At 47.6% G+C, this 70,316-nt stretch overlaps 5 protein-coding genes across 8 annotated transcripts in view; 4 read left to right on the top strand and 1 right to left on the bottom strand.

Annotated features, from left to right (window-relative positions):
• The window catches only part of ST6GAL1 (ST6 beta-galactoside alpha-2,6-sialyltransferase 1), a 44,873-nt gene extending 38,355 nt beyond the window's left edge, over positions 1 to 6,518 (top strand). For all 4 annotated transcript variants that reach the window (XM_057377465.1, XM_057377463.1, XM_057377464.1 and 1 more), the window contains 3 exons: positions 1,679 to 1,780; positions 3,008 to 3,182; positions 5,057 to 6,518. In XM_057377465.1, coding sequence (XP_057233448.1) covers positions 1,679 to 1,780; positions 3,008 to 3,182; positions 5,057 to 5,298 — 519 coding nt within the window. In that variant the 3' untranslated portion in view covers positions 5,299 to 6,518. The remainder of the gene's footprint in view (positions 1 to 1,678; positions 1,781 to 3,007; positions 3,183 to 5,056) is intronic.
• Positions 6,519 to 21,391: 14,873 nt separating this feature from the next.
• On the bottom strand, positions 21,392 to 39,240 carry LOC130580168 (pinopsin-like). Its single transcript, XM_057377501.1, has 4 exons — positions 38,922 to 39,240; positions 36,376 to 36,704; positions 24,794 to 25,027; positions 21,392 to 21,613 (listed from the first exon to the last, which is right to left on the bottom strand). Exons 1-4 carry the CDS (start codon positions 39,238 to 39,240, stop codon positions 21,392 to 21,394), a joined length of 1,104 nt encoding a protein of 367 aa, XP_057233484.1.
• A 15,584-nt stretch (positions 39,241 to 54,824) lies between these two features.
• LOC130580160 (G-protein coupled receptor 35-like) lies at positions 54,825 to 55,918 on the top strand. Its single transcript, XM_057377488.1, has one exon. The coding sequence runs from the start codon at positions 54,857 to 54,859 to the stop codon at positions 55,787 to 55,789; it is 933 nt and encodes a 310-aa protein (XP_057233471.1). The 5' UTR covers positions 54,825 to 54,856; the 3' UTR covers positions 55,790 to 55,918.
• Positions 55,919 to 59,475: 3,557 nt separating this feature from the next.
• On the top strand, positions 59,476 to 61,437 carry LOC130580157 (G-protein coupled receptor 35-like). Its single transcript, XM_057377484.1, has one exon. The coding sequence runs from the start codon at positions 59,482 to 59,484 to the stop codon at positions 60,418 to 60,420; it is 939 nt and encodes a 312-aa protein (XP_057233467.1). The 5' UTR covers positions 59,476 to 59,481; the 3' UTR covers positions 60,421 to 61,437.
• Positions 61,438 to 65,560: 4,123 nt separating this feature from the next.
• On the top strand, positions 65,561 to 68,019 carry LOC130580164 (G-protein coupled receptor 35-like). Its single transcript, XM_057377492.1, has 2 exons — positions 65,561 to 65,635; positions 67,002 to 68,019. Exon 2 carries the CDS (start codon positions 67,028 to 67,030, stop codon positions 67,961 to 67,963), a length of 936 nt encoding a protein of 311 aa, XP_057233475.1. The 5' UTR covers positions 65,561 to 65,635; positions 67,002 to 67,027; the 3' UTR covers positions 67,964 to 68,019.
• Positions 68,020 to 70,316: the final 2,297 nt, after the last annotated feature.

The following is a 70,316-nucleotide window of genomic DNA, read 5'->3' as shown; positions in this document are numbered from 1 at the left end:
GTAGGGGCTGTATTAACAAGATACTTGTTACACAGTCAACTGGCTAAAGAAGAAAGCAGGAAACCAATAGATCAGTTAACTAATTAGGATCAAAAATCTGGGCAAGACAAAGAAGTCATGWAGCAATTTAAATGACTTTTACTACTTACAAAGAATCAGTCACTATTAAACAGACACCAAAGGTAAGTGGGGAGCCAGATTCCTCCAGCAAACAGATAAATGATAGCTAGCACTTAGTGCCAAGAGCCAGCCCTGGTGTGTGGGAGGACACAGCTTGTGGCTGGGAAGGTGCTCCCCACCTGGTTTCTTATCCCTTTGCTTTTGTGCCTGTCACAGCTCTTGGGGTTTGTGTGCTTCTGCCAAATCACATAGCTTTAGAAACAAAGAAATGAAAAGAAAGTGCCTGTGTTCCTTGCCATATCCCTGTTCCTTTGCCATGCTCCATCCCATTGTACCCAGCTGATGGGGTGGCTGGTGCCAGCTGCTGTGCCCCTCTTTGGTGTCCGCAGGCTGCAGCAGATGTTCACACCTGCAGCATTGCACTCTCCAGCTAACAAGTGGCCTAGATATTGTAGCTGCTGTAAGGAAATGAAACCAGGCAGCACACGTGGTCAAGGCCAGGGCCTAATCCCATAAGGTTAAGAACAGATGTGAGGAAACTCACTTTGCTTTTGGAATAATTCCCTTCTGGGCTGGCCGCAGTGTCCTTGTACTCTGGTTATGGGGACAGCCATGCAGGCAGCCAGCTGCTGAGGCAGCCAGGATGCTCAAGGACTAATTGGCTAGCTCATAATTAGATCTGTGGAGAAAATCAGGACAAATGGAAACTGATTTTTATGATCATGATTTATGATTACAGTGTTTACAAGCTGTGCCTGTACAGGTTGTGGCTTTGGGTGGGGAGGACAGGAGATTAATTGTTTGATTCTGATTGTTTTCATTCTGCTGTAGACCTGGGTTATTTAGGTGTCTCAAGCAGTGGTCCTTGTGTCCAGAGTATAGAGAGAACAGCTCTGAAGCTTTCTTTCTTGTTGCTGCTCAGGAAATTCAAAYCTCCCTTGCCTGAGTTGCCCCTCCCTGCTCGGTAGAGGTGATGGAGGGCTTGGCATGAGGCAGGATTGGCTGGGGCTGCTGAGGTCTCTCATCTCTTGCACTGATGGTCTCACAGCAGGCTGAGCCCTGGCTGCCAGGGTTCCTGTTGCTCAGGAGAAACCACCTACCTCCACCAGGCTTTTTTTTTTTTTTTTGGTAAATGAAGGTTCTTAATAAAGCCGATGGTGTGTTTGTATTGGGCTCTTCCTGAACTGTCCTCGTGTGCCATGGCAGCAACTGTGGCAGCTTCTGTAGTTGTAGCAATGGGAACCCTTGCACAGGCTGGGTCACTCTGTGGGTCCTGTCCTTTGGGTGTTACTGGGAATGGGTAGAAAGCCTTGGACAGTAAAGCATAATGGCAKTTTTTCTTGTGACTCTTCACAAAGTCCTCTGCTGCTAAATAGGGCTGGCATGGATGTTGGAAGGGCACTGCTGGGGCTGTGTCCTCACTGCACACGGGGRCCATGCTCACACAGTAACCACCAGTGGGGTGGCTCTGGCTGCTTTCAGGTGTGTTTTSTTGCTTGGCTGCCTGCTCATTCTGACAGCATACTGCATATCATTGTATTTGTTGTTGTTATTCAAGCTTGTAACTGTTGAAGAGCAGCAGTTCCTGAGAGAATCACTATATAACACTGGAATCTTAATTGTTTGGGATCCAGCACCCTATCATGCAGAAATTCATGAGGTAAGGCTGAGTTTTTAATTTTATTTACATTTTTATTTTTATTTATTTAAGCCTTAATTTATTAAGGCTGAGTTTTATTTATTTTAAATAAATCAGATTYACATGCTTTGAAGTGCTTCTGTTAAACCACTTCCTCGGAATGTGGGCAGTCACTCACTTGTTTGCCTTTTTGTTATTATGGATATATCTGTGTGTACTTCTAGGAGTATCCCATGCATGAGTGCTCCTAAGAAAACACTTGCCTGTTCCTGATTGCTGTGAAGGGCCTCAGGCCAAGTATAATGGGTCACCACCTTTACCTTCCCATGGGCTGATGCCCCAGGGAGGAGGTCACTGCTGGCTGCAGCAGTTGATTTATTAGAGGATGATTCCTCTCTCTGACAGTTAATCTAAGATTTGCTCACGGTTGATGCTTGGATATTTCAATCACCAGTCAGCCATGGGATATACTTGATGCATTATGAATGGATTGGGAAACCCTCTGAAGGTCTGTGTCAGCTTTCACACGTGGGTGTGCGATTCCTCTAGCATTCACTTTGATTTTTAGTACAAAAGAACATTCTTTGATGTATGATGAGCTTCAGAGGCTCATGGTGAAAGCCAGGTAGGAGTGAATAGTTCATTCTTTACTTTTATTTTAAGCTCTGTCTGTAACTAGGAGGTCTTTGCCATCCTTTCTCTGGCCTGCATTTCCTATTTTCTCACTGATGTTTATTTCTGTGTCTGGTCCCACAGCTCCAGGAGGCATAAGTGGCTGTGTACAGCATGTTTAACAGTCAGTAAAACTGGGATGAAATATTTATAACATACAGAAAAAAAAAATCTCAAAATTACTTTCAAGAAACATGAACCATTCCTAAGTGTTTTATTCTTAAGTGTTTTTACTGAAAGGGAAAATTCTAGGATGCTGATCAGCTCAGCCTGATTTAGGAGGCTGAGCTGGTAACACTTGCCTGCAGAATAGGATGATTTGTATTGCAATGTGGAGAAGGATCTGGATCTGTAACATTTAAGGCAGAGTTCTCAACATCACCTGCTGCTGGGGAGTGCAGAATGAAATTACAGAAGATGCAGGTCTCATTTCATGGTCCTTCACTGAGATTTGGGGTTTCCCTGCTCTGTTGACTGAACCAGCTCACCACAGTGACCCAAGGGAACAGTGAGTGAGGATGTGTAGGTGAGTGTGACCATGAGTGAGGGTTTCTGTTTCTTGTTTCTGTTTTGCAGTGGTACAGAAAACCAGATTACAACTTTTTTGAAAGCTATAAGGCGTATCGTAGAACACATCCAGAGCAGCCCTTCTATATCCTGAATCCAAAAATGCAGTGGCAGCTCTGGGATATTCTGCAGGAGAATTCCCTGGAGCACATTCAGCCTAATCCACCATCATCAGGAATGCTTGGTAAGATAATTGCCCTCTAAACTTCTGGTTCAGTTTGCAGGCAGGAACTCWCCAGGATGCCTTTTTTCAAAGACAACTATAAATTTATGGTGCTTATCAGAGTTGTTTTTACAGAGTTTGTCTCATGCCAAAATTTAAGCTTCCTGTCTTCAGAGTAGCAGCTCAGTTGTATTAAAGTGGTTTGCAGCACCCCTCTGAAACAGCAGTTTCAAACATGGCCCAGTTCCAGGTGGAAATGAGAGAACAGACTGCAACACTGGGACGGTCTCTAGGATTTCTGGCTGCTAGTGCCAGAACAGTTCCCACAGGGTGCAAGAGGAAGGATGTGTCTCCTGCAGGCTCAGATCTGGTCAGGCAAATAAATCTGATTACTGCAGATGAATTCTGTTTATCTTTTCCATATATTATTTATATATAAATTTATGTGTTTGTATATACATGACATACTGGGGTCTGTGGAGGGTCAGACTGAACAGTTGCCCTGCAAAGGTCAGTGCCATGACCCTTACTCAGCATGCCAACATCTTGYTAGTCAGCAGGCTAAATTCAGCCTCTCAGCACAGGAACTCGTTTTACATTCTGCTGTTGCAAAAGTTTTCCTACTTAGTGGAGAGCAGATCTCATTACCAGCTGAATGAAAAGGAGCAAACCTCTGGGGAAGCTGCCATGGATTTGAAATCACAGCATAGATGTATGGTCTTGTTTGCCATGGAATGTCCAACTGCTGTGCTTCCGCCCTTTGTCTGCTTCCATCTCTGTTCCATCACTGCTGGGGCGGAGGCACTTTCTGTCTCTGTGTAAACAGAGTCACTTGGTGTTTTTGCCAGGCCCAGCACCTATTAAATCATTGCTTGGTTATGTGTAGAGCAGCTGTGCAACAACGCAATCAATGACTTCAGCAGCAGAATTGTTAACTGGAGTTAGGGRCTGGAAGACACACGTCAGACAGCAGTTCCTGTGGGGCTTAACTTTGGGCCAATTTGCTTTTGCTTTGTAAAACAAATCACCTTGCCAAGTTCAAGGRCAGAGATGAGTTCCAGTTTCCAGCTCTGTGTTCCCTGGAAGGCCTGAGCTGTGATTAAAYATTTTCATTTGAAAAGGAGGATGAAAACATGTTTAAAATATACTTTAGGTTCTTCAGATGCCTTGCAGTTCCTCAGATTGTGCGTGGTCCATGATTTCTCAGATGCTGCATGAATTTTCTGTGCTGTTACACATTGTTTCAGTTTCTCTCGTATATTCTTGCAATTTCTTGCACTTAGAAGAAAAGTAGCCGGTAACTATGGTTTCCATCTGATCTGGCCGAAAGCTGTGCCCAGCACTGACTGGTGTGATGTCCTCGAGTGCTTCCTGTGCCTGTCAGAAGACACAGGAGGGCAGCACTGCTCTGCTCCGGGGATTCTGAAGAGCAGAGGCTGCTTGGTCTCCCTGAGCATCTCCCAGCTCAGTCCCTTTCATAGTCCCTGCACTCACAAGAGGAGTAATTGGGACAAATGCAAAAGTCTCATCTCTGCTTATCCAAGCAGGTTTGAGATGGGCTGTTTGGATCAGYTAATTGCAGTGCACACTTGGCAGACACCCAAGGTTCCATGAAGGTCACAGATAATGGTAGCACTCTTAAAAATTGTCCTTTTGGCATGGCTGTCACTGTAAATAATCTGCTGAAATCATGTTGATCCTACTCTTTGCAAGGGAGGGCTTCAGAAAAGAGCTCTGTCTGGCCAGACTTGTTTTCTCCCCCTCTGCCCTCAACATTCATAAAGCAAGCCCTTCCCCTTGGAGCTGCTTGCTCCTTGCTGCCTGCCCGTCCCTCTGGAATGTTTAATCCTGTCTCTGGTGTGATGTGGGGGTGTCTGCTCTCTGTCCCTCCCCAGGCATTGTGATCATGATGACGCTGTGTGACCAAGTGGACGTGTACGAGTTTCTGCCCTCCAAGCGGCAGACGGACATTTGCCACTATTACCAGAAGTTTCACGACCATGCCTGCACCATGGGAGCTTACCACCCACTGCTGTTTGAGAAGAACTTGGTGAAGCACATGAACCAGGGCACGGATGAGGACATCTACACCCATGGGAAAGTTACCCTGCCTGGCTTCCAAAAAGTGCATTGCTAACGGATTGGTTTTTCCTGTGTTTAGTTTTCCTTGACTTTCAAAGCACTTTTCAAATCAGGGTTGTCAGATTTGTTARGTCTAAGCACTGGTGTGTTTTGACAGCTCTTCCATGTAGCAAGGCTTGCTCTTAGGACGTTGTTGACCAAGTCTCTGAGCTGTAAGGCTCACTGTGGTACAGCCACGCCGTTCCTGCATGAGTCACTGCAATAAATGGACTCCCAGTGGAGCCAGGCTCATGCAGCACGTGGATACCTCTGTCTTCATCTCAGCCGGTGACGGTGTAGGAGAGGCACAGGAGAGGCTTTCCAAGCAGAGATTGCACAAGTCAGGATCATATGATGAGCGTGATTCGGTTTGCTTCAAAGGGGTTGTCACAGCCAAAAACCTGGTCCTTTGGGAAACATGAAAAATAATTTAAAATTTGTTCCCATAGTCAGGAGCTCTTCAAAGTGGGGCTGAATCACGGAAACRCTGTCAAGCTGTGTACTGATAAGCTAAACTTTTAGTCCAAATTTTTTGATTTTATAAACAGTCTGTGAACTTCCTTCCAAATTGTAAGACTTCTGAAACCACTCAGGTGATACTTTTGGCAAAGGAAGAGAGAGGCAATTCATAAATCAGTGAATCTTGGAAGACTTAATAATATTTTTCTCTTTTTTTAATAATTTAAAATAAATTTTAGGGATCATTTACTTCTCCAGTGCTGGGCTTGGTACCAGAAGAACCCTTATATCAGAGATATTTTGGGAAGATGCTCCAAGGCACAGATGGGAGAACTCACTGGAAAGTTGGTGCCTTTTTCCAGCTCTCTGCTGCTCTACCTTTGCAACTGTTGGTAAATTACTTGCTGTATCCTGTAACACAAACACCACAGAGCTGCTGCTAGATGAGTTCCAGCCCTCTKCAAGCTTACAGAGAGGCGATCTCTCAACTGCTGTGTGCTTTTCTGAATAGATGGAGAGCAAGTTTGCCACTTCCATGCTTCATGAGTGGTTGGGAGGGAGAGTGTGCTCTGCTTCTCATGCTGAAACACAGGCAGAACCGAGAAGGGCAGCTTCTYCCTGCTCCAGGGCCTCCTGTGGCASCATGGTGGAAGTGGTAGCTCTGCAATCTCTGTGTGTTGGTGAGAACACCTTCCCTGTCTTCCGTGCTGGTGTGTTTTATCAGGTCTGTAAAGAAAGCTTTTTCTTCTCCTGTTTTGAATAAATCCTGTGAAGTCATTGGCCTGTTTGTGCCTTGGTGAATGGTAAATGTCTTGTCTCCATGGCCCTGGGGATTTGTGCCAGCCTTGCACCGCTGCAGGCACAGCTGCTCCCTGCTTGTTCTGGGGAGCCCTGGGTTCCTGCCCTGCTGCTCCTGCAGCTCAGAGCCTGCCTTTCTGCTCACCCAGCTCTTGGGATCAATGGGATCTCTCAGTGTTCACAAGTTACATATGGTAAAAAGATCCAGGTCCTTGCACTGCTGCTCTTGAGCGCCACATTGCACTAGGGCAGCAGTGCAGTGAAGGCAGCTGTGTTTTGGAAAACATTCCTTTTCACTGCCTGGAGATGAGAGAGCTTATGGAGGAAAAGCCATCAGGGGTTGTTCGGGAGAGCACCAATGATCCTCTCCCCATCTCCACTCYTGACAGTCCTACCTCTGTTCCTGGAATCAAGGAGGTATCTGCCACAGGGATTTGCCTTCTTCCCATGTGTTTAGTTGAGATTTGAATAGCTTCTGACCTTTTTCCTAGGCTGTTTYATCTGTTACTTCTCACAACATGATTATCCACCAGCTCCCTCACTGTGGACAGCAGCCCAGCCACCCTGTTTGGCTGTGTACCATGGATGGATGGCTTCTGAGAAGCAAGCAAGCACAATCTGCCTGATGCTCACCTGGGGTCCCAGACCTGCTSCCCTGCAGGGCTCCTGCAAGAAGACAAAATGTCAAACACATTCCCAGATCTCTCAKAACCCTTGGTTACTTAGGGGCAATAGTCGTGCACTGGGCGTGGAATTTCATATGTTATGCTAACAGTTTTAGCTACATCCGATATGTGATTCATTTACAGTCTAAACAGAGTTTTACAGGAATTATGGCAGAGCTTAAAATATGCCAGTGTTAACCCTCTTTTTTTTTCATCTTTTCTCTGGCTAAATCCAAATATAATATAAATTGCAAGTGATGACAACTCTGGTATTTAGGAGAGCCAGGTGTAAGTTAGTAGGCAGTAATAGTTAGAGTGTAACAAAAGCCTTGTCCCTCCTGCAATTTCTGCTATTTCCAAAGTGAACAGCTTTCTGTCCATGTAGAAAGTGGGAAAGGGGCAAYGCTGCCTTTTCCAATTAGCCACTGAAAGGCTAGGAAGGATGCTCTAAGATTATATGGAAAGGCTGGAAAAGATTTCCAGCTGGAACCTGTTTTTTTCCTCCCTTTAGCTTTGCATTTTTAGAGAGCCATGAACATGGGGGGAGGAGGTTATCTGGTCAGACCAGAGGAGGTAAGTGCCACTGTCAGAAGTTCATGGTTGAACAAGGAAGTATTTGGGTGATGTAAAAGCAATGGCTGTCTGTTACTGGCAGAGGAACACTGCACTTCATTGTCTTTTAAAGATTTTTCATTATCTGGGGTGACAAAGCTGCCTGCGAGTTTTTGTGGTTTGTTTTCACTAAAGAAAAGAAGTCCCAGAAATTCAAACTCTGTGCACCTGAGTCAACATACCCATGCCAGCTGCCCTGAGAGGAATGGAGTGGGTGAGTGGGAACTAAATCTGACAACACACTAATGATGGTTGAGTAGATACATGCTGGCACTCCCCAGAGGGAAACATGAGCTGCCCCAGCCTTTGTTTTCTGTGCATGCACCCAGCTGAAGCTGTGGGTGCAGGCAGGATGGCTCATCCTYCTCTGCTGGCTAAGTCTGACGCTCTTGCCCAGAGCTGTGGGTGTTTGATTTCACTTGTGAATTTTATCAGCCTGGCAGGGAAACTGCAGCACTGGCGTCAGGTGATGATACAAGGCACAGAATGGAAGAATGAGGCTTCGTTTTGGAGCAGATAATTGGTGTGGATGGCTGTACATACCTCAGTTCCTGTCCCTGTGCACTTCCAGGAGAGGTGAAAGTCAGAGTTTGTGGGAGTGTGGACCCCTGGTGATGCCTTATCAGTCAGGCTAATCTGAAACAGAGGCCAGACAAAGTTAAGAGAATAAGAATAGACAACTTTAATCCAGGTCTAACAGGCCTACTGGTACATTAGGGCAGACAAAAGGCTCCTCCTGAGGCTACACCCAAAATGGACTCTGGGTCACGAGATCTTCACCTTTTATAAGTTCTGCCTTATTAACATATTGGGTCTTAAAGTCTCTAATGATCTTTACAGGTGATTATGTGAACCACCCCAAACTTGCTCCCCCCCAACTCGCTGTTGTTTACATATTTTGGGGCTCTGAGGCAGCAACGTGTCCTTGGATTCAGGCTCAGAGAGGGATTTTGTCTAAAGATGAGAGAACAGTAGTTTTTAGTACTGTACTAGAGAAGTACAAGAATACAGACGCATGAAAATATAGAAACAAAAAATCCTAAGGCATCACTGGTGTCCTGAGCAGGGAGCTGTGTTCAGCAAGGCATCASTGGCAGCTCCTGAGCTCCCTGGGAGATGCTGGGAGCAAGCAGGGACCCAGCAGGTTTTGTGCCTTGCTCCAGAAGGAGCTACAGATCAGGACTCCTTTTTGAAGACAGAACTTGCAAGGAAAAGGATGTGCTTTTTTTTCTAGCTTTTGGAAGTGCARATGAAGGTAAAATTGTGTCTCTGTCAGCTCTAAGTAAACTGCTTCTCTTTTTGACCTGGACTCAGCCACTTCACAGCCTTGCCTTGTGCCAGGTATGGAAAGTGGCTTCAGTACACAGGACTGTGACTGGCCATCCAGGTGACACTCTGGAGGGACATCTGGTGTCTCTTGGGGTTGGCAATGCTCACATCATGTCATGCACTACTTACCTGCTATTCTGGAAGTGGGTGTGTGAGGCTCCTTCAGGGGCTCATTCTAGAGGGTTGGCACCCTCACACCATCTCCACGGAGAGAGGAAGGAGCCCTGGAAGGGGCCAGCCTTGGCACCTCTCATCTTTCACCCACGTCCTGTGAAATCCTTCCTTCTGTAGGCAGGTGGCTCCTACTACTCCTCATCCTTCAGGATGTCACCTCTGCAGAGGTGACACACGAGGATGTTTGTGTCTCTGCGTTTTGCTAGACTTTGTATTCATTACTTACACTTAGCTTTCAACGTCATGTGTAATGAAGGGAGAATTTAGTTTTAATTGTATCTTTTGACAGCCAGGTAGACTTGAAGCGTGGCGCTCTACTACTGACTTGTGTTCCGTGTACAATGGAGAAAGCTAATTTGGGAAGAAAATTTGAGCAATGACCATTTGGGAAAAAAACAATTCTTCAGTTCAAGGTAAGGTTTAGGAAAATACATGGATGTTTGCAAAGGCAGAATGGAAGATAAACAGGGAAAATGAGGTGTGGGAGGTGGTTTGAAAAACTGTTTAGTGCAATYTGTTCTGAATAAGTCTCTGAAAGCCAGAGAAGGGCAAGAGCAGAGGGAGCGGACTGAAAATGGTTTGATTTGGKTTGTAGTCAGTGACTTCTGGCAGAAGTTGAATCTGTTGGAGCAGAAACAGACATTTCCGAAACCACAGTGAGCTTGGCTTGCTGTTTCCATTCAGCTCTGAGTGTGCTGCTGGTTTTGGATGTCAGTGTGCATGGAAAGCTGTGCTTAAGGGAACAAAACCAACTTGGAATGTCTTYATTTCCATTCCTGCAAATACCTTGCAGTGTTTTTCCTGCCTGGCCCTGGCATCCTTTACACCAGCGAGGTGCTTCCATGGGCCAACACAGGTTCTAACCAGTGACAGACAAAAGGAGGGTCCTTGTAATTAGGGGATTTAATCAGCCAGACCTTTGCTACTCCTTCTCCAGGATGGCTTTGGTGTATGTTGTCAACATTTCCAATCCCAAGAAATTCACCCAGAGCCTTCCTCGGGTGCTTAGCTTGTGCCACTCTGGTGATGCTGAAATGCCCTGGTCCATTTCAGATCTATAATGGGGAATATTGTCAAAATGGGGAATATCTGAGTCCTGCTCTGATAGTTAAAGACAAATGAAATGCAGGGCCCTGGATGGTGAAAGTGATACCAGCATTTGTAGCATTCATTTCCTGAAAGAAAATRAAAACCACTAGAATGTGTGAAAGTTGGCTGTATTTCATTAAAAGCCAGTTTTGGGTACATCCAGCAGTATAAAAATAGAAAAARTGAATTGTATTATCAGTGTGTGGTTTATGTATTACAAAATCACTGTTATTTATGGTGTCTGAAGTGTTACTTGCTAAAAKCAGTGTTTATGTATGTGGAGAGGGAACTTCCTTAGTTTTCTCCTGCTCAGCTGAGTGTTCCACGCTGATTGAGAAATGCTGAATAGCTGCAATACCACTTAAAATACTTCCAGAAACAGAAGCTGATCTTGAACTAGGATAAGTCWCTGAAGTATCCTGCTTTCAAGGAAGCTATAAATCATTTTCATGAACTGAGAATCTGTTTCCCTCTCAGTTGCCTGTTTTTTCCTCGGCTATTTTTACAGACATTATCCTAGTTGATTTTCTCTTGGTTTACCAAAGACAAATTAAAGGCACACATTTCTTAAGTGAATAGGTGTGAAGGGCCATTTTTACTGGAATTTAAGAAGGCTGAGCAAACAGTTAAGGCAGAACCTCCAGTGCCTGGGACAAACTGCAGMGCASTTTCTTGCTGGGGGAACAGAGTTTYATTGGGAATTTAGAAGGTGCTRTCTTGTCCTAGGTGCCAGTTTAAGGCAGTTGGTACAGAATGTTTGAACCAGGACTGAATCTGAAGAGTTTAAGGGAAACAACGGAGAAAAATTGTTTGTTAGGACTGAGATGCTCAAAGCAGTTTTGACAAGAAGCAATTTAATCTTGTTGAAGTAGAACGGTCATGGCAGATAATTGGAGCCTGACCWGGCTAATTGTGACCCAGAGGTTAGAAAAACCCTTCTCTTATTTTTAATAAGAGTTCTAATTTACATAAATAAGATAAGCAGTCTGGTATTTGTTTTTCTTTCCCTGTTTCCAGTGCTAGACCTTGTTTGTGTAGGGAGATGGGTGAGTGGCTGGGACAATGAGACAGAGATTTGGCTTTGAATGGCATGAGGTAATTGTGTGGGTAAGTTGTGTATCCTGGCAGCAGCCTGAGCTCTCGGTGTCCAGCTGGGCTCAGGAGGGGCCAGGTGTGTGCAGGGCTCTTTCTGCCCCATCATTTCAACACTCTTGTATTCATGCTCAATAAACCTTGAAAGCTGGGATCTGTGGGAGAGCTTGAGCAGTCCTGGAGCTCCCCTCACAGCTGAGCTGTTGCCTCTGAGCCTCATGTGGAGCTCATGTGGAGGTCTGAGGTGTCCCTGTGTCCCAGAGTAGCACTGTGCCTCCTGCTCTGGGTCATTCTGCTCCTGCCACCAGGTGGAGGTGACACAGCTGGGGTATGAGGGGCACCTGGGGCTGGGAGCTGGGCTTTGGTGAGGCTGTGCTGCTCCAGGTTTCATGGGGAAAGTTCCATCCAGCTCTGCATGCCTGTCCTGGCCTCCTGACATCTTTCTGCCTGCAGACACCTGAACCTGTGCCCTGAAGGAATTCTGATTTACTCTGGTTTAATTTTACACTTTTAGTTGATAAAGAAATATAATGATGGTGTTGTAATGCAGGATTGTCATATGTGGCAGAGAATGGMAAAAATAGCAAATGAGTAGCCCTGGTGGTATGTGTGAACAAGGAAGTGGTATGCCAAGACATCAGCTTTTTATCACTGTTTGCCATCAAATTAACAGTACAGGAAATAGTTTTAAGCTCAAWTAATTTTCAGTTCTCTTAAATAATTATTAATATTTTTTAAAAGCTTGTGTTGGCCCCTGTTCCCCCCCCTGTTTCTGTCTGTCCCTGTCACCTCAAGCATGTCARTGGCCACGCTGGCATCCAGGGAGTCCCACTCCATGGAGGATCTCTGTCACCCCACTGCACCTTCCCCTGCCCCAGAAAGTCTCCAAAGAGCTGGAAAGGGACAGTGATGGTTGTGGGTTTCTCCTTCATGAAAACTGTGTGTATGCCTGTGGTCTGATCCTGATTCCCTATCCATCCATTCTTGGGAGCAGATGGTTTCTGTAGAGCTGTGCTTGATGTTTCCACAGTTTCAGCATTACATGGATGCTTTTATTCACTAATCTGCCAGTGTAAGCAATAAAGCATCTTTGGAAAAGCTGATACACAGATTAAGGGCAGCTGAGCTATGCCATCACCTGAAGTCATGCTTTGTTTTTTGCAAAGTGCATTTTGTCAGCACGCACCGTTTAAATTCTCCACAGTGCCCAGCTGTAACTGTGTGTGAGGGAGGTGTTGTCACAGGGGAGTTGCTYAGAGAAAAAACATTAAATAAATACAGAAACGTTCAGCCTTGTGATCTGGTGAAGCAGATGAAGCTGAGGTTGTACTGTGGCAAAAAGGTCATTAAAGTGAGGAGCGGGATTCAACTCTAAAGTAATTTTACAGTACTAAGCTCCCAAGACTGTACAGCAGGTGTATGTGSGAGATTGTGCACCACACTGCTTTCAAAATAAGGATGCTGGAAGGGCAGATTTTTGCATCTCTGGTACAAACCACGTGGAAGTGGATACGCTGTTTGTGCCAAGCATTTTGTTACAAAATCCCTGCACTGCAAAGCTTATCTTAATCCCTCCAAACTCCCCAAAGCCCTTGGGAACACCTGGGGATCTTGCTGGAGGTTTTCAGTTGTGATGAAGTTGCACTTCAAAGCTCTTCTATGGATCAGCAAATGCCAGAAACACTTTATATTTTTCTTTCAAGCCGGGCTGAGCCTGCAGTAACTGCTCAGTACAAGCCTGAGAATTGCAGTTCTTATGAAAATACATGGAGTCAGTGACATCTGTTTGACCTGGTCAAGTTAAAAATTTGCTCTCTCTTTATTTGCTAATGTACCTTTTACTTTGATTCATAAAGATAGTGATCTGGTAGAATTGGGTACAGTATTTCCAAGAAAACAGCTCTTAAAAAAACACCTCTTCTTTTGAAGTCAGAGTGATTACTCTACCAAGAGCAGCTCTTGGCACTTATTCATGGTCAAACAATAACAAAAGCTTAGTGCTCATCAGGGAAAGGATGATCACCAGGAAATGGAATGTTGGGTGAGAATGGGAAGAGCTGCTGTGCAATCAGTTTTGGGAAATTCTGTRTAACAAACAAAGCAAAAGCCCTGAACCGATCTGTAACAGGCAAAGTACCTGACACACACCTGCACCCTTGGCAGTCAGGAGTGTCCCGAGTCAATGTGATTTTGTCTCAGTATTAATATTTTAAGCCCCTTTACTGAAGAAAATTCACAGGCACCCACAGGAAATACTGTAGTGTTACAGCAACTTTCCATTTGCAAACCTGACCAAGTCCTTGCCTGGTGCAGAAATTGGAGCGTTTCCCCTTGGGTGATCKGTGTGAGGAGCCAGCACTCCATGAGGAGACTGCAGGAAGGGGTTCTATGCTGTGTGCTGGGTTCMTTCTCACTTTGACAGATTTTTCCTTCTCACTTTGGTATTCAGTGTCATTCAAGAAGTTGTTTGTGTACTCTTGGGACTCTGCTGGCCTTTATTGCCAAATGAGATGTGTGTGGGGGTACAGGCATAAGGGGAAGAAGCAAAAAACTGCAGAGTGAAGCAGTGGTGTTTAAAGCAGGAATGGCAGCGAGGGGCATTCCCAGCTTTTCTGCAGTACTCAGAATTCCTGACAGTACAGCGATATCCGCCGTGAGGGTGGGACACAGGCTGGAATTTGGGCAGTAGAAACATTTACACATGCTTCAAAATGTGAGCAGATGTAACCAGTGGGGATCTTCACACTTCAGCCAAAGGCCATGTGTCAAGGAAAGTGAGTTTCTTTCACTGAACTGCTTTATAATGAATTTTGTCTGGCTTAATTGAGTGCCCAAGGTCAGTGCTTCCAATCCACTCAGGTTGTCCTAGGCGGGTCAGTGCCTTCACTGCCWCTTTTTGGCTGTTTAGTTTTGTAGTATTTGAGGTAATTAAAGCCACTGGTGTAGTCTAAAACCAGGTTTCTAATGTCTGCTGCCACCGCTGTTCCTCAGTTTCTCTCTCGAGACTGGTAATCTGACTCTTTTAGATATCTGGCTGGAAGAAAATAACTCCCCCCTAAAAACCAAAACCCTGAATGTATCAAATGGTATTAAATCACAGCCTCCTCCTTCCAACTTCAGTAGACACTTTCCACAATAATGTACAGACTTAAATTAAAACGGCCTCTGGTATATGTAATAAAAACTTGTACAATTGCAACTTTTTCATCACAAAGCTAAGGAAGTGAGTACTTAAAATGAAGAGTCCCTTGAGCTGTTTGAGGAAAAATACCTGGAGTCTGATGTGAAGCAATGCAGCATCACCTCAGAACAGCAATTGTCCATGTTTGGGGAATTTCCTATCCCCGGTTTCTGTTCAGATTCTGAGGTGCTTCTGTGCCTGAACACCTCGATGTGTGTGGAGTCAGCCAAGGGGTGGAATTGCACTGGTGGGTGAGCTGGGCCATGGACAGTGGGGAAAAATAACACGTGAGGGATTCTTCCRTGTTCTCTTGGGGACTTCCTCAGGAGAAGGGAGTGCAGTTGGGAATGTGCTGCCTCCTGGYCCCCAGCCCCTTCTCTGCTGCCTCTGGGCAGGGAGACAGGGCAGCTCTGTGCGAGCAGGGGCAGTGGTTCCACTGCCAGCAGCCCCTCAGGTCAGGAGAGTTCCCTCTCTGTTGTACAGGGTCAGAGGAATGACATTCATGTCTATTTTTAATAAATTGGAAAAAAAAATTATACCATTCTATCTCAACCATTTAAATATGTGCATGTGACTTTTCCCCTCTTGCACATTTTTTTCCTAATTATAATTTTCTGACATACTTCCTGGAAGCCAAAGTTATTAACGTTTATCCTCCCAGGACTGAAAGCCTCTGCTTAGCTCTGAGTCACTCTTCMAATTACAAATTAATTTATCCAGTGTTGCTCTTTGCTGCAATGAGCAATGCAGCAGTCTCAGACTGAGGGAAGAAGTAACGTCTGTGGTGTATCTCTGGGGCTCAGCTTCGTGAGAGGTGTATAGAAACACCTCTGAATGTTTGGGGGGGGCAGTAGGGGAAGTGTGATTTACTCCAAGGAGTTCTACAGTGTGTAAGTGGGACAAAAACCCCATGCAGGGGAGTTCTCCAGGGCTTCTCCCCCTCACYTTCCCTCCCTGACTCTTGGGGCACCAGCTTTTAAATTAGCCCTGCCTTTCTCCTTGCTGACCTGTTCAATTTGCAGACCAACAGCAATTTGCAAAATAAGTGTTTGTTTTTCTGGGTAGCCTGAGACTCTTCCCTGGTTTTGGAAAAAATGCAGGTACTAAGCTGTTTATTATTCAAAATAGAAAAAGCTGTTAAAAGTAAGCTAAAAAGATAAGAGGTGGTGGAAAATGGCTAGAAAGCTTTTAGCTGTTTCCCTCACAATGCAATGTGCAGTGCCTGTAGCCCAAAGCTCGGACTGAGTGGTGTGAATCCCTGTTAGAGTAGTAGAGTAGTGGTCCTGAGGAAGCCTGCAGGGAAATCATATGCCTGAAACGTGGGGAATGGCATTTGCTTYGGGATTGTGTGCCAAGACAGAACCCTTATGAGTCAGTAAGTCAGTACCTGGAGGGCATCGGTGTGAGAACCTGCTGTGCATTTGGATCATCAGTGACAAGGCAAAAGCTCAAATCCCTTTGGGGTCACCCGAGCTGCATCGAGGGCGCTCCCATTGCTTGTGCACATCACCCAGAGGCAGAACTGACACCTGACATGGGGAGCTGCTTGTTAAAAGCCAGCTCATTGGGAAGCTGCAGTGTCACTTGCCTGGATCTGACAGTTTTTCTGTAAATAAACCTCTGCCTTGACAGCTGGGTCAGGTCTGAACTCCAGATTGGGGATTTGGGTCCCTGCCTCGGGTTGCACCCACTGGAGAGAAGCACAGCCTGGCCAAGCACTTTCATTTCTGAAACCCCTCACTTGCCTGGACAGTACCAGCAGGTTTAAATGGATTTCCTCTGTCCCCCTTGTCTTAATTACTTTATTCTTATCTGAAAGCAAATTCAGAGAACTACAACTAAAATAAACATCCCCCTCTTTTCTTGGAAATTCAGATCCCTGTTTGTTAAACATGCCTGTGACCTCCCAGGTTAATTGAGCAACTTTCTGATGCAGCTTGGGGGTGAACCTCTCCTCTAGTTTGGTGTCAGATGGCAAAGCCAGGAGGAGGAGGCATTTCCTGCTGGAAATGAGAACAGGGATGAGCAGCCCTGGTAGTGCTGCCTGCATGGGGCATCTGTGCCAGTGCCCCTCTCCAGGAGCAGGAATTGTTGATGTCACTGAGCTGCTTCCTGCAGGAGCCAGGGCTCCCGCTGCCATTAGCAGCTGCACACTCAGCTGAAGATATTTTAGCCCTGGAAAGCCTGTCTGATTAATCTTATTCTCATTGATTCACCAGTATGTCATTGTCTGGTTTTTGATGCAAAGTGGTGGTGGTTTTTAGTGGGTTTTAGGCAAATTATATTAAAAACCCCAGCATGTAGAATTAAGATTGAATGAARCTCTTTCTGTTGCTAATCAATCTCCCTTAATTCCATAAACATGTTTTTATTCTATCATCATCATTTTGGATTGAAGGGGACATTTTTGTGATTTACCATATTTCTAAGTCAGTTATCTTGGTTTTTCCTTTTGTTTTCCTCTCCCTCATTTGCATCTCAGTTGTAAGAGAAGCCTTTCAAGGTGAAACCTATTATTGATGTTGGGGTCAGTAATGGAAAATCCTGATGGGACTGGAGAGTGCCTGTTGTTCCTGGGATCCAAGGGGTCACTCAGTGCCTGGCATGTCCTGTCCCCAGTTGGTTTGGGCACACTGTGCTGGTGCTTTKCAGGGAGAGCAGAGCCCCCTGAGAGAGGGCTCTCCGTGGAGTGCACGTACACAGATCACTGCCAGGTTCCTGCCCCAAGAGATTGCTTTATTTCTGCCCAGATATTTGGGATCTCAGTGTCGTTCGTGCTAATTTTAAACTTGTGAGATGTTTCTCATGGCCTGTTTATAGACTGGTTGGCTCTTCAGAGGCCCAGAGGGACTTTTTCTGTAGAGCAAGCCTGAGAACTTCACTCGGGGAGACTCGCCAGGARCCCAAGTCTTTCCTTTTTTATACTCAAATGTACAGATCATGAAACAGTGAATCCTGCAGAYTTAATGCAGCTTCTCAACTCAAACTGATCATATAGATACTGAGGGAACTGCCCAAAAGCCTCCAAATAAAGAATGTGTGTGAGGCTGGAGTCAAAGATACCAAGAGACTCCAGTACCCCAAAATCTGTACCTTTTGAAAACTGCTGAGTGAAGATCTTCTCCTGCTGCCATGCTCCTTAAAAGTTAGGAGAAGACCATCTACATCCTTACCAAGGATAACTTATTTTGGAGAAGCCAGTTTTCACACCTGACTGACACAGTATGCAGTTCTTTCCTCCCTGGTTCTGCTGTGCTGAATTTGCAGCCTGACTGGATTCATTGTTTTGGAGCTTAAGGGGAGAGTTAAATCTCTCTTCTGCTTGGTAGTGCACATGCAGAGGTTTCATTCTGAAAACAAACCCCTCTGTGCTGAGGACTGAGCAGAAATAAAGGCAGAGAAACACACAGTCCTCTCTAAGGTTGTTATAGAAGGCATTGTGCAATAATACCTCAAATTATTGACTGTGTTTGGGTTATGTAGATGGACAAGATAGGATCTTTTCCCTGTGGTTCCTCAAATTCCAGTTTGGTGTGAATGAGTTGTCAGATCCAGCAGTTCACCAGAGCCAAGGCAGGTAATTGGTCACATAATGCTTTTGTAAATCTGTGTCCAGTTCTTGTGGTGAAACTGGGCTATGTGCACTTTGACTTTAATMGTCTTCTTTTATTTTCTCTATTTAAATAGATGCTGAAATTCCTTCTCCATTGTTCATCAGTTTGGGCTGTATAACTGTGTCAGTTGAGAATTTAGAGCAAGTGGAATAGGATCCTCTGTATTCATTCCTCCCATGTCCCCTTTGAAAGGATGTTTTTCTTCTTGGATCACAGCAACTTCTGCTGGAAGTATTTGTGGCTGGCATTTAGTGCATTTTTGCTACATTTAGATGATAAGWGTGACATTTGTGTGAACCCTCATCAGTGGAGCTTTTTTCAGCATTTTTGTCTTCAAAAGCACTCCAGGCTTTTAAATCTCATCTGTGGGAGGTACTTTGCAAGGGTTCATTAGGCATGAGCAGCAGSCTTTGATTTATTTGATGCAAACAAGCCTATCGTGTGAGATGCTGGCTGCTGTGGGACTGCAAGCAGTGAGAAATGGGGTCTGTCAGCAGCACCAAATGTGGCCTATTGGGACATAGCAATGGGCCTTCTGTGAGCTTATTGAGATCTTTAGCTTTGTTTTCATCTTTGATTGTAGCTGTGCTTTGGAGTGCTGGATCATGCTCTCTGCTGAAATGAAATCTACCTGCTGAAATGAAATTRTGAGCTGTTCATAAATTTCAGGAAGTACAAGGCTGTACACTCATTGAAAAAAATGGAAGCCGTACCTTCATTTCAAGGAGAAGAATTTTACCACTCACTATAGAGGGGTACACTAAAATCTGGGGATTTTTTTGTTTGGCTTTGTGTTGTTTTGCTTGGGGGTGGTGTGGAGTTGTTTAGGGCTTTTTCTGTATATCTTTTTCTAAAACTGGTATCACCTAGATCTTATTATCCAGTGTATCAAATTGGCCAGGGTATCCCAAATGAATGTTGGGCACCATAAGTTGGGTGCAGTTGCTGTCTCTCGGGTGCCTTGTTTTGGGAATTGTGTGAGGCCTGTGATGGTGATTTGTTCAGGAGATAAGGCTGGTGAGGTACCACAGGAGAATATTTTTATTTACAGCTGCAACATCCTGCATGTTTCCAGGCAGAGCAGTTACGAGCTGCTCTCTGGAGCTGAGGGGCAGCAGCAGGTTACAGGGTTAATGGAACAAAAAMCAACAATTTGTCTTGAAAACACACATTTGTGTCACAAACCATGAACTATTTAACACCTCAAAGACACCTACCAATGCCAGATTTGTGTACTCTAAGAAAGAACAGATCCTTGCATAWACAAAAACCACCAGTAACAGAGCTGCAATATAATTATTAATGTAGGAACTCACACTGGAATTTAAGAATCCATCTGGAGACAACATCAAGGGAAAAGGCGAACTGAAAAATTCCTGGCGTGCTTTCTAATGTGAAAATAACAAACTACCCTGTAACAATATGTGCTTGAGAATAAAGAATTGATTAGTATTGCTTAGCAGTAAGTGCATCTATTGCTTTGATTTCATCCACTAAGRTTACCTCAGTAAAAGCCTCAATTCATGGGTTCTCTTTCTGTATTTTGAAACATTTGGTGTTATTTAGGTTATTAGTACAACAATGGTTTAGGCAAAAAAAAAAAAAGAAATAGGTTGTGAAATAATGCTGTGACTATGAGGAAGCTCTTGTTAACATTGCAAAGAAAGAATAAACCCACATCCCTGGAAGAAAAAGACAGTTTTGATTATCTGAAAAATCAAAAATATCCATTTGGAACAGGGACGCTGGTAGTGACATGCAAAGAGTGTTCACTCCCCAGACCCCTGTGTTGGCTAATACATGGTAATCAAAGCACTGTGKGACCAGCTTTTGACAGCTCTGTTGGCAGGGCTGTGCATTTGTTTCAGTGTGAAACTCCTCTGAAACAAGGCATTTTCGTGTAATTTGGGTCTGGAAATGTTATTCTCCACAGAATAGTSCTGCTTCATGTTTTCCTTCCAATCTGGGATGAAAATATTGTCAAAATACTGGARTTGTGTTCCWAGTTAATGAAGAAGAAGGTTGTTCMGTGTTTGTTTGTTTATAATTCTTCCTCCAGCTGCRCTTCTGAGCCTTTCCAATACTTTTCTGTTTGTAGGAGACACCATCTGTCACGCCACAAAGACAGTCCWGGAGGAAGGTCCTGTGGAAGGTCCCCAAGCAGCTTTCCTCATGGGGTCACTGGGACTGTTTTGGGTAAAACCACTCCGTTGCCACTCCTGCCCAGTGCCGCAGGGTTTCACTGATGCACTCCCCTGACTGGTCTGACCCTTTTGGCTCCACAAATGCCCACATTCCCACASTTCYAGAAAGAACTGGAATCACTCTTGCYTTTTCCTGATGCTCACAAACTGGCAGAGTTCCAGAGACGAGGGCTCTACCCAGCTGTGCATTCAGAATTGCTTCTTCACACAGTGATGGAGGAAGTCATTCTTTGGTGCAGTAACTTTGTAAGTTAATAATTAAAAGTCCCTAAAACACTTTTCTTAAGCTTCAGCTGCAATTTCTAAGGTTTGAAACATCCAATATGCATTTTAAATTTTAGTAGAGCTTCACTTTGTAACTGCATAGTTCTYCGTATCTATTCAGGTTTGTAGTGAAAAGCAATGTGAGGCTTTGAGGAGGAGCATAATTCAGACCAGGGAGAGAGAGACCAAGTGCAAGGTGGTAATTCCCTCCTGGAGAGCCTGTTTGCCTCCTCTCTTCCCGTGCAGGTTGTTTCTTGGAGCTGTCCTACAGCACCGTGCTCTGGATCTCAGGTTTGTGGTGGGTGGGTTTAGTTGGACTTTGGCAGAAAGTCTTTAGAATCTTGGTTTTGTTGTTGCTTTTTAATTTTTTTTCTAGAGGCATCTGTGGGGTTTTTTATTTTGTTTCTTCCAAAACTCACGTAAAAMTCCTGTTATTTGGTTAAGGAAGAGTGTTTGCTGAGGAGAGCAATGACTTAGTGGTGAAAGCAGCCTCTGGGGGAGCAGACAGACCATTCTCCATCAGCAGGGCGGCTGCAAACTGAATTTATCTGGCAGAACTGTCCCATCTGGATGGGGAGATCCTTTGGGTACCCCCGAAGGCAGGGGCAGGCAGTGCTGCTGGCCCAGCTCAGGAGCTGCAGGGAGCCTCRGGCACAGCTCCTGCAGCTGCCACGGTGTCCCCTGGTGCTGGGCACGGGCTCTCAGCCAAGGAATGCCCAGCCAGAGTGGGCACTGCAGGGCCARCACCACCCTGTGCCTGCTGCAGGGCATGGCAGGGCCTGGGCACGGCCTTGGAGGAGCTCACAGAGGATTTGTCGCATCCCAGAAGCGCCAGGAAGCACCTGTAAAACTGTCACATGAAGAGAACAGCAAGTGAGCAGGGATTTAATTCATCTCAGGTTTTATAAGACAGGCTACATCTTATGGTCTTTCTATTCATTTAACCTCCTGGGATGGTGCAGAAACAACATGGATGTAATAATATCTTGTATTAGAGGTTGGAATGTTTTGTAGAAAAAAAAATGTCATTGTGCCAAGAGACCTTGACCTCAGCACAAGGAGTACAGAGGGGAGAGAGCCAGAAACAAAATTCTTGCACAAGTTACAGGYTTGTTGTAAGAGTTGTCCTGTGTTTTTATTGATTACAAATGTTACTGACTTTGTGGCATTGCAGAGAACAGAAGGCACTAAATGCTCTCCAGGCTGCTTTCGGGTGTGCAGGATCCTGTCACCTGCCTGAGCTGATGCAAACCCTGCTGTGGCACAGAGATTTTGGGGAGCTGGCAATCACTGATGATGGCCTGCAGTCAGGTTATGGATATATCCCATTGCTAAAATGTGGTATGGATTGAGCTAATGGAATTACCAATGAAAGTGATGCTGGCTGCTTTGATTTGTGTTTGGCCAGGGAAAAGATGAAAACTCAGTTTAAGCTCTCAGAAGGGGTTGGTTCAATATCCATAATTGGAGGGATTTTTTCAGTTGCATTCTGTGTATCTGAGAGCAGAGGGAATGTGCTGAGGATGAAGGTGAGGAAACTGCCTGTAGCAAAGAAATAGATATTTTAGATAGTATGGATTGTGTGCATGGCCTCCCTGCAGCTGTGGGGTCAAACACTGATCTCTCTACACTCAAGAATCCAAAACAACATTGCTGGTAATTCTTTGTACAGCACAGCTGTCAGCAACAAACTCTGACAACTYTTAYTATCAACAGCCAAGTGAAAAATCAKGCAGCTTTTTCATCAGCTGGGGAAAATGTTTTTTTTAAAGTTTTACACGGTTTTTTGTCAGCCGAGGTTCCTTTTTTTTAATGAGAAACAATTTTTTTCAGGAATAAAAACTTACTTAGTAATAAAAACAATCATAACTTTTTCATCAACCTCTCACCATTGAGCACTGAAATATGAAGCAGCTTCAAAACTTGTGGGGAGTACACTTTATTTTCTATTTTTTGCTTTGCCYCCTCCCCTCGTGGTCAAGTTCATGTGGCTCTTCCCAGGAACCTTTCTGTAGCTCTTTAATCCTCAGTAAATTTCTGTTACAGCTTGAGAGTCTCTTTAATCTGTTTAACCTTCACCTAGTCCTTGTCTGGATACATTTCCTCCATGTGAATATTATTTTATCTGGCCTGTTCTCGGATTTTATCCAGCCTGATTAGAGATTTCTGAGCATTTACCGAAGTAGGGGGGGAGCCTGGACACTGAATTGGTTTAGAAATAGCAGAGAATTAGTGGGAAATTTCAACTGTGTCACAGAATTAGTGGGAAATTTTAACTGTGTCACAGAATTAGTGGGAAGTTTTAACCTTGTGAGCTGTCAAGGCATCTCCTATAGATTTCCATAGCTCAGGAATGCTGTCTCTGTTAAATGTGGTTTTCTGGATGACCAGCACCTCCTGCTTTCACCTGCCTGCCACTTCTGGGTGTCTGCAGCCATGGGTGCAGCATCTCYTGCTCTGAGTTGCTTTACTGCCTTTTCTCCTGAGTGCAGAGAAACCCAGAGYATTGACTTCCTCTTCTGCACTGAGTAYAGAGCCCTGARCACTAAAATACTAAATACTAAAAAACTAACCAAAAACACCACAAAAAACCCTCCACTAACAAAATGAAGTGTRTGTGGAGCACTAGTAGTAATAGTTTGTGGCGAACTTGAGGAGCTTGACATGGATAAACCCAGTTTAATTTGTGTCTAGCTGCTGCCTTTCAGCAAGCATATTAATAAAAAGATTAATTAAGAATTGTCTGTGGARAACTCCTCTGCACAGGCTGTGTTGTTTTGGAGAGCTCTTCCCAGCCCATGCACACATTAAGATCAGCCTGTGATTTTTGCCCTGCCCCTCTGGATTTAACCAGGGTTGTACCTGTTTGAAGTGAGTCAGAGTTACCCTTCAGTGCTGGTGTGCTTGGGGCTTTTCCCCTGGGAAGGGATRGCAACAGCTCTCCATTGTGCCAGGCTGCCTCATGAGGGAATGTGTTTGGAAGCTAAATAATAAAGGAGAAGGGAAAGGAGTGTTCCTATCACAGAGAAGATGTCAGGGAATTCTGCAGGCGGCTGAGCATGAGCAGAGAAGGCACTGCACCCCCCTGGGCTGTTTGTGACAGTGAGTGGAGCTGATGGATGGTGTGGAGATGATGGATAGTGGCATGGAAACCTTCACTCCCTGGGAATTTCTYATGTCCCACTAAAAACACCCACAGCCACAGCCAGACTTAAATCAATCTTTTACCATCATCATTTGTTTTCCAGAGAGAGTGAGCAATTTACTCTCTGTGCTTCCTAACAGCTTCCAAAAATCATTTCAAGGGGACTCAGAGAAACAAATGATCCCCCTGCTATAATCCCAAAGATCAGTGAAATGTGCCTGAGTGTTCTGGTGGAGCTGGSACTGGAAGAGCTCTGATGCTGTCTGTTTTTCTCTGTAGATCTCTGTTCATCCTCACTTTTATTTTCCATCCCTGTGCAAGGGGCTAGCCCAGCTCCTGCCTGCTGTGTGCTGTCCCCTGCTCCAGGGCCAGCTCCTCTGGCAGTGCTTTTAGGCAGATCCTCTCTGATTGTGGCTCTCACCAGCCCTTCAGAGGGGAGAGCAGGACCGAAGAGTGGCTGAAGGATTTGAGAGGGGTTAGAAGAGTAAATGGGGAAAGAGAAAGTTGGGGTTGTGAAGGAGTTTCTGTGGGCTTGGTGTGGGGTAGCAAAGGCTCACATCCTTACGAGATTTCACACATCTGAGTCAGCTCAGACAGTTTCTGGTGCTTTCTCTCTTGCCAGAACACAGATTTCTACTCTCATGTTTAACTTGCTGTTTATCAAACTGTATAATGGACAGGAAGGACCTAGCATATGGGTGGAAGTGGTCATCCAACTTCCAAAAGTGCAGGTTTATCCAACRGATTTGCTTCTTGGAAACCTTTTCCAGAGCTTCCCTCTCATGGATTTCAGTGATGTCACTGATATCTCATTAGCTCCCCTCGCTGTTCTTTACCCCCTGCACACACTGAACCCGAGTGAAGGAAGGAGAGCGTCCCACGTACCTGTTTGTTGAGAAACACGTAGATGATGGGGTTGTAGACCGTGCTGCTCTTGGCAAGGATGGCTGGGATGATGCTGGCAGCAGGGCTGATGAGGCCAGGCTTGCCAAAGGTGGCTATGAGTGCCACAGCAGCRTAGGGCAGCCAGCAGAGGAGGAAGCACACCACCATCACCAGCACCATSACCAGGATGCGCTGCTCACGGCTCCGGCCCGGCCCTTTGTGGATGCTGCTGGCCTGGCAGGGACAGAGACACCAGAATGGCATTAGCACAGCTGGTATTGGGACCAGGGATGTGCATGGGAGTGGCTGCACTGAGGGCAGGGCTGGCAGTGCTACTTGAACCGTTCTGGCTGGAGAGGAGAGTGTGTTGTGTACTCAGTGTGTCCCAAACAGCTGGAACGGGACCAGCAAAAGTGCCCTTCATCCACAACAGCCTTGTCCAGCTCACTGTAAATCCCAGCTTTAACTGGAGTGTCCTGGGCAGGGGCAGGAGAAGGAATGTGCCCTGCTCTGAGCAGGGGACAGCTGGTCCAGTGCTCCCAGAGCCGCTGCCAGCCAGTCCTGCCAGGAGAGATCCCCTGCAAGGATGAGATGCCCTGTACCCACAGGAGAGAACAGGAAGAGAAGGGGATTCAGAGAACTKCCTTCCCTGAATCCATGGGAAAAATCAGCACTTGAATTATAGTGATTTACAACAGTGCTTGAATTAAAGTGATTTACAACAGGCTGCTCACACGTACTTGTAAGTAAATCACACTGTGTATAAACACTGCTGGCTGTGCCTCACCCTCRTTTCCTAGTTTTCAGACCCTCGTTTCCTAGTTCTCAGTGTGTTTTGCAAACCAGAGCCTTCAGTGGCTGCTGTGTACTGCCTGCACTGAGAAATGCTGCAGTAAGCACGAGGAACTAATTATTGCAAGCAGTTTTATGGGGAATCCATCGGGATGTGTTTGAGTGCTGGAAGTCACCTTGAGACTAATTAAAAAGCCTAACCAAAACTGTTCAAAAAATAGAACATATCTGTAATTGCCTGCCGAGGGAACTCAAAAATGAAGTGCTTTATAAATATCTTGTTAATGTGCAAATGAAATCTTTTATGACACTTGTCTGTGATTTAAAAGAAAAAAAAGTGGTATTTGCYACTAGGCAAATGAAGTTGTTAATCAAAATATTTCCATTAGTGAGAAGTGAATATTTCATTCAGAGCCACCCACAGGCATCAGTAGCTCAGATTTATTCACAGACATCTCAAACAGAAAGCTCACATTTATCTTCTTATATTGTAGCTCACAGAGTTGATAAGAATTTTGTCCACACCATCCCTGTGTGTGGATATTTTCAGTCTGCCACACCTTGTTATGAAACCTCACCAGACACTCAGGCTGTGTGATGAAGGTGAAACAGCTGGATTGGGGTGGAAGCAGGGATGGAGATGATAGAAGGGGTTGCATTTTGCACTGTGTGTGCTTGGTGTTTGAGGCTTCTGACAACAGGCACCAAAAGGCATCAGCACCAGCTGCCAGGGTTCTGTATCCCCACACAAATCCCAGGTTCTTTGTGCCTTCCTGAGATCTTCCTGTCCCCCCCTCCATGCCAGGAGACACCTGGGATGGGTGGTGGGCGATGGCTTGCATGTGGAACTCCTTGAGGAAAGCCAAAAGCTCCTTTTTCTTCTATTGATTTTTATCAGTTTTGGAAAAGGAAACCAAACAACCTCTTCCTTTAGCTAAGGTCAGGGAGGACAAATGTTTTCCAGATGTTCTCTAGATCCACATCAGTCTGGTTTGAGGCYGGGCATGGAAGGAGGACTCAGGAGGGATTTCCCATCAATAACCTKGAGCAGGGCTCTGGTCCCAGGGAGCTGTGTAATGCCTGATCTCCACATCTCTCTCTCCAAATCCTSATCCTGCAGTGTGGCAGCTGCTCTTGGCCACTGGCTTGAACATAAAGCCACTGGGRGACTTCTGCTGGTGTTTGCTCCCTTCTCAGGCAAACCCTACCCCAGCTATTGCTCTCTTGACTTTGGAAGTATTTTATCCTTTCCCAGAAAAAAAAASAGAAAAGCTTGCAGTTTTCAGACTGCTGATGCCAGGGAATGGCTTCACTGGTAAGCAAGGAAAGGTTTCAATTTCCTTGCCAGCAGCAGGAAATTATTATTTTCATCCTATGAGGCCAGAAAGTTYGAATATCCTCCCACTTCTGTAACTCTCCTTGAAGCATTTTTGCTTTCAATTACGAAGCTCCCCTGGTCAGTCAAGGAAACTTGAGATGTTCATATGTGGCACACATGCAGAAAATTTTTGCAAATCTAAACTCAGCAACCTTGAAATGTTGCTGCATGTAATCAGCAGATGGTGGCTTGGCTAAACCAGGTAACTGTGGGTTGGGCACAGATTTGGCATCAGATCACCTTCTGGAGGGGGGCAAAGCAAAGAGCTGTGTAAAAATCATTCTGCTGAGTGGTGCTGGGAGCTTTTAATTTAATTTAGTCTTGAGAACTTCCAGGAGAGGTAAGAGCACAAGTCTGGCTCATGTGGCTTTGTCTGTGTTTGTTGGCCCATGGAGATTGGAAAGTCAGCTCAGGCTGATCCTGGCTTAGGGTTAACAGAGCAATGCTGCTGCAGGAGTTTAGCCTGTGCTGTGTATCCTCTGCTGTTGGACAGGTGCCATGGTGGAGGTGACCATGAACACAGGACATGGTGCTGAGAAGCACCTCAAGGTGCAGAAGTGCTTAATTCGCCTTTTTTTAAATTTCACTGGCCATAATTGGGCACTGCACTGAGCCATCCTCCCATGCAGGAGCAGAAATGCTCACAAATAACATTTGTGTGGTGTGGCACTGGATGTCACAGACAGAAGGACACGGGTGAGTGACTAATGCAGCAAACAATGGGGACAGGTTTAAACAGAGGTCACTGTGGACACAGCAAATTCCTGCCTGATATTGCTGACACYGTGCAGAAATAACAGAGTCATCACTTTGCTAGGAAAGTAAAATACGTGTTTTCAGCACTGTGTATGGAAACTGCTCGGTGACATCCAGGCCTGAAGGGCACAGCTGAGTGTGCCCACAGCCACCTGGGAGCTTCAGCCGTGAAGAATTCCTGGCTCTGCAGGGTTATCTGAGTGACAGACTATGTCTTCTCTTGTCTTTTTGTGAAATCACCACACCATTTAGAGCTTGGAGAATTGACAAAGTCATGGGACTAGGGGGGTCATCCTTGAGAAATGTCAGAATATGGGAGATTAAGGGAAAAAACTCAACCAAACTGTGTCTGTGCTGGCCTGAGCACACCAGCTGAGCACACCAGTATTTCATGATCTGTCATAATAATATTTTTTAAGAGTTTTGCTTGGGGAGGAAATAAATGGCTGATGCTCCCCTATAGAAGTGTTGCGACAAGAAGTTAGATTTTACTTTTAAGGAAGTTTGTTTTATCCCTCCTAACATTTGAGCCTTTGAATTATGCTTAAAATCTTTTCACTGCAATCATAAATGCTAGAAACATGTTACCTGCATTCACAAAGAAGCATTCCTTTTCTTAAAAGCCCCATGCCCTCAATGCCTTGCCATGAAAATGAGAATGGGAAAAGCAAGCTGCCCCCTCTGTTCCAAGTCTGGTTTAATGCTTGTCTGTGAGAGGAGAGCTCTGCTCCTGATAGACCTGGGGCTTTTACCCCACAAAACAGATTTTACACTGATAGCCTTGAGCCCAGCAGGTCAGGCTGCRGGACAGCACAGGGAGAGCTGGGGAAAGGCAAAGCTGCAGATTCAAAATAACATGAGGCAAAAAGCAGCTTCACTGCTGGTTTGTCACTTGGAAACTTCTGCTTTCCACATTCCCAGCATGCTGATTACCTGCCCTAGGTCTGGTAAATTGACACTTTGTGAGGCTTAGCTTTATCATTGATGACAAAACCCTAAATTCCTTTGTCTGAGTGAAAGACAAYCCTTTTGTAGTGCCCTTTGTGCAACACTAACTGAGCCTTGTCCTGACTGGCCCAGGTCTTTCCTGTATGAAAGAGGACAATTAGAAACCCCTCTGATATTTTTATATATATATGTGTATTTCTGCATGCTTTGGAAGGGAGGGGGAGTGTGAGGTGGGGGTGATTTCTTGTAGAAAATGTGGAATGAAAAGGGGTTATCAGTCCTCTGAAGGTCACAGAAAATGCAGCCTCTTTCTCTGCAAGGGCAGCAGCGCTYCCTGCTCTGCCTTGGCAGGAACACCCAGCAAAGCTGAGCTGGTCTGGAGAGWGGAGATGGAAACTGATTTCAAACAGTGGTGTTCGTTTCAAAGGCAAAACCCCACAATTATTCTCAGGGCTGGGAATCCTTGCTCAGGATTTCCAGGGCAGAAGCAAGCCTGTCTGTGGGCTGTGGACAGCCTTACAGTAGCAGTTGCACCTTTCTTCCATAACCACAGCATTCTTGATTCTTGGTTTCTTGCCTGGGAYTGAGTGTATTTTTATGGATAATGGAACACCTTATGCACAGGAAGGAACAGCACATCTGTAAGAAATTGCTTTTGCCTCCAACTGTTAAATAATTTCAACCAGAATTYCATCCTTCTTTTGCAGAAGAGGTGTTAGGCTGAGGGAGCTGAGCCTGAGTTTGGCTTCACTTAGGAGGTTTTCCCTGCTCAGGATTTCTGGGCTGCCCTGCCCAAGCAGAGATTCAAGAGCAGATGTCTGTGACCTGCACAGCTGAGAGATGTCCCCWCTCTTCTGAGGGCTTGGGAAAAGGAAAAGAAATCCTCAGCCAGATGAACACATTTTTGTCACTGAAGTCTGATAACAATCCCGGTGATTTTTCTAGTCAAACACTTCCTTTTTCCTATGCTATTTYCTTATGCTATTTTACCTTTTTCTCCTTCAGTATACTGGGACATATTTTGGGTTGCCCTGAGCATCTCCTTGCTTTTGGAATGCTGTGGAGGCTTCTGCTTCTGGCTGTGCTGCAGGGAAGGGACCCAGATTACAGATATTGTGGCCATCCATGATGTACAAATATTTTGTGCTCCCAATCCCACTCATGCTTGTCCATCAGCTTCAACCCCAAATAGAGTGTATGTTCCTGAACCTTAATGATTTGGGGCCACACCAAAAGCCCCAAATTTGCCTGGTCACACAGAGGGGACAGTGGGGGACACCCACTGCTTTGATGGTCCAAACGAAATTTCTGACCCTCGGGCTGCGCTCCTGCTGCTGCCCAGCACTAGCAGTTGGGTGAAGATTTGTCTCTGCTAATCATCTTTTCTTTTGCCATAAAGGAAGGCTGTGGAAAATCTCCTGTGGTAAGTGTATTAACAAGAATGACACTGTGGAAATTTGGCTCAAAGCACTTAAAGCTGGCAATAAGCAAAGGAAGGTGGTCTCAGGCYGTGTCCTGCTGGCAGGGGATCACACAGCCCTTGCAGGGAGCATCCATTCCTRAAGGCTCTCTGGAAGCTGCTGTTTCCAATATTAACACAGAACTCCTGCCAAAGCATATAGGGAGGTGAGAGGAGAGAGAGAAGAAATCCGTTTCCATCTGTTGTCTTTCACTTATGCCATAGTAATTTTTCTCTTTTCTGAGAGGGCTTGGAAGGTGCTAGAGGTGTCATATTAGGGCCTTATGTGTGCAAGGGAGCAGCTCTATGGCTCAGCCATCCTTTGAAGTGCTCACAACTTCCTCTCACAGCCACCTCTGCCTTCACAGGGATAGACCACATGATTTAAGATMAAAATTTGAATCTAAATTCAGTTCCTCACTTGCTGTTACAAACATAGAGGACTGTAAGGAGAGGCCTTGTCACTAAAGGGGGTTAATTTTTAATTTCAAACACCCGAATATTAAAATAATCCATCCTGGTTGTTTACAAAGGCTGGAGCACCGGGTGTGGGAACAATGGGAGGCTCCTGGGTTCTCCATGTGGCCTCATCCTTCTCTGACTGAGCTCTCTGTTACAGAGCCAGGGTGTTTCCAGGCCTGGGTGCTGACTGTGCAGGGATGTCCTTTGGAGTTCTGGACYTGCACAGCCCATCTGTCAGTCTGAATGATTATTAAAACAGCTCAGCACCCCGATGCTCACACTGGTTTGGTTCCGCTCCMTCTGCACCTTGCATTGATTCTTTACTCAGCAATGGCTGTGGTGAGAGTCTGTTCTCACTGGGGGTGGAGGTTTTCTCAGATGCTGTCTGTGATTCCCAGCAGAGCGCCAGGAATGGCCAGGGAAGCAGGGGATGTGTTCTCGGGGCAGGAGAGCTCAGCCCGCGGGCASGGCTGCTCCCTGCTGTCCTTAGGGACAGTGCCCTGCAAGTGCTCGGACACTTCGGAGGTTCGGAAGCACCTTGCGAAAAATATTTGCGCTTCAGGAGAAAGAAAAAAGAAGTCCCAGCTGCTTTGTTTTCAACTAGAAAAATCYGTAACGTGTTCATCAGTGAGTGCTGTTGGACAAATCCCCGTGGCTCCCCGAGCACCGGGTGCCTCCCCTGCAGCTCTCCGGAGGAGCTGAGGCCAGTCCCTGTGCAAATCCTCGGGAATCGTAGATCCCGAAGGGGAAAGTGCTGTCATTGTCCCCGATCCATTCCCCGGGCCGTGCCCTCCTTGCACGGATGCTGTGTGCTCTCGCAGGGCTCAGAGCTCCCTCTGCCCGCAGTTTGTGCTGCTCGGGRGTGAAAGGCTCCTTCCTGCAGCTCTGGGATGTGCAACCAGCGGGACACGAGCAGCTCCAGCGCTGGACCGAGCCGAGCATCCCMATGGGCAGAGCTCCTGCTGCCGTCCGAGAGCGGAAATACAGAGACATCTCCGGGCTGCATTTCACCGGGATTGAGTCAGCTGAAGCAAAGAAAACCTGTGCTTTGGTTATCCTGGGCCTGGGTGGATCGATCCCATTTCCAAAGGATTGCCCTCTTCGATCACTGACCTGCACGGTTTCTGCAGCTCTGCTGGGCTCAGCTGTCTCGATTCCTGCCTTTGGGAATGTGYCTCACATGCCCAGGTCAGTCTCAGGTTATTGTGGCTAAGCACTGCAGCAGCATTCACACTGTCCAGATTAATGCTGAAGGAGCAGAGTAATCCCCCTTTCCCATCCCTGCCAGTGGCAGGGAATTGCTGGAATTCTCCCCCAGTTTCCTCTGCTCAAGGTGTTTGAAGGCATTACCCCAGCATTAGAAACTGCTGGACTCAATAACGGACATCATGAAATGAATATGTAACACATCAAATGCCTCCTTGCTGCACTTTTTTTTCCTTTCTATTACACCTGAGGGACCAAGGGGGCAGAGAGCTGGTGGAAACCATGCCAAGGTGCTGGCTTTTCCAGCCTTGCCAGTGGTTACTGCTTATGGCAGATTCACACTGATGGGACTCAGCCTAGGACAGGAGTCCGTGCAGAAAAACAGAATATTGAGCCTTGCACTAATCTACTGCAATGAACACTGGTCAATAATTTGAAGGCAGAGCCTCAGATTCATTTRTCAAGGAGATAATAGAAGAGTAGCTTGTCTGTAAATTAAGGGAAAAAAATCCCCAACCACACTGTAATACAGTGACACAGGAGCTGGAATCGATTAGATTTGCAYTCTGACAAGTCATGTGAATGGACCCAGCCAAGCTTGTCAATGACTCAGACTAATAACTTTCTAACCCCTGTGCTCACAAAATGATTTATCTGTTTCCAGTGAGCATTTTTAAGGTTGCATGTGCTGACTACAGCTCTTCCAAAACCCCATAGCAGAATGGTTGCCTCCTGCAGGATTCATGGATGCAAYGGGCAACCATTGCTTGTGTGCTGCTTTCAGTGAGCTATTTCCAGACAGAATTTGGGCTGCAGATCACGTTTGACCAGCTGGTTTACCCAGGCAGGGAAATGTCTACAGCTCACACCTTGGGCTGTGCAAAGTGCTGAAACACAGGAATGGCCAGGGAGAGCTCTTTGTTCTGGACATCCACGAGCTCGGGGTGAAGCCAACGCTGGCTACCAAGTATTTGCACTAGAAGAAATTCCAAACCACTCTTCCTCACCAGCCCATTAATTGTTTGCATTGCTGACATTGTCTTTCAGAGTCCCTGGGCATTGTTTCTTCTGGCTGCAGTGGTTTTGCAGAAGTTACAGACACAGCCAAGCTTTTCAAACCAGCCAGGGGGCTTTGGATGAGGGTGAATTCAGAATCCTTGTGCTGCCCAGCTTCATGTCCCAGAGGGTTTGCCCTGTGAGTGCTTCCCCCAAGCACTGGAACAGGTTGACCCAGCAGCCTCTGACCCTGCTGTGCTCCCAGGCCCTCTGAGGGCACTGGGCTCTGCACAAAATGAGGCAGATTTGCTTTTCTGCTTCTCACAGCTTGCTCTGCCTGATTGCCAGCTGCCTCCCAGGCTCTGCTTCACTTCCATCAATCCTAAACCTTCATAAATTCTGTCATTCTCCTGAAGTGATGTGAGCTGGGGCATTACAGCTTCCCTCTGTGCATGGAGCGTGGCTGAGATCCTGTGTGCTCCTCTGGAGCTGCATACTCAGCTCTCCAGCCTAAAGCATCCCTGCTCTCTGCAGTGGTCCTGAGTGAGCAGATTTCTGCCAGCAGCTCCCTTCAAGAGTGGGACTGGGTGTGGGGGGCAAAGCCACCTCCTGCCATCCCCTGGGGACTGTGGTGAAGCCCCTGAGCAGGAACCTGAGGCAGCAAAGATGAACCCCCTCATCCACTGTCTGCCAGTGCACAACTGCAYCAGGCTCTGAATTCCYCAGCCTTTCCTTGTGCCTGGCYCTGCACAGTCCKGCACAGGGGAGCTGTGAAACTGCAYCACAGCAGAAAGGCTTCTCAGGAATGAGACAATTAACACTAAAGCTCAGTGTGTTTGGAAGCCAAGATAGCCCTCATTTTCTAGTGGAGGTTTTCAGAATTCAGATTTATTGTTGACAGTGGACTGTAATACATCCCAACTCCCGTGGTACTCATTTTAAATGGCTCAGAGCAAACTCTTCCTTCTGGCCATTCCCTGCCAGCCTAAAACAAGACAGGGGAGGGAAAATAGATCCTTTCTTAGTGGTGGCAATTTTCTTCAAGCTTAAGGRAACTGTGACCTTGAAGCAATACAGGGGGAATGGGAGCCTGAGCGGATTTCCGAGAGTTTAAGCGTCCCTGCATATCTCCCGTGATGACAATCAGGTCAGAAATCAGAGCATGAAAATACAAATGTCAAGCGAAAGGATACAATTTTTCATGCCTGGCTGACAGCAAACAGCCTGATCTCCCAGTACAGTTTGACTCCTGTAAGTGGTGCAGATAATCTCAGTTACGGGGAGCTGAAAGCAYCATTAAAGGCTTACAGAGGGCTGCCTACAATTTGGGATCCACTAAAAGCACAAACRTCTGTTGCTCAATTCCTTAAATATTAAGCTGGCATGTGTAGCTTATTTTGTTCATTTTTTTTTCTCTCTCTCTCTTGCACACACCAGGGATTTTGCTGCTTGTGCACCTTGGTGCCATGGGGGATCCTGGGCAGCAGCACAGCCAGCCTGGGCCGGGAATGGGGATGGGAATGGGGAGAGGAWTAGGGAGGGGCCAGGGCAGGAGATAGAGAGAGGCTCTGGGGCTCCTGCCCCTGCACYTCCTCCCTCCCAGCTTCCCAAATGAGCCCAGTGTATCCACAGGACCATCCAGCTTTGACTTTGCCTCTTCGTGGAAAGAATTATCCTCCTTTGTGGAAGGATAATTCTGCTCCAGACACAGAATCATTTCATATTATTTTCCCCTGTTTTGAAGTTTCTGCAGGACCAGAGAGCAAAGGAAAGGCATCTCCTGACTTTCAGAATTGTCACCCATCTGAGAGGGTGCCACCACCCTGTCCTTTTTCCATGCCACTGTGGTCCCTGGAGCACCAGTTCACATCACTGAGGGGATCCCATCGCTCGCTGCATTCACAGAGGGCTCTGCTAAAGCTGCTGAGCTTTGCTGCTGCCAGAACTGCTGCTGGAACCCACCCTGTTCACAGTGTCCTGAAGGAAGGCTGCTCTCCTGAGACCAAAAGTACCATTTTGTGTGATGGCTGCATCAGTGGGAAGAGTATTTAATATAAAAACTCCACCTGTCTGTGCTCCCTCCCAGTGCAGCTCCAGCAGAAATAAAGGTTCTGTTGGCCCTGGAGAGGGCAGAGCCAGGAGAGCTTGTCCAGGCTGTGGGRGTCACTCTGACACATCAAACAGCACAACCTTTGACAGGGAAAAAGGTTTTCTTGAGTTTTGGAGAGGAAAAGCCTCTCCTGCAGGCAGGACCTTCTCCAGCCCCAGCTGCTGTGAATACCTTGCAACAAGCAGCACCTCTGAAACATATTTTTCACTTTAGAAGATGTAAAAACACTGAATTCCCAYGAAAGCCAGCCCCTGCCTGCACTCAGGAGACCAGTCCATGCTGGTGCAGGAGAAACAGCTGTTCCCAGCAAAGGGTGGCCAAAGAGCACTGAGCTGGCTTTCATGGGGAACAGAAGGTATTTGTAATAAACAACAGGCTGGGAGAGTATGAGGACTCATTTAAACACCTCCACTGATTTGATTTCCTTCTGCCAAAGTCCCAGAGCAATAATAAGCTTAAATTAAATGTTTGCATCTCTGAATGTGACCTTTATCTAATTTCCTCTAATCTTTTGGGTGCTCACTGCACAAGGTGAGCCCAAGCCAGGTCTGGTAGCGCTGATGAAGCTGGAGCCCAGCCTGGGGTGAACTCCTGGGGTGAACTCCTGGGGTGAACTCCAGGGGTGCAGGGGTCCAGCATGGAGCTCTGCAGGGTGGTGGGTGATCCCTTTGTGCTGCCTGTCCCAGACTGGTCCCCAAAGAGGGGCTGCCATGCTCACAGGTGGCATCACCGTGCCAGGATCAGGCTGGGCTGGTCCATTGCTCCCCAGGACTCGTGGCTAAAGGCAGATGTTCTTCACAAGAGAGGAAAACCTCTGCACTGACATTTCCAACTGTCTGGAGGTGCTGCCCTGATGGTGTTTGGTGCCCAATGTTCCACTGGGGTAGCAATATTAAAAGCTAATATTCCTTCTCTTGGGAAACAAAGCTCAGGGTCATTTATGGGCTGGCTTTGCTTTGTSTCCAGGGTTATCTGTTTCATGTCACAGGACTGTCTGACAGTTTGTAATTGCTAAGTTTCATCTTCCTGTCTTGCCTGATCCTGACAGCAGCTGACTTATATACGAATTTTTTTTTTTTTTGCAGCCTTTTTTTACAGGGTTCATTTTCATGCTTTACAGCTCCCACCCCCTCCACGGACCATGCAGTGACCTCCTGATGATGCTCATCTTTACATAACATTCCTGCAGATTTGAATCCTAGGACCAATCTCATCAAGATAGGTAAATATTTTCCTAGTTTTAATTGGGGGCAATTTGAAGTATTTTGAGTGGTCTGGCAAACTGTACACACTTGATTGTGATTTTWAAAGCCCTGTTAGACTGGAGCCTGTCAGCAGGACAGTGACAGGAGAGGCAGYTTCCAGGGGTGGCAGCACATCTGGCAGCAGAGGAGTTCTAAGGGTGGGAAATGGGGATCACAGGCTTCTGCCTCTTTTGGGGTCACAGTCAAAAGGCAGCTGAGCCATCGACTTACCTGCCTCACAGCACAGAACAGCTTCCCATACGAATAGACAATGATGACAAAAGGGATTACAAGGCAAAAGATGAAAAGACAGACGATGTAGGACGCGTTGTTGGCATCCTTGGAGTGCCAGTTCACAGAGCAGGTTATCCCTGCTCCTTCTGGCCCATAGCTRCTCCAGCCCAGAAGCGGGGGAACAGTCCAGAACAAGGAGTATGTCCAGGACAGGATGATGCCTGTCCATGATTTYCTGTAGTTCGTAGTGTCAGCCTCTGTCGTTCTTGTCATGGTGCAGTAGCGCTCGTACGAAAGCACAGCCAGGGAGATGAGCGAGATGATGCCTGTATCAAACCAGACACTTGAATCAGCAAMATGGAATCAATGAAGGCTCTAACTTTGCTCTGCCTCCCAAAAGAAATATTTCAAGCTGTGGATGAGGCGGTTGACAGTGGCTTTGGAAACTTGGTGGGCAAAGACTGGGGCTGGAGGTGTCACCCTACGACCAAGAGGTGCTGAGAGCCTGACCCCTCTCACCAAAAGCTGGGGGTGCTTCAGTATGTGTCCAGCCAAAGACAGCCTGTTACAAATGATCCTGACTTCTCCATCACATTTGGCTCTTGCTGCACCTGTAAAATTAGAGATTAATATCTAGATTTGCCCAAAGCGTGGAGCTMATCTGGTGCTCCTGTGCCCGCCTCAAAGTGCCGCCTTCTGAACTGTTCTTGAAATCTTCTGAAATCCCCRCAGGGATTTCATTTTGATGCTGTTCCTAATGAAGAGCTGCAGATTGAACCCATGTCCTGAAGCCCCCAAGTGCCCCAGTGTACACCTCCAGGAGGGCAAGCAGCTCATGAGCCCTTGCAGARACAGTTATGGGCCTCCTGCAATTGGGAACTGTCAGTGGACACTAAATGGGGCAATAAAACCACCAGCAGCAAATCAAAGATTTCTTTTGCAGGCAGAAATGCTGTAGGGGAGGTGATTTCTAATACTGATATAAGAGTTTGCCATTTCCCTCCACACACACCTCCCAGGCTGCATTCTAGAAGCGGTGCTGGCAGGTACAAGGGAATATTGCTGGATGCTGACACAGTCTGTTAAACTTTCCTGGCCAAGAAAAGGTTTTACACACACAAAACTGGTTTGTTGTCCTGTGTAACTCTATGGGGGAGAGAGATGGCAGCAAACATCCGAACTGCAGCTGCTGTAAAACTATCTTCAGAGTGTGCATAAGAGTGTGAGTGTCTCCTAAAGCGCTGTGTGGAGCCTGGGTGCCAGGCTAAGCTGAGCTCCTCGGGTTGTTGGGGTCTGGATCGATGGGCAGCGATGCTCTGCAGGTGAAGCATCATCCCCTCTGTGTGGGGAGAGCCCCGCCAATATGTGCCGGTGTCTGCAGCGGTACCGCGGGCTGGGAGACATTGTCAGCGCTGGGAAGCGTGCAAACATGAGATACTGTTATGTATAACATTATGTGTGTTGTAGCTGCTATCCCACAGCCCCCTGGCCGCCCCCACGCCCCGGGGCTGTCCCTCCGTGTGCCGGGCTGGCGGCTGAAGGGGGCAGGTGAAGGCAGAGGCACACGGGGCTGCTCTCTGCTGCCCACCGTCCGTAGCTCTGCGAGCCCCTGTGCCTGCTCGGGGTCACTGCTCTCCCCGGCACTGGAGCTCTGCCCTCCCGCCCGCACGCTGGGCTGCTCCCGGGCTCCCTGGGCGCTCATCTCACAACTGCCCTGCACGGAATTCCGGGGGCTCCGGCTGCACCCACCTCGCTCCCGCTGCCCTGGGTGCGGGCCGGCAGCTGTGGCAGCTGCAGTGGGCAGTGCTGGCCTGTCCTGCCCAGTGCTGCCCCTCCCGCAGTGGGATCTGGGGTCACGGCTGGAAGCCACCAATTTCCGAGAAACAGCGGTTCTGGAGGCTCCGACCTGCCCACGCTGAAATGTGGCACTCAGGGACAGTGTCCAGTGGTGGCCCTGGCTGTGCTGGGTCAGTTATTRAACTCGATGATCCTGATGGTCTTGTCTAACTTAGGCGATGCTATGAATCTGTGCTCCGTTTTCATCCTTGAAAGTTTGTGGAGCTGTTCCGTAGCCGCTGGAAACACGCTTYGGAGCCTGAATGAGAACTCGCACTTAACGCTGCCTGGGGGCTTTAGGGCTTTTTCCAGAAAAAAACAATCGCTGAAGCTGGGAAAGTTTCACCCCAGCCCTGTGCTCTTGGCTGCCCGGTGTCCCGCTGCCCACGCACAGCCCGAGCCCCATCGCACCCTCTGCTCTCCCGCCTGCGCGCACCCGGACACGGACCCACCAAACCTGTCCGTGGGGCTCCGCAGCCTGTCGGGGCTGTCCCGTCCCCTCGCCTGCTCTCCCCGGAGCTGCCGGGGCTTTCCCATCCCTTCTCCGGAGCTGTCCCCTGCCCGTCCCATCCCTTCTCCGGAGCTGTCCCCTGCCCGTCCCATCCCTTCTCCGGAGCTGTCCGCTGCCCGTCCCCTCCCTGCGGGCGCAGCTCCGCGGGTGCAGCCCCGCATCCCCCCGGCTCCCGGCCCGGTGGGGTCCCACTCACCGCAGAGGGCAGTGGCGAAGCCGTGCCAGGCGCAGGCGGCCCCCGGTGCGGCGGCGGTCCCCGCGGCCAGCCCGAGCGGGGTGCCCAGGGCGCAGCCCAGCAGGTCGCTGAAGGCGATGTTGAGCAGCAGGAGGTTGATGGGGGARCGCAGCGCCGGGAAGCGCCAGAAGAGCAGCAGCACCAGCAGGTTGCTGCAGAAGCCCAGGCTGCCCACGGCGCCCAGGCACACGGCGGCCGCCAGCCGCCCCGCGGGGCTCAGGCACCGGCCCGCCTCGTCCCGAGCATCCCCGCAGGCGGCAGCGGCGCCGGCCGCCGGCATCCCCGCGCTGCCTCCGCGCCCGCACCGCGCCCGCACCGCGGGGAAGGCGCGCAGGGTCCGCTCCTGCCCGCTCCGCCCCGCCCGCCACCGCTGATCCGCTCCGCTCCGCTGCCCCCGCCCGGGGCTGGCACCGCCTGACCTGGCACAGGTGAGCCCCGAGCCTGCCGGGGAGTCTGGGGCTCTGTGCGGGGCACAGCGCCCTGCGGACCCTGCACACCCCACGGGCTCGGCCGGGCTGCGGGAGCTCGCTGGGGGCAAGGGAGCACAGCGGCAAAGCTCAGGGTATCGGTAAATCCGCACCTGAACACACGGAACCAACGCTCTGAGGGGTGTGTCAGTGTCGGCTCGGCCGGCAGGGCTCTCAGAGCAAAGCTGTGAGGAGCACTGCAGGATCCCCAGACGATCCTGTAGGGAAAGAAAGGAAGGTGACTTTTGAGCTGCCAACGGTGTTTCTTGTCAAAGTTCTTTAAAATCTATAGGGCACTTCTACAACCCAGCCAGGTTCTGATCATATCCCACCCCTCAGTAAGGAAAGCATTGTCAGGCATTTTATTTTAACGTTTTAATGTTTTAATTGCTGTCCTACGCAGGGAAAGACTCCCTCACACCTTTCTACTCACAAGGGAGTTTTTCTCTGTTTGCAAATAAAAACTGAATTTGTCTAATTTCCTGCAGCTTGGATGCTATGAGCAATTAGCACTGAAAAGGAAGGCGTGAAACCTGATATCCCCTTCCCTTCTTTTTCTCTTTTTATCGGTTCTTATGGAGAGGAGGCAGTTCAGATTATCTCTGCTTGTAATGATCTTCAAGTTATTAATTTTAAACCAAACCCCTGCACTTTGGGAAAGCTGGCTGCTTCTTGCAGTGGTGGGTTAGGGATGGACAGGTCCAGCATGATGCTGTTATTTATCAGCATTTCTGAAGACCAAGAATATCACAGGGATGGTAGCACATGAAGTCAATCACCTCAGGGTGTGTATTTAGATAAAAAAAGAAGGATGGAAAGCAGACCCTTCAGCAGCTTTRTTGCCCTCCTCTGCACATGCACCTCAATGGCATCTGTAGAGTGARGRGTCCAGAATTGAACRCAGGATTTGAGGWRCATCCATCCAGGCAGTTTTTAATGCAGCCAAGAGCATGCCTGTCCAAGCTGTGGGCTGCCAGCTCTTCTAGGATAAAGCTGTGGGATGTTTCAGACCATTTACTGAAAGTGTAAATAAAATCAAATAGTCATTTTGACAGTATAGAATTGCTTTGATCTGTTTCGTTTCACCTGGAAAATCACATCACTTGATTCTTGTTATGGCAAAGGGATTTGGCACCTGATTTGGGGGAAAGGTGCAACACTGCAGCATCTGTCTACTTGGTTATCTGGGAACTTGGCTGACATTGCACAGCTTCAGGTGAAACTGGTTTTCCTCTGAAAGAAAGGACACGAATTACCTAAAATCAAATGTGAAATCTGGAGAGGTTCAGTTACGTTTCCCTCAGTTTTCGCAACGGCCACAAGATGGCACAGGGCCCCTCCTGTAAAATGCGAATTGGCTCACGGGGAAAAGGCTCAATGCACATTCGGCAGCGGGACACGGTGCCGGCAGCTCTGCCTCTCTGCTGGTCATCACTGAATCCCAGTGTCCAGCCGGGATCCAAACACATTTCCTACACAAACATTTTCATAATGTCTGGAAAGGGGCAGGAGAGAGATGCAGGTAATTCCCTCTGGCTTTCACTACTTCACGAGTTGTGCTTGTCCTGATGTGGAAATGCAGCCTGGGCTGTGTGGGGAGCTGGCTGGCATTTTGGGTCGTTTAACAGAGTGTGGAGAGGGGCTGGCTGGAGGAACCCCAGAGTGACCCCTGGAATTGCTGTTTTAGCTGTTTAACACAACATCACACAGCGAATCCTGCTGGGAGGATCTCATGGCTTGTGGTGTTTGGCTTGAAGGGCTGAGTGAGACCCAACAGCCACAGCCATCAATGGCACTGAAATCAATAGCGTTGTGGCAAATTATCTTTTCTCTCTTACTAATGATAAGAGAGGTAATAATCCTCCTACAGCGCTAATTACAGCCAGTGAAATTATGGTAATGAAAAGAACTCCCATTGCCAGCATTCAAAAAGTTACAATTTACATGAAAAAGGAGGCTYATGTGAATAATGATCATTATTTTGTACATGGGTCTCTCTTGTCCCAGCTATTCTGATCTCAGTAAATCAGGGTGTAATTAATCACAGAGGATTAGATATTGCAGGACTAAGACTGGGAAATTCTGTAGAAGCAAAACTCTGGTTTTGACTTTGTTTTTGACTTAAAATAAACTTGGGTTATCTGTTGCAAAGGACATGTTGCCAGCTCTGCCCTCTGCTCTTTAGGACTGTCCAGAGAGGGTGATGAAGATATGTTTTTGCTGGCAGCTCAGCATAAAATCCTCCAAAAGCCACTGCTCTAACTGCTTGTAATTGAACACTTGATAYGTGTGGAGGGTCGTTTGATATTATCTTTCTTTTTTCTTTGCTGTTGCAGTCTCTGATCATATATTATCTTTAGTTGCCAAAATAAAATCTGTCAGCTAATGAGCTTCCTAATGATTGTGTGATTAAATCCCATGGGAACAATTGCTACTCTTTGCTATGAATGTGCAGGCTTAAAACAGGCTTTTCTACTTAGTCCTTCTTATTCTTCTTTCAAGTTTTGGGTTTGGGTTTTTTGTTTCTTAAAGATTCTTTTTTTAAAAAATTCTTTATAAATAATCATCCCCTTGTAGGGCTGTGAGCCCCAAAGTGTCTCAGAGGTGTACTGGCCCCAAGCTGCAGGCTTGGCTCTCCCAGCCTGGATCTCTCTGCTGACACTCCTGGGGTTTCACATCTCTCTGTAAAACATTGTTCTTGTGTTCATTAGTGAGATCTGTGGTTTGTGCTCCTCTCCAGCCTCTCAGGCTCCCCAAAAGATGAGTTGAGGTGGAACACAGCACTATGGTCCTTATGGAGCCAGGAGAGCTGAGAGGAAGCATCTCCTCCATGCCAGGRAAGGGGTCYGGGGAGGAATGTGTGTCTSAGGGRAYMTGGAAATTAAATGTGATGAATATCRAACTGGAAAGAAGATTTTCACTTAGCATTGAAGTCAAACAGACACCAAAAAGACAAAGAAGATGCAAAATAAATTTACTACTTGAGTTGTTAAAGCCAATAATGTCTGTTTGAAAGACATCCTGGCACAGAAACTGGGGAAAAATCTCAAGGGGAATAAGGGAAGGGCTTTGGCCAGTTGGAATCACTGGCCTTTTCCTTATCCCTGTGGCCCAAGCAGGTGTGTGCCTGGCAGGTAAAGCTCCTGCAGCAGAGCTCGAAGGCCACACAAGAGCTGTGATACAAAAGGGATCCCTGGGATGTGCTGCTGTGAGGAATGTGTCCCAGGAAACTGGTCACTGGCACATCCATTCAGAAATGCTGTTGTCTCAAAGGTTAAACCTTACTTTCTCCTGGGTTTTGTTTGGGTTTTTTTATTCCTTTTTTCTTACATGCCTACTTCTTTCAGTACAGAAATGGAAAAATCACGGTCCCAAAACAATTTCTGCTCTACCACCAGCCTTCATTGCACAAGGTCCTCAAAGCCCCCTGTCCCCCCGGTCTGTCCTGTCCCCAGTGCCCCAGCAGGACCCCCCATTGCTGTTTAGGGGTGTCCCTCTTGGCAGGGACAGCWGGGTGTGTTTGGGGTGCAGGGGGTGTCACTGCTCCCCTCTCAGGTACTGAAAACCTGAGTGTGTGCAGCAAGGCTGCATTTGAGGCAGCCCAGCAGGGCAGTGCAGGGAAGGGCTGGCATTTGCAGCACTKTTTTTGCACTATTGCCCATWTACAGCAGTTTGTTKCACTATTTGYCCATTTACAGCASTTTGTTKCACTATTTGCCCATTTACAGCRCTTTTTTGCCCTCTTTGCCCATTTACAGCAGTTTRTTTYACTCTTTGCCCATTTACAGCACTTTTTTGCACTATTTGCCCATTTGCAACACTTTTTTTGCACTATTTGTCCAATGCTGAGTCACAAAAGAGGCTGTCAAAGAAGGAGGTAGATGAGAAGCTGTGGAAACAAAGAAAAAGCTTAATGACTTTTTCTCAGTCTTCTTTTTCAAGGCATATTAAGCTCCTGGGATGTGCTAAAAGCCAGAGAGGTCCCTGTGCTCTGCACTTACACACATTTCCAGAAATTTTTCTTTTTTTTTTTTGGTAGAACAGGGCAAGGGCAGATGCAGGGGGAGTCTCTGAGCCACCAGATGCTGCTGATGCACATGGAGTTGCCCCACGGGTGCCCTGGTGCCCGGAGAGCAGCACAGCGCTGGCTCCTGGCAGGACAGTGCTCAGAGCTCAGGGGCACAGCCTGTGGAATAACTCCTTAAAAATCCTCCCAGTTGCACAAGGCTATTTATTAGGCTGCCAGGCTACCAATTCACAGGTTTTGCAGCACTCCTGGCTGCTTGGCCTGTGTGAACAAGCTGAGCATGGTGCCAGCTGCTYCTGTCCCCTCTGAAGGGTGCACAGTGACACAGCAAAGGTTTAGGGGTAGGTGATGAACAGCCAGGGTGTCCTGGGGCACTCAGCTACACACAGCCAGACCCCGAGAATAATTCTGGACCTGCTGTTGAACTTGGTTTTGTCCAGCTGCAAGGGTTTAAAATGTCYTGCAGCAGCTCTGTGTAAATGACASCMCAGTCCCAGGTCCCTGCTGTGCTGTGAGTCCTGCTGTCACCAAAGCAGCCCGAGTCTGAGATGTCACGCTCATAAACAACCAGTTCAAATGGTGGAAAGAGCAGCCTGAATTACCCCACAGCTTGGTGTTATTTATACCTGATTCTTGTGGTGTTGAGGGAACATTTACCAGACAGACCTTAATGCCGCAGATGAGCCCATTTCCTCTGCATTAACAATAATTCGGGCAACAGTTTCCCCAGCCAAATTTAACAGCAGGGTCAGAAAGGCACTTTTWGAGAAGGCAGCAAAGCTGAGCTTCAGCAGGGCCCCAGCCCAGCAGACACCCCAGCACTGCTCACAGGGAGGGCTCCTTCAGCATCTTCAGAACTGGGAATTTTAAATCCCAAGTGGTTTCAGGCGGGAATTACTTTTACTGTGTAGGTGTAGCACCTAAAAGCAGCCAGGACCAAGGACCAGGTTCAAGGGCCTCCCTCAGTGCCAGGGATGATCTGAATCTCTCCCTAGAGAGGGGTTTGAGGCCATGAGAGCTGCAATGCTCAAATGTCAAGAGGAAATACCATTGTCAGGAGGATCTGCCCACATAATGTGGGGCTGATCTGAATTTTGGAGAGGGTGCAAAATCTTGCACTTAAAAACTGTTTTACCTGGAAATTATGACACAAAGTTAAAAACTGACTTTTAGACATCTCGTCCAGACACCATTTCCCCCTGGTCACCTCAGGTGTTAGAGCATCCAGCAGGATGATTAGAAAAAATAGTATTAAAGATTGGCAGAGCAAATTGGCTGTGAGCAAAATGGAGATTGATCACTGTTTAGAGGAAAAGCAACACAGGGATCTGCAATCAGGAAAGCAAATCAARCAGAGATTTCCTGTGACAAAAGGTTTTCAATTAAATTAATATAACTGAATGGAAGAGAAAGGTGGAACCATGACTGGTTTMATTAAAAACAAGTTGAGCAAATAATTCCTTCTTTGTCTTGTGTTTCTTTCCCTGTGTGGCTGCTGGTGATCTCACTGAACACACACAGGCTGAGATGGGCAGGTGTGGGGTCACAGCCACGCAGGATCAGCATCCTCCTTCCTGTGCTGATGAAGGGTTATGGGTTCATTAACAGGAACTGTGTTTAGGCACCCAGAACATCAATAAACCAATAGATAACACTGCCACCTTGTAGCAAACTGGGAAATTGCTTTWAAAGTTAATGGAAGTAAGTAATGGAGGATTACTTCCTGTGCCTGCAAGTTTTTTAACCTAGGGATCTAGGAGGCAAAAAATAAACGTCACATCTTATTTGTGTCATATGCCTTCTGGTAATACCAGCAGAAGAGGCTGATTTTTCCTTGACCTTTTACTTCAGGGAGGAAAGGAGAACTACAGATGAGAGGTTTTATCCGTGTGTGGGACACACCATGCTGTGCTCGAGGCCATGGTGACTGACATTGCAGTTGAAGTGCCAAAAGGATACTGATGCAGTGAAAGAAGTGAGGAGTATTTTAGGGRTTGTTGGGATGAACCAATAACCTGCAGTTGCATCAGCAGCTTAGGGCAGCRCAGAGGGTCCTGCTCAGCATGACAGGGAATCACAGCCTGCTCTCTATAAGGCATTGCATTGGAGGGTGAATTTGGGCAGTGCATTAGAGGGTGACTTTGGACAATGCTTTTCAAGGGGTGAGTTTGGGCAGGGCATTTCAGAGCGAGAGTTTGGACAATGCTTTTCAGAGGGTGAGTTTGGGCAGTGCATTTCAGAGGGTGAGTTTGGGCAGCGTGTTTCAGGCAGCACCAGCAGCAGATTTGCTCAGATGCCACAGGTTTAGGTGGATATTTCTCGTGGCCCGCCCTGTGTGCAGCAGCGGTGACATGGACAGCAGCAGATGGAAATTCCCTGCAAGTAACCCCAAAATGTTCTCTCAGGAATGGATAGCATTGGCCTGCTGGGAGAGGGGCTTTAACCCATCTCAGGCTCTGAAACAAGTTGGTCCCCTCACTGTGCTGCTGGATAAGCAGGTCAGCAGATACCTGTGCTGCTCCTTAAGGACCAGCCTCCCACAGGAGGTCTTTTCTTCTCCGAAACAACCAATACTGTGATAACTGAGCACTTCAAACCATTGAAGTATCTCAACCATTAAAGCTGGAGAGGTAAAGGGCAGGGACCCAAATAAGGGTAAAAGGGCGACTGTGACTATTGCAACCACAAGCCTTGGGCAGGTCTAGATGTCACACAGTAGCACCAAGTGAAACCCTGCCCTAAACAGGCATGAGAAGGTGCGTGGTTGTTTATGTGCAGGCTCAGGGGCTGTATCAGTGACATCTAGAAAATACATTGCTCTCAGATATCTGCACGAAGGGGCTACGGGGAAATTCGCTGCTTTTCCGAGTCAGAAACTGTGGTGAGGCTGTCACACAGGAGAAAAGTAACAGAGCAAAGCAGACACAGACCCAGCACCCAGATGAACTTTGCAGTTAAATCCAGGGATCCAGCACAACTTTATGGGGTTCTCATTCTTCCCTCCTCATGGGCTGATGCCCTGAGCTCACTGATGTGCACAGCTCCTGCTTGCTCAGTGCTGGCAAGGGGAGCAGACCTGATGGGGTCTTTTTTGGCCAATTTCCCACCSAAGTTTCGTTTAGATTTTTCCTAGACAGCAGGGAGGTCTGGAAGGGGAAGGCCCATGGAAAACCTGTGTACTCTGGCAGAGCTGTCAGTGGTGTCAGGGCTCTGGGCAAAGGGCTGCGTGTGGCACGAGGCCAGGGGGTTTTCAGTGCCGTGCTGTGTTGAATTCTAACCATTGATGAGTGGCTGGATAACAGCATGATTAAGTAAGAGTGAAAACGCCTTGGTGCAAATCAGAAGCTCTCTGTGGGTGCATTGCTTTGCACGTGTCTGACCTGTGAGATACTGAGAGCCAAGATGTTCAAGCTCAAAATCAAATTCAAATCAAGCTCAAAATCAAATTCAAATTCAGTGTGAGAGGTTGGAGCTGACCATACCAAATCACATTTTCCCTGCTCCATATCCGTGCAAGTGAGAAAGTTCATGTTCTTTGCTTATTTATTATTTATAGTAAATTATATCATTTATTATATAATAATAATAATGTTATAAATATCTATAGTAATTATTCTATAATAAATAATATAATAAATATATTATTTATACTTGTTTATTCTCTGAGCAGAGTGTGTCAGCACAGCCCTACAAARGGGAAAGGTTAACATTTATAGATATGCTTATATGCTTCCCTGGCGTGAAAAGCAAAGCAACCACAACCAGCTTTCTGTTTTACTCCACAAGGCAGCCCTGCAAATGTTGCCAGTCAATCCCATCGCTGATATATTGCATTTTTCATAACTGCACAGATGGATCTACGGCTCACACCACCCAGCAGGATCGGGATGGTGTCATTTGCTTTAATCCTGTTATTCCAGTGCACAGTGTAATTATGTTGATGCACAGGAAGGCAAAAACCATTTGTCATCATCAGCTGGTTGCCCTCTGTCCCTGGCTTTGGAGCTGCTGACAGATCTTGTGAATCWCTGGTAGGAACAAGTCCCTTAATCCTTGATGAGACATTGATCTTCACTGGAGCTGGGGCTGGTGCTTGCAGTGCTCATAACCTTCATGCAGGAGAGACAAACCCAGATGCTGCAGGGACCCTCCACTAAACAGTTCCAGGATTTCACCTCCCCCTGGGTGCTGAGGAGCCCAGCCCAAGCCCTGCCAGGCAGCAGTGGCTGTGTGCTGGCAGTGCCCTGTGACACTGATGCTTTGTCAGCCCTCATCTCTGTGTCACTAATCAGGCTGCCACGCTAAATTTTGCTTTTTTTGTGCTGTTCTGCTGCCTTTCTGTGTGTAGCTCCTCTTCCCAGCAATAACAGGTGGGTTTCTGATATGCAATAATGAAAAAGAAATCAAAATGGAACTCCTTGACATGATTTTTCTCTGCCAAACCTCCCTTTCTAGTCACTTAGCTTGTTTGCCTTCTGAAAATACTGAATGAAAGGATGACTGAGCTGTTCCTAAATTTCCATTCATTGAAGTTATTATTAAACTGTATTTCTAAATTTGTTTTCAGTTTCAGGGAACGGAAACAGGTCTGATGTAACAGCATCTTTGGTACAGACTCATCATCACCTTTCTAAATGAGGTGAGACAGACTGGGATCTAATTTGTCATCTCTCCTTTGCCAAGTTATTTCTAGTTCATAAATGATGGGATAATTTTCTTTCTGGAAGGTGGATGTTTATGGAGCACTCTTCCTCCCCGTAGCACTGTGGAGCCTCTGATGGTTTTCCTGCTTCCTGCAGCAAAAGTCTCACATTTTAATAATATATTGGGTCTGGGTGGCAGGGTCTGGAGGCTGTGGGACCCTGAGGGGTGGCTGAAGATGAGAGAATGGCCCTGCACCATCTGCTCTGGCTCTTTCCCTGTGCTGTTTCTCTGTCCAATGGTGTGTGGCTCCAGGATTCCTTATTCCAGGAGCCACCCCAGCACCCAGGAGGGCTGGGGATTTGTCCTGTACAAAATGCCCCCACAAGGGGCAGTGGAGGCATCTCTGAAGGGGAAAAACCTCTGAGCTGAACTGCTCGTTCTCATCCACATTTGAGAAAAACAAAATGTAATGGGGTTTGGAAGACAAGTGGAAAAATAAGCAGGGAGGATGGAGGGTGATGGATCCAGTGAGTTTTAGGAAACCAGTTTATTTCAGGAAACCACACATTTTGGCCTTGTTTATGCTGGTAATGCTTAGAAGGTTAACAACAAAGCAGTCCTGTAGGCAAAGTCCAAAAATGTAAGCAAAAGCCTCTAACACTCATGTGCACCTCATTGCAGGAATGGAAATGAAAGTGCCTCTGTCCAAACACTGAAATGGGGAGGATAACTACAGACAAATTACAGACTGCTGGTAAAAGCCAAGGATAAATTGATTTGCTCTTCTGGGACCAGACAAGGTCAGAGCACATGTTACAATTACCAGACCTACCTCCACTCTCCTCTTGTTGCTTCCCATTAGCAAACTTCATTTTTTAATTTTTTTTTTCCTTTTGAGTGTCTTGCGGTTGAGGGAAAGTGATAAAAAAATCTGGTGGAGCTCTTGAAGCATTAGATGTTTCTACTCAAGCACAGGCCACTCAGAAACAAAATGATTCTTAGAGAAGGAGAGAGGGCAAAAGGGGGTTTTTAATCTCAGAAAATCAATGATGTCAGTCTCTAACATCAACACAACGAGGCTGGATAGGCTGGAGTGCAGCCTGAAGAGCACTAAGGGTTTGGTCCAGTATGTTTTAGAAATTTAGAAATACAGTTTAATAATAACTTTAATAAATGGAAATTTAGGAATAGCAGGTCATACATAGGATTCATTCGAAAGAGAGGCCCCTGTGGGATGTGTTTGTGCAGCACTGTACACTGGGGTGTTGCTGCAGCCCACCCTGGAAAAAGCACAGCTGGCTGGACAAACACTGCTATTCTTACCTCATCTTGCTTTCCTCCTTCCTGGACATGCAGACACAAACTGGAAATAAATTAAGYTTTGAATGTGGAATATTAATGAAGACCTTCCACATCCAAATGATTGCATAATAAAGTGACCTTTCAAATTGGTTATGGAGGAGAGAGATGTTCATGGTTGAAGGTGGGTGARRGGAAAAAAACCCCAAACCAAGTAAAAAGTGTTTTTGCCTTGCTGTCATGGAAAATGTGGTACCTTCAAAGGGCTGGCTCATGAGGGTTTGCAGCATCCCATGTAGGTGTTGCCACTGTTTCACACCACAACYAAAACCACTGTGTTTAGTCCTACTCCATGTACTATATTTCAGYAAACCAGATGGAATCTGTACCAGTTCAGCATGTCCCAGCACTGAGATTTGGTAGGAGACAGATGGAAAATGCCGGGTGCTCAGGAAGACCCAACATGAGGAGCCTTCTCATGTCTTCCATAGAGGAACAAATCCTYCTGTCCAGGCTGGACACTGCTGCAGGCAGGAGCCACTGGCACAGAATGACCTTCCCCAGTGCTGCTTGGCTGCCACCATCCCAGGGTCCTCTATTGCCATGTCTTGGTGTCCCCTGGCCCCTTTCATATGAGGAGAGGCTGTAAGAGCTGGGACTATTCAGCCTGGAGAAGCCTCTCAAGGATCTGATCCATGTGGATAAACACACAATGACTGGGAGTAAACTTTTTTTAATGTTTAAACAGACTTTCCTATATTTCAGTTTGTTCATTTTGCCTCCTGCCCTCTTCCTGACACTGTTGAGAAGGCAAGAGGCAAGAGGTACAAACTGAAATACAGGGAAGTCTGTGTAAACATAAAAAAAAAAATTTATTCTCAGAATGATCAAGCACTAGAACAGGTTGCCCAGASAATGTGTGGAGATATCCTTGGAGCTACTCAATACCAAACTGGACATGACCTCAGACAGTGGCTCTGAGCAAAGCATTGGTGGACACCTAAAGAGGTTTCTTCAGCCTCAATGACTGTGAACAAGGCCATCACTGTGGGCTCTCACTAAAAAATAGCTGCCAGCATCAGCCTCTGTGGCAAATGCAGCTGCAGCTATTGCAGGCAAACAGCTCTGGCCACCTTTGCTTGGTGGCTCTCTCCACACAGGCCTTCCCTGACCTCAAACACCTTCAGTGACTCTCCTGTCCCACACTGTGACCCAAAGAGCCACTGCAGCATTTTGTGTCGCCTCTTCCTCCACAGCACCTTACAAATGCCAGATGCTATCTGAGGGTCTTATCAGCATGTGGTTCTGAGATATTTGACGTGGGTCCTGCTTTGCATAGATTGCCCCCCTGTGAGGGGCACACCCAGGAGTTTGGGTGCCTCCTGAGGGCTGTGATCAGCACGCACATCTCTGTGGTTGTAGGATGGCTGCACGCTGCACCAGCCCTGTGGTGGAGCACAGCAAGTGGGTCTTATCTTCAGGATCCTGTTCCTGGCCCTCTCCCCTGCACAGCCTCATTTGACAGCTGTGCTGCAGCACTTCCTTTGCTTGGTGCCAGCTCCTGAGCCAGGGACACAYGGGCCATGCCGGCATCCTGCCATCCCTCACTCACCCCAGCAGTGCCTGAGAGCCCAGCCAGCTCCTGTCAGAGCTCACACAGCCAGGAGAGCACCCATCATGGCAATGGAAGAGCAGCCAAGCACCATGTGCATCACTGCAGCAGAGCAGTGAGCAGCTGGCCGGGTACMAAGGGTGAGTGTGCAGCCAGGCATCCCCACAGCCACAGAGCACACTGGTTATTGGCACAGTGAGAGAGTCCATTCTGAGCCCTTGGGAGCTCACAGCTCTGGCTGTCCCGTCTGCTTCTGCCAGTGCACAGTTTGACAATGAAGCTCTTTGCCACCCGTGTGAGATGCCAAGGCCTTGGTTCAGTTGCCAGCTGAAGCTCTGGGATGCTTTGGCTGTACCTGTGCTCCAACAGGAGTGCAGGCCAGAGCCCTGATGCTGGCCCCCATCCTGCTCAATCCATGCCCGGCACCAAACCCAACCCCAGACACCMTCTGAGGGCAGCATTTGAGGAGGGTTGGGGAGGCTTTCAGCAGCCCAGAGAGAGCCTACACTGCATGCCAGGCTGCTCCGTGTGCCCACCTCCATACCCAAAGCTGTGCAAGCACGACAACACTCAGGTGTACTCCAGCTGCATGGGGTAATCCATACCAGATATTGCATCTTCCTGGCTTTCCTTAGCTTAGATTTCAGCCCAGCATTTCCCATCCCCAGTTGCTGAGCATCGCTCTTAGCCATAGAACACACCCTTYTGGAAAATGCAGAGTGGTGAGGTGCTAGAGCTCTCTGTAAAGTATTGCCACCATTGATTTGGCCATTCACAACCTAACTCCTATGAAATCAGAAATGTTGGTTCACAACCTAACTGATATGAGATCAGAAATTTTGATTCCCAGCCTAACTGATATGAAATCAGAAATGTTGATTCACAACCTAACTGATATGAAATCAGAAATTTTGGTTCCCAGCCTCACTGATATGAAATCAGAAATGTTGGTTCCCAGCCTAACTGATGTGCAATCTGCTGTTACGCAGGAGGAGGAGGTGCTATGGAAACCGTGAAGTACCAGGGAGCTGTTGGTGCCAGGCACCTGCCCTGCACAGGCAGCCCGTGTCCATCCTCCACTCACTCGTCCTGCCCGGGCTGTGTGGCTGCACAGACCCTGCCTYGGGTGGCACCTGCTGCTGACCTTGTCACATGAATTCTGCAGGTAACATCACTTGATTTGCTCCTCTGTTGCTCTCTGTGAACTGCTGCTYAGGGTCCTGCTGTGCCTGGGGGGATGCAGAGGAGGCTTACAGAGTAATTTCTGCAGGGCAGTGAGGYCCCTGCGATGCAGGGGTCCATGGTGGGCTCTGAGCCTTTCAGTTTCTGTTCTCACTCCAAGGTATTCTCTGGATACTTTACCTGGAATACCACAGCAGCTGAGAAGTGAAAGTTAATTTATCCCAACATGGATGCATATTTCTTTAATGAGAGCCGCCCATTCTGTGTGTAGGAGCGTTGGTGACAATCAGGGCAGTTGCCATGGAGGAGGCACATCTGGGGGCAGTTGATGCAGAAGATGCTGTGCTTCACCCCAGGCTTMATTCCCATTTTCCTTCTTGCCCTCCCTCTGCTCAGAGTTCCAGATCCCTTCCCTCATTCACCATGGCCCCCGTGCTGTCCTTAGGCATTTCCCCACCATATTCACCCTTGATTTCCCCCACCATATTGACCCATCAGCCCCTGGTGCCTGCTCACTCCTGAGCTCCCCCAAGAAGGAAGGAGGAGGATTTTACATGCAGGACTTATTCCTGGTCTTCCAGCAGCCACAAGATGCTGTTTCAGAGCCGTCTCCATCCTTTTGTCCCAGCTGTAGGTTGCTGCCTAGCCCCTCTGATGGTGCAGGCATTTCATGTAGCCCATGTTAAACCTTCCCAGCAGCCACAGGATGTGCTAGCTTGTCAAGCTGCATCTCCTTAAAGACTTTTCTTTGCTCAGTCATACCCTATCAGTGCTTTGTGGCCTGCTTGAAACCCTCTGCTCATTTCCTCCATCCTCCTCCCAGCCTCTGGGTTGCCTYGTGGCCTGGAGCTCTTGTGAGTATTGTTGCTGGGAACTGCATTTGGGCCAGGTCTCCAGCTCCATGGGTAGCGTTGGCCAGAGCTCTTCACACTGCAGAGCCCAGCACTGGGGTTTGCCCGGGCTGTGCCTCTCCAGAGCAGCTTCTGCCACTGAAATCCAGGGCAGTGGAAAGGAACCTGGGCACCAGCTGGGTGTCAGCCTTCTGCCTCATGCAGTTAGTGACCATAACCAGGGACAGGTCCCTGCTGCCATTTACCGTGCTTCAGAGAGGCTTTCCTCAGGGACAGCTGWCCCTTTCCTCCCAGGGTGTGGGCAGTGAGCAGCAAGCCTTGGTTGGATAAACCCAGACCTAAGCATGCAAGAACAGGGAGAGAGATCTGTGCAGCAGTCACATCAGTGTCTGCTATTGCCCAGGACACTGCCATCTCCCCCCAGAAACGGAGTTATTTGTGTACTTTTCAGTCACTTCAGAACTGAATTCGAATTTGCAGGCAGTGCCCTCACCAACTGGCCACAAGGTCTGCATTGCTTGTAGAAGCGAATAACTGCTCAACCAGGAGACACGGTGGCCGTCCCCACATCTCTGAAAGCTACAGGATTTCACCAGATCCCTCCCCACTTCACTCTCCTGTTACAGTGGTTAAAAACCTTATTTTACATGGAAAGATTTCTTTTTCTGAAGTGCATTTAGAAACAAGCACAAATCCAGTGACAGATACTCAGAGTCAGCASTTCAGAGAATTGTTCCATGTGCATGTCACCTGAAGCCACTTTGCACAGGATGGGGTCTGATGCTGAAAGGTGATGAAAGGTGATTTATATCAGCCCATGAATTCACACTCTTCCCACAACCAATAGTTTTGCAAAAYATCTTGCAGCCAGTGTGAAGGGGCTCAATAGCTACCACTTATAACTTGGATTTCTGAGGGTGACTGGATGCCTGCCTGGAGCAGGAGCTGTCTAATACAGCCCTTAAAGGTGAGTTCCTTGTTCTGCAGGGCTGTTTCCTCTTTCACACGGGGCTTTCTGCTTTGCACAGGCAGAGTCAAACTCTCTCCTGGAACAAATGGGCTTAAAATCATGGTAATCCTTCATCCCCCATTCCCTTCCTGGCGAGGTGGAGAGCAGCATCCCTCATCCTCTCCCTCAGGGTTTCGAACATTCCTTTGGGAAAGCAGGAATGCAGATTCTGCTCTTTTCCTCAGCTTGGAGAAGGAGCTCCAGGTCCAAAGGCTCAGAGGCCTGCCCATTTAGAGCCAGAGCAGGAGGATGTCTATCAAATGACATCYGCTATGCACTCCCAGCCTTTCACCCTGACCTTAACCCAAAGCCAGGAGAACTGAGAGAAGATCTTTTGCTGATGGGTTGTGCTGGGCTTCACTTTTGGTTGCTGCCATTGCTGCCTAGCTAAGCACAAAGCTAAGGCTAAGTTTACTTTATCTGCACATCCTGGCTTAAGGAATTAGTGTTCACATTGTCACAGGATGTCCCCACTACCTCTGGGGGCTCTTCTAAGTGTCATTTTTCCCCCTGCCCCCACATACTTCAAGATCTCCCTATTTAATAAAGGCTGTCTGCTACRTCCTATTGGAAGTGTACCTTGAGGTACTTGCTCACAAACTGAGTGAACTTAAACAAAGATTGATAAAGGTTGCCAAAGGATTCAGATTAACTGGGAAAGCCAGCTCTGTAAAGCTCYGATTCACATTTTTAACAAAGTACATGTGTGTCAAATGGGCTTTTTTTTACAGCTACTAAGAGGTCTTACCATGTCTTTTCCCATTTCAGGTCTCAGAACATCATACAAGATCTGTAACTCAGAATAATGAATGTGTCCAGCAACTGCAGCACCGCAAATCTAGAACCTCATCACCACGTTCGCCTCATTGAATTTGTTTTCTATAGCCTTATTTTCTTTTTCGGAGCACTGTTCAATATCCTTGCCTTCTGGGTGTTCTTGTGCAAGATGAAGAAGTGGACAGAAATCAGGGTGTATGTAATCAATCTAGTGTTTGCAGATTTCTCTGTCATCTGCACCTTGCCTTCCATGGTTTATTTGCTCTGGAACAAGTCAGCCCGAGGGGAGCTCTGCCAGTTCACAGAGGCGATGTATTYTATCAACATGTTAGTGAGCATCTACATCATTTCATTTATCTCTGTCGATCGATACATTGCCATAAAGCACCCCTTGAAAGCCAGGAGCTTCAGATCCCCAGCAAAGGCYGCCCTCCTGTGTGGCCTTCTGTGGGTGTTGGTGATAACCATTGCCACCRTCCAGCTCCGGGAGAGACACGCAGCTCTCTGCTTCCAGACCRACCCCCCTGAGTATGCTGCTCTCAGCCTGATGGCCATTTTCTTTTTTTTCACTCTCCCATTAGCAATMCTGACCTTTTGCTCTGCAGAAGTCATCAGGAACCTCAAGAAACATCTGAACACAAATTCACCAGAGGAGAAATCGATCCAGAAAGCCATGCACATTATTTATGCAAATCTGATTGTATTTCTCGTATGTTTTCTGCCAGCCTACCTTGGGCTACTTGCCAGGTTTGTAATGGAGAGTGTTGGAGTTGCCTGTTACCTGCTCTGTGTCATGGAGAACTTCTCCTCCGTGACGAGGTGCATCGCCACGTCCAACTGCTGCCTCGACAGCRTCTGCTACTACTTTGTCACCAAGGAGTTCCATGAAGCCTTTCTACTGCCCAAACCCAACACTCAAAAAACAGATGCAACCCAGCCCTTGCAGATGGAAACTTGCTAAAGGATAAAGGGAAAAAAAAACACCTAAGCCAACACCCCCACCAACATCTGCAACATAAAGAGGAAATGCAGCTTCACTGCTGTTTGGATAATTATTGCTCTTTTTCTCTAGTGATCTCTTTGTTAGGTTTAGCATTAYTAAATCAATTACAATTTGTGTTTTTGTTAAACAAATAAGTCATAGAGATGCATAAAAGTGTGTAGCTAATCCCTAGTTGTTAACATGCCTCCATTCTACCCTCCAGCACCTACTTGTTACTCTTTCAGAAAGACAGGTGAGCCATGTACCTCTTGTTTTAGTTCATTCTGCAGCTAAAATCAACTGATCCTTATTGCCAACAAGCACAAATGCAAATGTCATATTTTACCTCAYTGTGTATTCCAGGTCGTTTGCATTATTAAAATAATCCAGGTTATATTTATCCTATTCCTTTGGCAGGCTGGGTGGGGTGGGTGTTCAGGTGCTTCTGGCACATTACGGAGGACATCACCCTACAAACAGCCTAGAGTGTCCTGACCTCCCTCCCCTTCAACTCAGCAGGTCAGATAGGTGAAGGAACACTTTTAGGATGAAARCAACACCTGTCTAGTGCCATAAAGGCACAAAATTCTTTATCCAAATCCAAAGATTTCAGAGCTGAGTGCTCCTGCCAGCTTCCCCCCTGGCTGCACCACTGGGCCCTGGCACAGAGACACCTCTTCAGAGCAGCCATCCCTGAGGGGCTGTTCCTCCCACCCGTGGGGATGCCCTTTCACTGCTGCCCTGACATCTGGCACCCTTGCACTGCTCTTCCCTGGTTTTGTGTTGTGGCACCAGCTGGTCCCAGGCTCACCACAGCTCAGGCTCAGTGTCACCCCCGCAGCTGAACCCAGCTGGGGCTGAGTTTCCACAGCCTGCCCACATTGACACCCCAAACATTTCCATCAGAGAAATGTATTTTTGCATGTGTCAGCCACCTAGAAAAGTCAGGGGAGAGAGGAAGCGGATAAATGCTCCCTAGAAGTGGGCTATTTTTCTTTCTGAACACTGAAAAATCTCCAAATGGCCCTGAGCACTCCCCCAGCAATGCTCAGAGCATTCCACCAGACAGTGTGGGGGAGTCTTTCCTGCCCACAAACCCATTCGTGACCTATATCTGCCCTTCCTGACTCCATGGCTGATGCTCAGTCTGCTGCTGTCACCTTCGAGACCATGAGCTCCAAACACAAGAATTAATGGACAAAGCCTGTGGGAGTCAGTCTGGCTCACAGAGATGGGATTACAAGTGCTTTAGGCAGTGGACAGCAAAAGCCATCCCAATGTCTGTGAAACACCACCGGGGCACGCTCCTGACCATGGTCCTAAGGGTCCCAGCAGCTCACTGCCACACTGGTGTGTCTTGCCCGTGCCTGGAGGGCAGGGATTGTCATTCCCAGCGATGCTGAGGAGCAGTGTTACACTCCTGGCTGCTGTGCGGAGGGTGAGCCAGCCCAGAACATCTGTGCCCCTACTCTAAAGATCCCGAAAGCAGCGCGCTGGGTCGCTGGCTGGCTGGCACGGGGTGCACAAGCACCGACTGCCCCCTCGGAAAGGTCGCTGTCCCCACCTGGGGCACCCTCTGCGACCACACCAGAGGTTGCACAGCCTGCCGGGCTCCCTGGGGACACTTCTGCTGCCAGAAGAGCACTTTACAACCATTATGGGTTTTATTTCAGAAATTGTTTTCCCATGACTGAAAATATTAAATTTTAATTGYCGGTTTGTGTGAGACGAGGAGGTGGGGGAGCGCACTCTGGGTGGAAAAACTGACAGTGAAGCGTTGAGCTGCTGAGAGCGGGACAACAGAGGGCACCAGAGGCTCCATCAGCCGGGRAAGTAGGGGATAAATGTAGCACTTCTGGAGCTCATGAGTTCAGTGCTGGGTTTGAGCCCTGCCGGGCGGTGACAGCCCGGGACAGCCGTGCCCTGCGCTGGCACCTGCGGCCATCGAGGATCTCCTGCCCTGCCAAGACACTGCGGGTGCCCTGCAGCCTTCCCGAGGACTCAGCGCACCTGTCGCATCGCGAGGAGCAGGTAATGGCTTTTAATTGTCCCACACCGGTGCGTGGCAGTGCCCCCTGCCCTTCGGAGTGTGTTTTCCCGGCTCCTGCCAAGGCTCCTGCCTGCCAACACACGGGTCAGGCAGCCCCAGGTGCCCCGGTTGCCTCCTGCTTTCACAGCTSTTCTGCCTCACTGTTGTGAAACTGCCTGGGTCATTTGGGGGGGTCTTTGTCTCTTGCTGCAGCTTCCCATTAGTGCTTCGTACCCTGCTGCTCCCTCAAGTGTGGGGACAGCTGGCCTTGGGAGCTGCCACCAGCTCAGTGCTTCCATGGGGGATTCACTGGGGCTGGGATGTCCAGCCCAGCGGGGTCGGCTGTTCCTCAGGCCAGTGGTGTGCAGGCAGAGGGTGACTTTTTCACTGCAAGGTGACCACAACAGGCTGCCAGAGATCAGCTGCAGGGTAGGTTGAAGCCACAGAGTAGCTACAATCCATGAAGCTGAAAGCCCAAGAGCTCTAGGACACTGGCTCCTCCATAAATTCCACTCTAGAAATGACTGCACACCTGTGTTTCCGTATTTCCATACCAGTTCTGGTGCTAGGGCAGGTGGGGTGCTTTCCTTCGGGGTTGCCAGATCTGTAATCTTGGACACTAAAATCTTGGACACTAAAAATGGTCCACTGACTTCATGCAATTGTATATTTTCACTACAATTTCCCTGTTGAAGTTTAGAAGCTGCTGACTWATAAGGCAATGTATTTGTGCGAGATTGTAGGAATCTGGGCATTTTTCATGCCTGCCTCATTGTAAACATTTCCTTTATGAGCTGCAGACAAAGTCTGATTCATCATCCTTGCTGGTAGCAGATGCTCTGAGATATTTAGAGGAAGAGCAGGAGATAGTCTAAGTTCTCAAATCTGTGTTTTCTGCCTTATCAAAATTTCGGCTTCCTACCTTTGAGGGCTGAGCTCAGACACATGTGCTCACTTTCCTTTCTTTCTCTGGAGGCTTCTTACCCGCTAGAGCTGGTGGTGCCCCTGCTGAGCTGTTCCTCCTCAGCACAGGAGTGGGTTTGTGCTTGGGACAGCCTGCCCGCAGCACCCACCAGCATTCCCACTGCCCTGGGAGCAAWGCCACCTGAGCAAAGCCATGGCTGGAAGGGCACAAGCCCTGAGGATGTTCTCAGGCCTGGCAAGAGCCAGAGCAAGCCCATGGGGTGGCTTCAGCATCAAAGCAAGGGCCGTGGAGGGCAAACAGGGAATGCTGCCCAGCTCTGCTCTGGGCTGCCCTAAAGMCAGTGGCTCTGACAGCCATTGCAGAGGAAAAGGTAAGGGACAACAACAATTATCATTCTGCTTTGCAATGACCCAAACTGCTCATACCAGGACTGGAGGGAGGGTGTGGCAGGCTTAACCCTGCAACAGCAGCAAGAGAGGGCTGGCTCTGGGTTTGACTCTGGCAGCGAGTGACAGTGTAACTGTGATGGCTGAGGGACTGGCAGTGCTGATGAGCCACTGAACCCCTCCAGAGGCTGCCTGCACAAGCAGGCAATCCCAAGCAGTGCAGGGACACGAGGAGCTGCAGGGCCATGAGAGGGGGCACAGCTGTAGGACCCAGCCCTGTCAGTGGGCTCAGTCTCATGGCTGCACTCTTTCCTTGCAGAGACAGCCCACCATGAACTGCACCGACAGTGACACACAGCACAGCATTGTGCTACTGCAGCTGGTTGTCTACATCCCCGTGCTGGCTTTCGGGATCCCGCTGAACACCATTGCTTTCTGGGTCTTCTGCTGCAAAATCAAGAGGTGGACCGAGACCAAGGTGTACATGATCAACCTCATCGTCGCAGACAGTTTCCTGCTCTTTACCCTGCCTTTCCTGCTGTATTTCACCAAGTACAACCATCCCATAGACCAGCTGTGTTTTGCCATACAAAACATCTATTTCACAAACATGCCTATGAGCATCCTTATCATCACCCTGATTGCGATTGATCGATACATTGCAATCAAGTTCCCTCTAAAAGCAAAGACTCTTCGATCCCCACTGAAATCAGCTTTTATCTGTGGCTTTCTTTGGATAGCACTTATAATTTATTCCAACTTGTATCCAAGACTTTACAATCACTGGGACAATTGCTGCTTTCGGAAACAATCTATTCAACCTAGGTATTTCTCATTACTCTTCAGTATCTGTGGGTATTTTATTCCCTTAGGGATTGTGATTTTTTGCTCAGTAAAAGTCATCAGATGTCTAAAACAGAAAATGGTCACAACCCCTCATGAGACAAAATTATTTCAGAAGGCTGTGCACATTGTTTCTGTGAATTTGTGTGTGTTCACTGTCTGTTTCTCACCTTTCCAAATCTCACTGCTCTTGCGGTTTGCAGTGGAACTTGCTGGAGCTTCTTCTCTGCTCTCAGGAGTTACAACCTTTCTTAAGATCTCTGCATGCTTAGCAAATTGTAACTGCTGTTTGGATGCATTTTGCTATTACTTTGCAGCCAAGGAATTTCCAGAATTTTCTTCTRTGTTCCCCAAGTGTATATTTATAAGGTCCAAGACGAACCAAAGCGAAGAGTCGCAGCCACCCACGGATCAAGTGATGGCATAAACCATGTGTAGTGCATGGCAGGTGTCAAGTGTCACGATGCTGCTGAAGTTTTCAGGCACAGGGAATGGAACCACCTAAAGTACTGGCAATCTTACATAGGCATACGTACAAAAAAGAGCAACCCCCTCCAAAGGGTCTGATGGTGACTTGAATTTTGTCCTGTGTCCTCAATGACTTGACTTCAGCTCTGACTCCTTTCTTGTGTCATTGCATTGCAGCTCCAAGCGCCTCCTGGTGACAGCTGTGTCTTGGTTGGCTTCATAGTCCTTCATTTTCAGTGTCTTCTGACTTGTAAACCTCTGAAAAATGTCCTTCCAGGATTGCAAGCTCATATTCTGCTCATTTAAACTTAGAGGCAATCAAGTTCCTTAGTGACACAGAGTTCCCGTACAAGTCTGTTACCTTGCAGTGACACTCATCCAGACCACAGTCTGAAACCACTGACTAGACCTTGGTCAAATGAACATGCAAAGGACTACCCCAGCACGGAAAGTATCCCATATCCAAACATTAGCTCCACCTGCTTTGTGTCAATACTTTGGCAGATAACAGGGTGGAAGCTGCAGTGAGAACTGTGCTGTGAAAACGGGTGAAACAACTCAGGTCATCCAGCTGATAATTTATGTCCCARTTTTCTTCTCTGGTGTATTATTTAATGCTCTGATATTACTGGTATTTCWCTGCAGGCCTGTGTGTGTATGTGACCAATTTAACCATTGCACACTGTATAGCCCTCGTTCTGTCTTCTAAATTCTCTTTTCAAAGACAGGAAAAAATACTGGAAACAAGGAGTGCCTGATCTTGAAAACCATCYATTCCTTAAGGAGATGTGTGAGTGCTGTCACCCTTGTAGCCATCCACAAGTATTCTGCAATTAACTGCCCTCAGAGAGCAAGAGGCTTCCTGACAGACATCATTTACTCTCCACGCAAGTAGAGTTCAGCAAGGAAAAATACTTCAGAAACAGAACAAAGGGCCTTMAAAAACATTTTTGGCTCTAGGATTCTCTTCTGGAACTTTGCATCTCATTGCTTATGATGAATGCCTGTTCCAAAAATATTATTATGAATTTTTTTATTATTTTGGAAAAAAAAAAGAACATTCATATCAACCTATTATCCTGCTGTCAGTCTAGAAAGTAAAAACTTTCTTTTTTTTTTTTTCTTGCAAACCCAGCCATGCTTATGTTTTCTCCCAGTTAACATGGAGAACTTGTTCAATTTCCAATGGGGTCCAAACAGGTCATCCACTCCGAAATACAGAACTGCAATGCTTTTATAATGTGGCCTCACAAATAGGTCTCATAGKGTAATATAAGTGTTCCTTTTTCTTATTGTAAAGGGGAAATTAGTTGACTTCATAATCCATGTTGTCATTAAGTAAAATTTTTTGCTGTTTGCACTGAATGCTATGAAAACAAAAACCAAAACATACTTTGGCAAATGAAAATAAAGGTATGTMATAGTAATATATCTATAAATAAATRTTCATTTATTACCACTATACATCAGAGTCCTCTGTTCTTAATGCTAAATCTGTACTGGAGACTGGGACAAAATAATTTGGTACCAAGATATAAGATGTGTCTTACAGCTGGATATTTAACAGTGTAACCCYAAGACAAGCAAGGAATTTTCTGATTATCTGAAGATGTATGTTCTACCTTGGACAAAAATCATTATCAGGCTTATATGTCAAGTTTAGGATTGRTTTCTGATGTCCTCCTTCAGTCTGAACAAAGCCTGATCTCCCTGAGTGCTCCCAGTAAATGGAAGATTGTGATTTATCAGACCCTGGGCCACAACAAACTGCTGGCCACTATCCAGCACTGCAATAGCAATCTGTGAGGATGGCGACACGCTTATCCCCAAATCTTTTCCATTTCCTAGCACAAGAGTCTAGGAAATTATAGTGGGGACCAGCCACATCTGCCAAAGTCCATCAGCTGCCCCAAACAACAAAGCTTAACCACTGCATTTTGCTAACATTTCTGCAAAATTTAATACAAAGCTTAACCACTGCATTTTGCTAACATTTCTGATAACTTTTTGTCCCTTAAAAGGAAAAAATGCTAATAATGGTTTCTAATTTGGGCTTGAGAGAAAAAAAAAAATAAACCCACAAAAAAAAGCCACAAGGAAAACCTACAAAGTAACTCAGAATCCTGCTTTTATGTGAGTGAGTAGCCATCGGATGTAGCATTTTTAGCCTTCCTGTGCATGGAAGGCAGGGGATGACATAAAACAGTATTTTACTGTTTGGTGGAATTCAGGCAGTTTTGATACCTGAGTTCTTTCAAAGGTTTGAGCTCCAGGGGGCTCAATGACACATACTAGGGGGCCGCGGACTTTCAGGTATTGGAGGTGTCTCTGATTTTGTTTTCTGGTGCAGCACAGCTGTTCCAGTGGCCAGCACTGCCCACAGCCTCCAGGGCACTCCACAAGCACTGCAGCAGCCCCAGGCAGTGGGGAAGCAGGGCTTTTCCACACCATGCCCGGTGTGTGTGCACACACAGCTGGTCCCTGGTGCTGCGGGGTGAAGGGTGGGCTGTAACACAGASAGCCCTGACAGTGCCTTTCCTGCCAGGGGAGATTCATGCAGGGCTGAGGAAGGGGAAAGGGGAAACAGCCCCAACRGCCTGGGCTGGTCACTGTGGGATTGCTGCACTTCGCCTCACACTGCCGTTTCACAGGCTGTCCGTGCTAAAAATAACACCAGCGTGTTCTGCTCTCAACCCTTCAGTTCTCCTTTGATCAAGATCTGCTCTTGCACCATCCCATCTTGCCGTGAGAGAGCCAGGAAACAAACGTGGGGCAGAGGCACTGCAGAGCCTGGGTGAGCAGGATACATCAGTGTCCCATGTCCCTCTCCCATGTGTGAAATTAGTACCAGAACCTCTCCCACCTCRCCAGAGGCTCTGGGATGCGGGGGAAATGGAGATTTTCCCTGTCAGGGAAAGGAGGCAGGAGCCTATCAAGCTGTCTGTCAGCAATCTGTGCCGTGGTTCTTTACCTCACTAGTAATATTTTGCCCCACTGGTTACTTTCCTAAAGAAAATCACTTCTCCAGGCACAACGTGGTGGACACTGGTGTCAGTAAAAGGTTTTTTGAGCTCTCTGCAGGCAGCACTGCAATCTGTCCAGGCACCAGTGGCTGGCAGGGCTGCTGGGCCCTGGATACCCTGCCTGAGAGCTGCCAGCAGGGAAGTGAACACAGCACAAGCATCACCTGCGCTGCACCACAAGGTGACAGCATTGGCAGCAGTGAGACAGGCTGAGAATTGCAGAGACAGGGGAAATACCSAGGGAGCGTCATTGGTCCATGGCAGGGCTGATAAAACCTGTGACTGCATGGAAGGAGGGGACTGTGAGCAGCTGCAGCCAAGGGTGGCTGATGGGGAGACGAGGTGGGGAGAAGAGAAGGATGGGGATCCTGATGCAGTGGTGGCCAGGAATCAGGCAAAGACCCAGCAGCCTCAGCAGGAGACATGTAAGTTCTCCACAGACAGCACTTTATCCTAGCTTCACCTACTGCTAGCWAGTGTTGAGTTTGCTTTGACATATCCTGGTGAACCTGCTGCTCCCAGCCAGCTGCCTTGTGCTTGGTGACATGGCTTGTCCCTCTCTTGAGACCTCACTGGGCTGATGAGAGCCTCATCCGGCAACCATAGCACCAAACTGTGGATGGGAAGCATGGGAAGCATTGCACTGGAGAGGTGCTGTGAGCTGAGYCCCTCCAGGCTTGATTTTGACTACTCATGGTTTATAGCACCGGTGATTGCCTGGACATGGACAACAGGAGTGTGGGAACAACACTGAGGATGATGCAGAGTTTTCTGTACAGTGGTGAAACTATCACAACCCCCAGAAGCTTTGAAAACTAAAATACCAACAAGGACCGTGACACAAAAAGGTTTTTAGCTGGGGATCAAAGAGTTGGGCACACCAATATGACAGTCACTACTTGTAAGCATCCACCAAAAGGCAGCCCCAAGAAAAGCAAAAGCAGTCCCTGGAAAGTCAGAAGTATGTAATATATGCTGTGCCATATTCCATCACCTCTTCAGAGATCTCCTCGCATATTTCCTCCGCTGCATGATTTTCAAAGCTAACCAAGAGCTRTAAATRCACATAAATGCTGCAGCACTGCCTGATGGTTTGCTYGCTGGGGATGCTTTTGAGACCCWTGAAYCTGCACTCATGGAGCCATGTTCCTCCTGCAGGGAAAACCCAAAGACATGTCAGACACCCTGGGTAATTTCTGTCCATCAAGGGCTGGCTTGTGATGTGCAGGCAGACAATACAGAAATACTCCTGAAGTTGCTCTAAGATGACCTGGAAAGGGGAAAGGGGAAATACATTTGCCAAAGACAGCGATCCAAGGCACTAATATCAGGACCTTTAAGCTTATTGATCAACATGTCTGAGCTTTTCTGGTCAATAGGCGGCCATGGGGAGCTAGAGAGCAGCCCCTGGGAGGCAGGTGCCTGCAGGTACAGAGCAGTCACCAAGCCAGCAGGTCACAGGGTCACAGTGTCACGTTTTCTCAGAACTGGTGGCTGAGAAATATGGAAGATGAGAGAACTACAATGATTCAGAGCGAAACAGTATAATAATCACAGAAGTGCCTGCAAACCACAGCTCTCACCTCTCCAACAGCTGCAGGAATGGGGCCTGTTAGGGCTGTTGTGTCCCAGGCTGGTGTCCCAGGGCTCAGGCAGTGTGACAGCAGAAGCCACTCCTGCTCCAGTCCCAGCAGGAGTGGCACTCTGGAAGGCAGAGAGAAGACCTCAGGACCTTCCAGGGCAATGGGTCCCTTCCAAGCAGTCTGTTGGGCAAGGACGGTCAGCAGGCATTGCCCAGTGAGACATCAGGCAATGGAAAGTAAAGCAAAGGAAAAATCCAAAGCCATTCCACGGCTGGAGGAACTGCTGCAGGGATGCACGGCAGACTGCAGGACTGCTGCAGGCTCTTCAGTCAGCAGGAGGAGGTACAAGCCACACCGATGGTGACAGAGGAAGCTCTGCCCTGGGGAAATGTGTTCAGGAGGGGTGCGGGTGTTGCCTCGGCCAGCGCTGCTGCTGACAGAGCCACCAGAAATTGGTTATCACGGGACACCTTCCCGGTCATGTGCGAGGAGCCCTGCTCTCTGTGCCTGCACCGCGCTCCGAGCTGGGCTGGAGGACTCCCTCTCTCCAAGGACAGCAAGTGAACAGGTAACTTCTCCTGGCTATTTACTGAYGTGGTTATTTGAGTTCTGCAAGGCATTGCCTATCCCCAGCCATAGTGGGACACTAAAATAGYGATGGAGACAGACAAGGCTGGAGCTGGTGTATTTTCAAAGGTTCATTTTGATACTGGCCACATCTGAGGTGTTTTGGATGCTTAACGGGTGYCTCAGCCCTTGCTAGCTCTCTGCTAGGTCTCCCTGTTGTGCTCTTCTCTTTTATTTTATGGGCTTGTAACGCATTTCTCATGTCCAGAGGACAGAGCTGCTGTAGTGTCTGCTGTGCCACATTCCCTCATCTCTTCAGAGGTCTCCTGGCATGATTTCTCCRCTGCATGATTTTCAAAGCTAACCAAGAGCTRTRAATGCAYRWAAATGSYGCAGCACTGCCCGATGGTTTGCTCGCTGGGGATGCTTTTGAGACCCATGAACCTGCACCCACGGAGTCATGTTCCCCTTGCAGGGAACACCCAAAGACACGTCAGACATCCTGAGTCTTTTCTGTCCATGAACAGTTGCACCTGGAATGTGCTTCTGCATTAACTCCTCCAAAACAGGAGAGTAAAAACCAGTAATGCCCTTAGATTCGAGGCAATAAAACCACCCGCTAGACCAAACACAGCTCTTGTCTTTCACATGGCTGCTGGTCCCATTCCTACCATGRCTTTAGTGAGTTTCTTTTGTCTTGGAATTGTGGCAGATTGCTGTAATACTTGTGAGATGAAGACCAGATTTGATAATCCTTGAAAGGCAGCAAGCAGACCCTAGTACTCCAATTCTCGCTGCAGACCTCTGAGTACAGGATTCCATGGCAGCTGAACCTAATGAGGGATGTACAAATAAGTGCTCGTATCACTAATGAAGAGTGATGCAGAGATATCTCAGGACTGAAGGAGAGGACAGCTGTCCTTTTGCTGCATATGCCCTGGAACATTTTAAGTTGTGACGATGCTGGCTGGCTTCCACTGAGCCTCGCTATAAGGGAAAGGATGAGAGCTGGGATTAGGCTTCCCCTTCCCATTAACAAATGTTTGCAATGGCTCACATAACCCCTCACTGCAGGATATCTGCTGCCTGATCCATGTCTGAGCCACAACAGGGGCCCGAGTCCTTTTTTCCAGGAGCAGTGCTCCCTGCGGGGAACCCAGAAAGAATCTAAATTTTTCACTCCTTCACAACGGATTAGGTTAGTGTGCCTGTTTCTCCTCTTCCCACTAGATACCCTATACCCAGCCATGCACAGCCATCAGTTGTCAGTTTTTMATGGCTGGTGAAGCCCTGAACTCTCTCTATTAGAATTAATCACTGATTTAGTCCAGGACCTCCCTTGTAAAAGGCTTAATTTGCTTTTGCAGGAACTGTACCTTTTGATACTCCCAAAATGAACCACAGCAACTGCAATGTCACAGCCTATGAAGGATTTTCACTTGTCCAGCTGTCCGTTTACATCCCAGTTTTGATTTTGGGCATTGTCCTGAATGTGTTGGCGCTGTGCGTGTTCTGTTGCAAACTCGGCAAATGGACAGAAACCAGAGTATACATGGTCAACTTGGCGGTGGCTGACTGCTTGCTGCTCTTCACCTTGCCGTTCAAAACTCTKTCCCAGTTCCAGCAGCTGAAGGTGGGTGGATGGTGCCTGCTTCTGGAAGGTTGCTATTTCATAAACCGCTTCATGAGCATCGGTATCATCACCATCATAGCCGCTGACAGGTACCTCGCCATCAAGTACCCTTTGAGAGCTAAGGCACTGAGGTCACCTCTGAAGGCAGCTTTTGCCTCTGGATTGCTTTGGATAGTCATYATCTGTGAGGTTTCCATCATTAAAAGCTTAGAGGACCGAAGGCAAGATGACCTCTGCTTTGAAAAATCTTCTGTGACACCCTCAGTGGTCACACTGTGTACCATTATTCCAGGGTTTTTTGTACCACTGCTCATCGTGAGTTACTGCTCCATAAGAACCATTGCAGAACTCATGAGAAAGAAGAATGAAAACGGTCACAATGAAAAGTTAACCAGAAAGGCTGTTTACATTGTGTCTGCAAACATGGCAGTGTTCATCATATGCTTTTTACCTCTTTACCTCGGGCACCTCCTCCGCTTCGTGATGGACTCCATGAACTCCAACTGCTCTTCAATCCAGAGCATTAACAACTTCGTCCACTTCGCCTCCATCGTCGCAAACACAAACTGCTGCCTGGATGCCATTTGCTACTACTTTGTCAACAAGGAATTTAAGGAAGCATCTTCCAAGCTAGCAAAGACCAAATCTGAAGCCAGTGAAGAAGGTGGAATTCCGCTCTCACAAGTAACACATTAATGCAAAACACATGCAGCACACATTTTATGTTTGCTGTGTTCAGCTGGGACTCACTAGCAGCGTTTCCCATTCGCTTTTTATTAGAGTGGGATGGAGGGACATTCTACTAATGGGAAACATTCAGATACATGATTCAGCTCTGATTCAGCTCTGAATCAACAGCCACAGCAGTCTAGATCCTGAGCTAATGATCTAGATTGCCACTAACTATTTTCTGCTTCATGCAAATTTGCGTAAAATGATAAATTTCCCCTGCCAAAAATCCCCTCTCTTTCATTTTCCTAGGAAACCCAAAAGAAACACAGACAGTGGTAAAGTACTGGGTTTATTCCCTCATCCCCACCTTGGATCAGTGTTTGAGCAGCTGTGACAATAAAACAGAGGGTATTCCAAATATTAAAAAAAATTTTAAAAATCAGAGTGAAACCACTGCAGAAAAAGAAAGGATGGTGTTTCTGTAAGTCACAAACATACTGGTTTTTAGTTGCTAATAATGCACAATCCCATAACGGAGGCATATTCAGCTTGCTTTAGAGAACTKTGCAGTAATGTAACAGCTACAAAAGGGTCATCATTACAATTTAAGAGGAAATTGTAATTGCTTGTACTGGGGAAAATCTTTACATGAAAAATGTTTGAGTCAAATGGCATTAAAATTAAACAGTTGGTGTAGGGTAGTGGGAATAAGGACTCTGTATTAGGACTCTATGCAATCTTAAAGTGTAAAGAACTGTTCTAAAGAAATCAACGTAAATAGATTGTGTCACTAGCATGGAATTCAGTTTCTGAACGAGTTAAATGGAAAAGGTGGGAGATGGGGAGGTACAGGACCTGCTCCGCTGTCTGTCCCCAGAAGGGACAGCTCCCTGCTGTCCAGGTAAGGGGCAGCTCTGGCTGAGGCTGGGATTTCTTAAGGCAGAGCAGTGTGTCCCACCCGTGAGCACTCACCACAAACAGCTACGGAGGTAAAACCTCTGAGCAGCCTCAGACCACACACCCTTGCTGGGATGTACCACACAGTCCCCTCCACTCCTCACACCTTCTAACCCCAGACTGGCCTTTCATCCACCTGTACGTGCTGGGCCCAGCCCTGCTGCCACAAAAACATGCTCACAGTTCCCACACYCATTGCCTTTGGGTCTGCTCCTATTCAAGGCATATGCCAAAAGGAGGAGCCCCCTCAAGGAGGGCCCCTGCTGCAGCCAGTGGTTGAGTAGAGCCCTCTGTCCATCTGAGCAGTGGCTGTTCTGCTGCACAGGACAGGAGCAAAATCCTGACAGCTTCCCCAGGGGATGAAGCCTTCTCAGCATGTTTGCCAGAAATTCAGATAGAAATGGGGATATCTGCTCTGTAATCACCAAAATCTGAAAGCAGAATGTCTCCTTTGCTTACTACACAATGGGGAGGGAAAGAAGGAGAGCTCTGGCTGCAAAGAACTTTTAAGGTTGTTTTCTCTCCCTTTTTCTACACTTGTATTTTCTTTGAAGAGATCAAGGGTGCTGTGCATACAGAGATGCATTATCTGCTGCTGGCTCAGCGCAAGGGCTGGCAGGGCTCACACGCTGCCTTCCCCGGCCCTGTGTGCTGCTGGCTCTCCTGCATCACTGTAYGGCACACACACCTTTGTGATTGTGATTTGATGGACTGTTCCCCAGTAAAGCTCAGCAAGTCTCTAAGATTCCCTTCCCAGTACAGGATTTGTGTGGTGTGAAGCACAGTGATTTAGAGATTACCTGATTGCCACTGTGTTTTTTTCTATGCCTTTGGTTTCGCCAGCATGGATGTGAGCTCTTCAGAGGCGAAAACTCTGCACAAACAAAACTGCTGTTTAGATGGGCAAGAAAAAACTACTACTCTAGTAACCGCTAATAAAAAGGGTGGGGAAGATACAAAGCTGCCTACAAACAAAGCATTTCCGAGCACGCTATGCTAACCCACCGAACTTCTAGTAACGCCTCTTCCTCTGGCAGGCATTCGCCCAGAGATACACACCATGAATGCCTGGCCTGAGGCAGCCAAGCTTCCTCCCCCACAGAAACCTCACGCAGAGCCTCTGCACATCTGTGAGTCCTCGGGAGTTACCGGGGTTTAGAGAGGGGGGAGCCTTGAGGGGGCTGTGCAGGAGAAGTCAGGTTGTGCCAGGGTAAGGTGGTGCTGGGCAGGGAGTGCAGGGGGTGGTCCATAAACACAGCCAACCTCTGCAGCACCCCTGGATGCTCCTCACACACCAGATCCAACCTCTGCAGCACCCCTGGATGCTCCTCACACACAGCCAACCTCTGCAGCATCCCTGGATGCTCCTCACACACAGCCAACCTCTGCAGCACCCCTGGATGCTCCTCACACACAGCCA

Source organism: Malurus melanocephalus, unplaced genomic scaffold (genome assembly GCF_030028575.1).
Source record: "Malurus melanocephalus ecotype Western Australia unplaced genomic scaffold, MMel_1.1 scaffold_317, whole genome shotgun sequence".
Lineage (NCBI taxonomy): Eukaryota > Metazoa > Chordata > Aves > Passeriformes > Maluridae > Malurus > Malurus melanocephalus.
This window is presented reverse-complemented; position numbering and strand designations above follow the sequence as displayed.